Below are 72089 nucleotides of genomic sequence, written 5' to 3'. Positions count from 1 at the left end.
ACAATATTATTAAGATAGAGCATAGCCATTTTCTATATTTTTTGAATGTTTATATTTGGTCATTTTTACTATTGTTATGCTTTTAACAAATTTGTAAGTTTTGTGTTAAACTTTACCTACTGTATACTGCTTTGGGTGAATCTCTTCTTCATAAATCCCAATAAATAAATATATAAATCAGTTGTAGGTTTAGCCTTGTCACCTGTTTTTTCATTTGTGGGTCAAGAATTGATCTTTATTCATATCAACAAATACATTTATAAACTGAGTGAAAGAAAGTCATATATTTCTATCTATCTCACATTATCTGAAAGTCTAAGTGGGTTGCAAATGACACACATAAAATCAAAATGTGATACAGTAAATTCAACAAACAATAAAATAAAAAACCAAAAAATGATAAAATCTATTATCATCTTCATCGCCTTTGACTTACTCTAACATTAATATGCCCACTACTGTAAGATGTGGTAGGTGCCAATCCACAAAAAGCCAAACCTAAAGCTGTACCATTGCTTGGAGTGTTATATCCTGAGGTGTAGAGCCCTCCCAAATAGATTTTATAGAAATATTAGTTGGTGCAATTATAGGCATGGCCAGTGTAAGATATTTTAGGACCCGGGGCAAAAATTAAGAAGGGGGCCCGCCAATCCCCTCTCCTCTCTGCCCCTCCCCCGATATCTCTACTCACCATTAGTACTACATATGAAAACTTTTAATGACTTCTTTACATACAAAGTACAAACAGATCTTCACAAAATACAGAACAAGGGATCATAAATTAGAAATAAAAATATGATGACCAAAATTAAGCTGGAAATCCCAAGAAATTTACTCAGAAAGAACTGCAACACTGGAGAAATAAAAACTGAAATGCACTTCCTTTTTTTTAACTGAAGGAATACAAAGACATGTGTGAAGCACATATCTCAAAGCTTTATTATACCTTTGTTGTCCAGACATTTTATTTTTCCATCATGTTGGTCCCAGTTTCTCTTTTCTGCTTTCCTGTTTGTCCTGTACTAATTCTCTTTACAGTGGCTGTTGTCTTTTCTCTTGTTCCATATGTCTCTAACATATTTATCTTTCACTTTTAGCTCTTTCCTGCCTCTGTCCACTCAAACTTTCACCCTCTTTCCCTCCCTTCTCCTTCTTTTTACTTTTCAGTTACCAATGGTTTATGATTTATTGAAACTTACTATACTGCCTAAACTAATGTCTATCTCTGAAATCTTATGTAGGGTTGAATGCTTGATGGAAAGTCATGTTTTATGGCAGACGTATAGTTCTTAAAAGATAATCCTGCAAGGATGTTCAGGGGGAGGGAATTCCAAAAGAAAGGGACTGTGAAAAAAAAAAAAGACTGATGTCTGGTAGATTCCATTGGAGCAGATTTGGAGTTAAGAAGTACCAGGTGGTGATGATTGATAGAATAAAGAAGACGGGAAGGAGAATATGGAATGGTAAGGGTTGCTAGAGAGTTGGGAAGACCAATCCTATGGGCCTTAAGTGAGAGTTAATAGTTTGAACACTATACACTGTTCAATAGGGAACCAATGATACTTTTAAAGTAATGGAGAGACATGATCAAATTTCCATTTCCTTCTCTCACTTTCCATCTCATTTCTTCCCCAGCCTCCAATTCACTTTCATCTTTCCATCGACTCCACATTACCACATTTCTACCCTCTGTACTCACTATCCTCCTCTCACTTGTCTTGTTGCTGCCATCTCCCTTGGTCTCTCCCACATAGTTCCACCATTTCCAGTATCTCTCTTCCCTCTACTCTTGTAGCCCAACATTTACTCTCCTTCTCCCTCCCCATCCTTGCAGACTGACATTTCCCTGTCCTTTACCTCCCCCAGTATCTTTCTAATCCTTCTGTGGCCCACCTCTGCATTCTCCCGAATGGTCCAACATCTCTCCCTCTTTTTCCTGCTGTGCTTTCCTCCCCCATGATCCAGTAATCTCTCCCTCTTTCTTCCTTTCTTCCCTCCTTTCCACCCAGAGTCAAACATATCTCCCTCCCTCCCTTCCATATCAAGGTCCAACATCTCTCTCTCTCTCTTTTCCCTTCCTGCCTTCTGTTGCCCAACACCTCTCCTTCCCTGCCTTACACCCCGGGGTCCAACATCTCTTCCCTTCTTCCATTCCACTATCCTCTCTCTCTCTCTCTCTCCTCTGTCCTGGTGCCCATCATTCTTTCCTTCAGCCCACTCCCCCTCACTCCCATTCTGGCATTTCCCTCTTTCTCTCACCTCCCCATCTACCTTAAAACATCTCTAGGGGGCCCCATAGTCTGGGATTTCTTCCCTTTCTCCCCACCCCATTTGACATCTCCCTTCTCCTTCTCCTTCCCCTACCCAGTTTACCTTACAATGTATTTTTCTTTACAGAAGTCACTGGCACAGCAGAAATTTCATGATGGTGTCAGTACCAGCCTTGGAGCTTTCCCTCTATCTCTCTCTGCCTCCCTCTGATTCAACTTCCTGTTTCTATCTGGGTGGAGCATGAAAGAGGGAAAGCTCCAAGGCCGGTATAGATAGCAAATCAGAATTGCCTGCTGCACCAGCAATCTCTGTAAAGAAAAATACATTGTAAGGTAAACCAGGAAGGAGAAGAAAAGAGTGAGATGTCAGATGAGGTGGGGAGAAAGAGAAGAGATGCCAGACTACAGGGCTCCCCTGGAGCTGTGGGTCCTAGGGCAGCTATCCTATTTACCCTCCCCCCCCCCCCCCCCCCACCCCAGTGCCGGCCCTGGTTATAAGTATTATTTATTATAGATAACTCTGAAAAGATGACTCCCTTGGTATGCTTACTGTGCTAAAACTGATTACGCAACCAATTAGAAATTCTATTAGTTAATAGTTTTATTTACCCTTAAGCCTTTGTATAGAAAATTGCAGAACCTATGCTGAAACACAAGGATGTAACTCTTTCTATAATAGAACAATTTCTAATTAACAGTGTCTTCAGATCAATTATAATAAAATATCGGCAGATTAAAATAGTGGCGTAGTTTATTGCTTGGTTTATGCTTCATTTCAAAGCTGTCTGTGACTGTCCTAGACAGAGCCCTTGTCAATAAAAGATTAGAAGCGCAATTTCATCTTCAATAATAAGGGCAGTATACATTTCCTGGCATTTATTCTATTTCCACTAGAGCAGAACAAGCCGTTAATAATAAGGAAAAAAATACAACACAAATAATTCTACAAGGCATTCAAATGCTTCTGGCTGTGTTTTGTTTAACAACCATTCTGAACTGTAAAATGGATTGAAAGAATCTGCATTTTGTAGGTTTAGACAGCAATAAGGTGTCTGGTAATTTCTGATATCCATATTTGAATACAGGTACAAGAAGCTGTGTTGTCATGCCATGCTGGGAGAATTGGAAATTTATGGCGGTAGTTATTAAAATGTAGTAAAAGTCGGGCTTTTACTGCACCTTAATTTTCTGAAGGTTAGTCATTCCCACTGCAGTACATAAATAAGGCAGCTTGCGATCAACCTCGCAAGCAGGGCTGTTCATATTGTCTGGGAGCATTGGGTGCAAAGCCATGACCTCATGATCCCAGACTTCATCTTAAAGGGCCCGGGCATTAGTTTATCCATATACCCCAATGCCTCCCATATCAGACTCCCCTCCCAATGCTATTCCCAATATAAGGTACCCCCTGAAGTGTCCCTTGTCCTCCCAAGCTCCCCCCCCCACACACACATATACGTACTCTCCCGTAGGATGCCCTGGGCCTAACTTTGCTGATCCCTAGGTTCTAGTGGGTATGTGGCAGCATCTATCCTGTTCTTGCCCTTGCTGGCACCAGATTCAAAATAGCACCAGTGACCCCTAATAGAAGTACTGCGACACTACCACTAGGGGTCACCAATGCCATGTTGAACCTCAGCAGAGACAGGAGCAACTAGTTTTGCTCCTGCCCTCTACCCGCTAGATAGGCCTGTGGGGGACTATGGGAGGGGGTAGTAATCTTATTTTGGGAGGTGGGACATCAGGGATAGGTGAGAATGCTTAGGCCCTTTAAGATGCTGTGGTATTGGGCTGTGGTATTGTGGCCTGCTGCTCCCAACCAGGACAAATAACACCAGCTTTTAGCTGGCATTGTGATGTTCACTGCAAGCCATGTTATTCAATTTTCATAGTAATATGGTGTGTTCCATGCATTTTTGTGTGATTTACATCTCCTTATTATGTATACCAAGATAACAAATATTAGCATGCTTTATAGTAATATAATGTGTCTAATTGCCATTTAACGGCAATAGAAGAAGCAACCCTTGTAGTCCCACAAACAAGTCAAACACAGCGAGAGTGACAAATGATGGGAACAGCAGATGATGTAGACTGTGTTAGAGCTTTATTACAACATCTGAGACTTGATGCGAGCTGTGTTTCGGCTAAAAAAGGCCTTTCTCAGGAGCCTTCAATTGGATGTAACAATATTCTTAGATGTCGTCTATAAAATACATGCAATGTCTTATACCTTGCTGTTTTCAAAAGGATCGTGAGTTCAAAACGCTATGCATGGAGGTGGTGATAAGGGCTCCCATGCTAACCCAGCAGTAACTCAGCAGTGCGTGGCGATGCCCGATTACTGCCAGGTTATCATCATGCAAGCCATTTCCGTGGGTTTTCTTTTCCCCCGGAAATTGCACACGCGCGAGGCGGGACTACTGCCGGTGGTCACGTTTGGGCCGGTGGTAGTCCCTGAAGTGTGAGCAGTAAGCCTGCATTGGGCTAACTGCTGCTCTGTAAAAGGGCCGCTCAGCATGTGAAAGTCCAATTATATCTGGATCTTAAACTTGGCAACTTCTTACTGGTCTCTGGTTCAATGTTGCTCTGGCGACTTCTCTCATGTAGTCTTGCAGGAGCTGAAATGAGAGACAAACAAACAACACAAAGGAGGGAGAAAAGTCTTTGAGTCTCTGGAGTGGACATGGTCCATGGTGTCCTTGTGGTTTGGATCACTGGCTCAGTGATGGCTCTGCTGAAGAAGTTCCTTGTCTTCCAGGGAAATCTTGTGTCAAAGTTCCCAGGTGGTGCCAAGTTGTCACTGATAATCTGCAGTTATGTTTCTCTGATGGGACTTTGATGGTCGGTGTCCATTCTTTCATCATCTGGTTAATGAAGTGAAGATGCTGCGGCTAAGAAAGCGAATAGAATGTTGGGTATTATTAGGAAAGGTATGGAAAACAGGTGTGAGGATGTTATAATGCCGTTGTATCGCTCCATGGTGCGACCGCACCTTGAGTATTGTGTTCAATTCTGGTCGCCGCATCTCAAGAAGGGTATAGTAGAATTGGAAAAGGTGCAGCGAAGGGCGACTAAAATGATAGCGGGGATGGGACGACTTCCCTATGAAGAAAGACTAAGGAGGCTAGGGCTATACAGCTTGGAGAAGAGACGGCTGAGGGGAGACATGATAGAGGTATATAAAATAATGAGTGGAGTGGAACAGGTGGATGTGAAGCTTCTGTTCACGCTTTCCAAAAATACTAGGATTAGGGGGCATGCGATGAAACTACAGTGTAGTAAATTTAAAACAAATCGGAGAAAATTTTTCTTCACCCAACGTGTAATTAAACTCTGGAATTCGTTGCCGGAGAAAGTGGTGAAGGCGATTAGCTTAGCAGAGTTTAAAAAGGGGTTGGACGGTTTCCTAAAGGACAAGTCCATAAACCGCTACTAAACAGACTTGGAAAAATCCAAAATTCCAGGAATAACATGTATAGAATGTTTGTACGTTTGGGAAGCTTGCCAGGTGCCCTTGGCCTGGATTGGCCGCTGTCGTGGACAGGATGCTGGGCTCGATGGACCCTTGGTCTTTTCCCAGTATGGCATTACTTATGTACTTATGATGCAAACTCTTTGTGAGAGGCAGTACTGAGTGCTACAGGGATATAAGTTTGTGGGATGTGCAGCTGCTCAAGAGTCTTTAGAGAATCTTTCCATTTCTCCCATTCTTGTTGCATTTCTGGTGGTAATGGAACATCCCAATCATCAGTACTTTGAGAAAGTCCTCTCAATAGGGATCTTTCTTGAGTGGTGACTGGAGACACAAACCCCAGTGGATCATACAGACTAGTTACTGTAGACAAGACACATTTACGTGTATATGGCTTCTTTTGAGTGGAGACTTGAAAAGTGAAAATGTCTCTCTTTAGATCCCAATGTAATCCAAGGCTTCTCTAAAGCGGAGGGGTGTCTACCCTTAGATCTAGGTCTTTTAAATCTTTGGCATGATTCTCTGCAGGAAATGCTCTCATTACTTAGAGACAATTTTATGAAGTCTCAGATTGGGGCTTCTGCCAGCATTGCTTGTATTCTCTTTAGCAAGTCAATGGCTTCTCTTTTGGTAGGTAAGGATTTCAAACCATCATCAACATAAAAGTCTCTCTCAATATTTTCTTTCTCCCTCTTCGGCTGTCCTTCTAAATCCATAGGTTGCTACTGCAGATGGTGGACTATTACCAAAGACGAACTCTCATTCTGTATTCTACTATGTTTTGGTTGATATCATTGTCACGGTAAAAAAGGAATCTTAAGTAGTTTCTGCAGTCTGGGTGTACAACAAAGCAATAGAACATTTGCTGGATATCTGCTGTTATGAAGATAGGGTCCTTTCTGAAGTGGATCAAGACTCCTAATAGATTGTTGATCATGTTGGGCCAGAAAGCAGCACATTGTTGAGTGAGATTCCTTGAAATTGAGCACTGGAATCGAACACAATCCTGATCTGGCCTGGTTTTTGTGGGTGATACACCCCAAAGGTTGGTAAGTCCATATCAAATAAAAATGCTACCAACAATAAAGAATGACAGCATGGGTAGAGCAGCTCATAGGTTTGCATGCTTTGTTGTGAGTGAACAGGGATGACGGCTGTGCGGAGGAGAGGGAAAGGGAGGCAAACCTCATGGGCTTAAGCCGTCATGCTACTGCTACTACTACTATTTATCATTTCTATAGCATTACAAGGCATACGCAGCGCTGTACACTGCGTCCTGTTCTCAATATAACCTCCTTGGTCAGCTCTCTCCTACTTGCTCTCTGCTTTGCTGCCCTTCTTCAATTTTCTGGACTGCCGGCAGCGTCAGGTAAGCACACTGTCTTCGTCTGCCTCTGTTGCAATATCCCGCCTATGTGTGACAAGAAATTGTAGCAGAGGGAAAGCTTCCAGGCCATTGAAGGCAGTGTGTACCTCAGTGAGGCTGCCAGTGGCATGGAAAATTGAAGGACAGCAGTGCAGGAAGCAGAAGGGCAGCCAGTAGTACCCAAAATACAGGCATTTAACTGGGCACCAGGGTTTGGGAGCCAGAGGCTGGACTGGGGGGGGGACCTGGGCACCCAAGGTCCCCCTGTAGCTACTCCACTGCCTATTACACCAAAGCATCGGTGCAGCAGTTTGCAGTCCACAGCAGCCAGTGAGAAGAAGGAAGGAGGAAGCTAGAGAACTGAAGCTGAGGCAGCGTTGGGCGGGGAGGGGGTGTCCTCCCCTTGTGCTGCCTCAAGTTCAGTTCTCTGATTTCCTCCTTCCTCCCTCTCACTGCTGTGGGCCATGGAACTTCACCATGGAAGGCATATGTAAATTAATTTGTACTGTCACCTGTGTGCTGCTGCTGATCTAATGATACTGCTGGTGGACTAAAGGTAACTGGGCCCCTTGAAGCTGTGGGACCCAGAGTAGCTGCTCTGTTTGCCCCTCCCCCTAACGCCGGCCCTGACTACCAGGGACACTCCTGGGACCATCACAGGAGGGGTCAAGTGGGGTGGGGAGTATCAGGTTCTGTGATAATATGAGACTTGTTCCTGAGGCGAGAGTTGTGACTTAGAGAAGAGAATTTGATAAGTTCTTGTGAATTGGGAAGATTGGATGGGAGATTGTGATTTGGTGGTGAATCAGACCAGGGGGTTGCGAGTGTGAGTGTTATTGTGTGTATGTGTGTGTATCACGGGGTGGAGGGTAACGGGGGGAGGGGATTGGACAAAGGGGAAATGTGGAGGGGAATCTTGCTATAGTAGTGAAGTGGAAGGGGTAGACGTGAATCACTTGTTTACTCTTTCCAAAAATACTAGGACTAGGGGGCATGCAATGAAGCTACAAAGTAGTAAATTTAAAACAAATTGGAGAAAATATTTCTTCACTCAACTTGTAATTAAACTCTGGAATTCCTTGCCAGAGAATGTGGTAAAAGCAGTTAGATTAGCAGGGTTTAAAAAAAAGGTTTGGATAGCTTCCTAAAAAAGAAGTCCATAAGTCATTATTAAGTTGGATTTGTGGAAAATCCGTTGTTTATTTCTAAGATAAGCAGCAGAAAATGTATTGTGTTGTTTTGGGATCTTACCAGGTACTTGTAAATGTTAAAAGAATTTTATTAACAATACTCACGAATCTCAAGAGATCAAACAGGCTTAGACACAAACAGGTTTATTTATCTTGCAAGAGACACAAAAATCCAACATCAGTCCGGAGGTTGTCGGACTAAAAAAAAAACCCCTCTGCTCTTATAAACCTATCTCCTAAAATGCCTATGTGTGGTTCCACGGTGACTTTTTTTTGAGTCCGACAACCTCCAGGCTGATGTTGGATTTTTGTGTCTCTTGCAAGATAAATAAACCTGTTGGTGTCTAAGCCTGTTTGATCTCTTGAGATTCGTGAGTATTGTTAATAAAATTCATTTAACAGTAAACTAGATTGGCCACTGTTGGAAACAGGATGCTGGGCTTGATTGACCTTCGGTCTCTCCCAGTATGGCGACACTTATGTTCTTATGTTATGCTACTGGTGTGCTGCTGGCTGTTCCTTTGCTCCATCTATGACATGTCTGTGAACCACCTCTTCCCGTGATAAACAGTGCAGTTTTTTTTTTGTTAATCACACTGGCTGGTTTTAATGTATATTGGTCAATAGCACAGGTCTGCAATAACAGCTGGTGTGCAGTTTAACCACACTAGTCCCTTAAGAAAACTTAGTAAAATGTTCCTTCCAGGGAAAGGAAATATCTTATGTACCTGAATGTAACTTATCTTGAGCTAATACTAAAAAAGGGATGAGCTAAATTAAAAAAAAAAAATTAAAAAGGGTTTTCCATGTATAAGAGCTATTTTTTATGCAGGAAAGGCCTGTTATAGATTGACATGCATTTAATGTGATACTTTGGGGCTCATTTTCAAAAGAGAAAAATGTCCAAAAAGTGACAAAAATATGTATTCGGACATTTTTCTCACAAAAAAAGTCCAAATTGGTATTTTCAAAACCAATTTTTAGACATTTTTCTATGAAGTCTGTCAGTACGTTCAAATTACAAGGAGCATGTCAGGGGCGTGTTAAAAACCAGAATATGGGTGTTCCTAATACTTGGGCGTTTTTCAGCTATAATGAAACTAAACAAAACCATCCAGGACTTTTTAAAACTAAGACGTTTTGAGCTAGACCTGTTTTTATAACAAATAAGGCACAAAAAGGTATCCTAAATGACCAGATGACCACTAGAGGGAATCAGGAATTACCTCCCCTTACTCCCCCAGTGGTCACTGACTCCCTCCCACCCCCAAAGAAATGTGCAGGTCCCTGGAGTAGTCTAATGGTGGGTGCAATGCACTGCAGACAGGTGGACCCAGACCCATACCTTCCCCAACCTGTTTCACTTGTGGAAAACGTGAGCCCACCAAAACTCAGCAGAAACTCACTGTACCCTCTTCACCTATAACGGCTATTGTAGTGATGTACAGTTGGAGGTAGTGGGTTTTGGGTAGCATAGGTGGTCGGTGGCTAAAGGGGCCGGGGTTATGGGTGGTGCCAGGGGGTGGGGCTTACATCCATAATTGTCTGACAACACACAGAAAAAAAAATAAAAGTAAAATAGTCACAATTAATACCTTTAACAATTCAACATCAGATCCTCCAAAATATTATAAAACCATGTCTGATGTTATGACAAACTAAAATTAATTTAAAGTGCTGATGTCACCTTAGTACGGCCAACACACAATCTCTCCACTACAAAACACTATACACAAACTTGTGCAAAAACACACTCAGAACCTTACCAAACCATAACAGCACTAATTCCAAGGACAGGACGAGCTACAATCTTATGAGTGGAAAGGCAGCACTGTAATTACACCAGGCTCTAAAACACCAATACATTACCTAGTGAAAAAAACCAAACCAAAAGGGCTGCAAATAGTACACGTAAGCAGAATACTGCACCTTGATCACACATGAAAAACACATGACAACAGATATGACACAAGGAACTAGAAATCAAAAGATATGAAGGCAAAATACTGAACTGGAAAGTTACCTCAAGAAGTTAGAATCGGCATGCAGCAATACTAGAAAAATTGAAACTTGCATGCAAAATATCACAGATACACATTCCAATTAATAAATTCTGAATAAAATACTTTTTTCTACCTTTGTTGTCTGAGCATTTAGTTTTTCTATTCGCTTTGGTCCCAGTGTCTTCTTGCCATGATATTTTTTTCACTCACCATGTCCACCATCCTCCTGTGTCCTTATGCATTCTGTCTACCATCTGTAGCCCTGTCCCTATCCTTCCTCCAGTTGCAGCATCTGCCCTCAAAGCATTCTGATCCAGTCCTTAAATTCAGCAGTTTCCTCTCACCCCCTCCCCTCCATGTGCATTTACTTCCTCTGTCTTCCCTCCCCTCCATCCATGTCCAGCATTTCTCCTCTCTTCCCTGCCCTCCACTCCATCCATGTCCAGCATTTCTCCTCTCTTCCCTGCCCTCCACTCCATCCATGTCCAGCATTTCTCCTCTCTTCCCTCCACCCCTCCACTCCATCCATGTCCAGATTTCTCCTCTCATCCCTTCCCTCCATCCATGTTCCATGTGCATATCCTTCCTGTCTTCCCTCCCCTCCCCTCCATTCACCCATCCATGTCCAGCAACTCTTCTCTCTACCCTGCCCTCCCCTCCATTCATCCATCCTTGTCCAGCAATTCTCCTCCCTCCCCTGCCCTCCATCTATATCTAGCAAATCTCCTCTCTCCCCTGGTCCCTCCATCCTTCCATATCTAGCAATTCTCCTCTCTCCCCTGCCCCACCCCTACATATCCAGTTATTTCTCTTCTCTCCCCATCCTGTCCTCTCCTCCCATCCATGTCCAGCCATTCTCCTCTGCCCCTGCCCTGTGCTCCCCTCCCATCCATGTCCGGTGACTTGCCCCAGCCCCCCTTTTCAGCCCCCCAGTTCGAGATGTAACCCAGCCCTACCTGCCTGTCCTCAGCTCCCTGACAGCCCACATTCCGTTCCTGCCACAGCTGCCCAGCGTTTAAAACGTGTTATTTTAAAGTCGCAGCGGCCGCTCACCTTCAGCCTTTCCCTTCCCACTTAATGTCCCATCCTTGCAAAATAGGAAACACCTCATCAGAGGAAGGCGGGACACTGAACGGGAAGGGAAAGATTGGACTCGAGCTGCCGCTGCGATTTAAAACAACAGCTTTAAACGCAGGGCGGCTGTGTCGGGAACGGAATGGAAGGTATGTTGGGGAGTTGAGGGCGGCCTCAGCTGGGAGGCGGAGGCGGAAGATACAATTTGGAGGAGAAAGCAGGTGGGGAAGGTCACAGCTGGCCTGGAGAGCCTTAGCCTCCCCAAGCCTCTTATATGGGGCACCTATGTTGGGTAGGTTTTCAGGGGCATAGCAGACAAGATAAGGGAGCAGCAGTGAGATGTGTACATGGGAGCATTTATTTGAAGTCCACTTCAGTGCCCCCCAGGATGTCCCATTGTTCTCCTGGGATGTCAGTGTGGTCAGTCTACTAAGAATGCTGGCTCCTTCTATATCTCAATGGCTTGATTTTTTGCATTTTTCAATTGAATAGTGTTTTTTTTTTTTTCCAAAAATGGACAAAAAGATACAGAGCACAAAACATCTAGCAAATAACCATTTTCAAAAGAATTTTGAATGTTTTTAGCAAAACATCTAAAGTTGGACTTACACGTTGAATTGAAAATGCCTCTCCATGTCTCCTGAGTACTAGGGCAGAAGTGGAATATGCTGTCTGGTTAAGTTGCAAAATTTCTGAAAAGTTTCTGGCTGAATCACTTCTCTTTCTGTCTCTTACGTCCTGGTGCTTAAAGTTTATCTATCTCTTTGCACTAGTGCTCAAAAAAAGAATTATCTTATCTGTCTATGGTTAATTATGGTCTTCTGAAAACTGCTTTTAAGTAAACCAGGGGAGTACCTGAAGAAAGAGCTGACAGGATGAGAGAATACAAGATTAGTGGAAAGAGTGGTCAATTGGCAACAGATCTTTATTTTAGTAAAGTGAAGAAAAGGAAATTGATATGGTTCTCTAAAGAACTGGCTGAAAAAATAAAGCACAAGAGGGACACAGAAAAGAATAGCAGATAAAACCCAAGTGAAGAGAGAAATGTGGATGGCAACAGCACAGTTGGAAGAAAAAATGGCTTGAGATGTAAAGCTTTTCTCAGGTATGTTGTGGAAAGGAAGAAGGCCTCAAAGCCCAGATACCAGGCCACCAGTATTAGATTCTCAAATATATTAGTTGCTGAAAAACTCAACCGCCCCCCCCCCCCCCCCCCATGCCCCCCACAGGGATAGCAACTCTAATTACATTCTCAAGGGTCTCAGACCCAAAATGGATACACTGTAATTTTCATTTTGCTGCATGTCCATTTTCGGCAAAAATTTTAAAAAAGCATTTTTTTCAGGTGCGCTAAAAAATGATTCTGCACATGCCCAAAATATGCGTCTACATTACCGCAGGCAATTTTTCAATGCACCTTAGTAAAAGGACTCCTATGTGTGTTGTTTTCACCTACAATAATCTCTCCACCTCTCCCTCAGGGATGTCCCCCACTAAACAAAGACATTGTTCCACAACGTGCAGGTAACACATCAAAGCAATACAGTCAGGAACAAGAGGGAATGGAGACGGAGTTTAGCAAGGACCCAACAAGGCCCGTGTTTCAACAAGGTGAGTGCATCGGGGGGGGTCATTCAATGATGTCATTGTAAATATGTCTCCTGGATCCACTAACGATGATGTATGATAAATATCAACAATAATGTAAAAAACATTCTCAATGTTTGCTCGCCAACACTTTTTCAGACAAACTGATTTGTATAGCAGAATTTTCCATCATTGGAATTGAATGAGAAATTCACCTTGTGCAAAGAAACTGCTTCCCCCCCCCCCCCCCCCCCCCTTGTAGTAGTATATTCCAGTCTTTTCTTCATCTTTGTATGTAAAGTCTAATTCAGAGCTTCCTAAATGTGACCTAGGGACATATAGCAAGTCAGGTTTGCAGGATAACCACAATGTATATGTATTAAGGGGTCCTTTTACTTAAAGGGCAGCCTCACAGCAAATCGGAACTACCTCTGGCTTAACACGGCCACCAGCTGCAGTTCTGCCCCCAGCATCCGGCATTTCCGGTGCGACCGGAAATTTTTGTGAATTTTTCCCAGAGGGGATTGCCGGCAGGTTAGCACGGGAGCTCTTACCATCACCTCAATAGGTGGCGATAAGGGTTCTCCCCGCAATGGCTGCATGGCAAGTGCATACTTACCGCACAGCCATTTTGGGGTTTTTTTTCACGTTTACCCACTGCTATAAAAAGGGGCCTCGGCGTGTGGCAAATCCAAGAGCCGCCTCTACCTCAGGACCCCTTTTACTGCAGCTTAGTAAAAGGGGCCCAAAGTTAATCTGCATGCTTTGGAGACTCAGTATATGCAGAATGAGCTCATAAATATTCATTATGGCTATCCTGAAAACCCAAATATCTGTAGGACCCACAGGACTGGTTTGGGCAGCTCTGGTGTAATAAGTGTGCCTGGAGAAAGCAGGCTTTTGTGCACAGGGTGAATTTCTCATCCAGTACCAATGATGGTGAATGCTGCTTTTACAGGGTCAATATTAAACACAATTTAATTGGCCAGAAATGGCTCCTGGCTGGTTCAATCATCTCTTTTGGGATTAACTGGACATTTTCAGTGGCACTTAACTGGTTAGCTCCACTGAAAATAACTGGTTAGTGCTGAACTCAAAACCAGATATTTTGTGGGTGTTCCTAAGAGCTGATATTCAGAACTTAATTGGCCAGGTTAACCGCATAAATAGCACTGCATAAAAGTCAGTCCTGTCTGGAAGTGGTATCCCATAGCTGGTTAAGGGGTCCTTTTACTAAGGTATGCTGAAAAATGGCCTGTGGTAGTGTAGGCACGGGTTTGGGGGGGCTCGCAGATCCATTTTTCAGCATGCTTGCAAAAAAATGCCTTTTTAAATATTTTTGCCGAAAATGGACATGCGGCAAAAGAAAAATTGCCGCACGTCCATTTTGGGTCTGAGAGCTTACCACCAGCCATTGACTTAGTGGTAAGGTCTCTCGCGTTAACTGTGCAGTAATCGCCTGCACGCGTCAAGTCGGAGTTACCGCCGGATTTTCGCCGCACACCAGAAAATAAAATACATTTTCTGGCACGCGTAGCGGACGCACATAAAAAAAAGAAATTACTGCATGGGCCACATGGTAGCTCTGAATTGGCGTTCGTTGGGTGCATGTAGGCACCTACGCTGCTTAGTAAAAGGGTCCCTAAATTCTAAATATTGCGCTTAACTGGTTATGCGTTAGCCAGGTCCTCAAACTCAGAAATTCAATACTGGTGCCTGGACATTACCTGGCAATTAAGTTCTGGATTTAGCGCTGGTGGTGGTTGGTAAAATGCTGATCACCACCAGCTGATATTGGGCTCTCCATTATTTTTGATATTTCTCATACAACATGATTAGTGGATCCAGGGAACATACATACAATGAGATCACTAAATGACTCTTGATGCCAGCACCTTGCCAAATACAGGCCATGTTGAGTTCCTTAATAAACTTTGCATCCGTACCTTCTTCTTGTGGCCTACTGCATTGCTTTGATGTTTTGTGTTTGTGTTGTCCTGTCTTCCAGGTTTCAGGTAACTGATTCATGTGGGTAAAATTTTGAAAATTGCTATTTCGAATGATTCTCTCTTTCATGAGGTAAAAGGTTATGGCTATGATATATTGCCTTTCCTTGGTACAAGCAAAGCTGTTTACATTTATTATGTGTAGGTACTTTCTCTGTCTCTAGTGGGTTCACAATCTAAATTGTTATACCTGAGACAATGAAAGGTTAAGTGACGTACCCAGGGGTTGTAAAGAACCACAGTGGGACTTGAACCCAGTTCCCCAGGATTTTACTCCACTGCATTAACCATTAGGCTGCTACTCCACTCCGAGAGGTGATATGTAAAAGCATTTGCCATCTCTGCCCTGAAAACTGGTTCACGTGGGTAGTGTTTCCATGTAAGTCGTTTTACCTTTAAAATTTTCTGTGTTCTTAGGAACCTTAACACTGGAAAAAAAAGATATCTAGGGCGAGAAGCATCAATGGTTATTTTGGGTGTTATGGAACACTCATTTGTAGACCTCATGATGGTGTGTGTGTAAGCATTTTTTTTTAAAGCAAAATATCATCTTTTTTAGTTCCAATATTTTTATTGTGTTTTATAAATGATAACAAATGGCTAAAATAAAGCAATTAGCCAGCTTAACAAGTTAACAGTAACAAGCATCGGCATACATGTTCAAGTTAGGGCAAGTCCGGGATTATTTCGATAACAGATCATAATCATAAGTCACAGGAGTAATACATAATTTCAATTCTGACAAAGGTTATTACGTAGTGAGTTTAGTAAAGGAGACCATATTTTGTTGTACTTAACAAGTGAGTTATGTTTTTCAGCCGCAGCATATTCATATTTAGCTAAAATACACACAGAATTCCACCATGATAAATAAGTTACTTTGCCAAGATCTTTCCAACAAAAGAAAAGTGTTCTAAGGGCTTGATGTAACATTAAATCCAGTAATTGTGCTTGATATTTGTCTATTGATGATTGTAACGTTAGTGATCCACATATAACTATATTATATGATAAAACATCTTGAATATTCAAGGTGGAAGATATTGAGGGGCATAATCGACCAGAAACGCCTATCTCCATGGGCGTTAATCTCCGAGAACGGGTCCGTGAAGGGGCGGAGTGAACCGTATTTTTAAAAAAAAATAGACGCCCATGCTTTATTCGCCAAGGTGTGAGCTGGGCGTTTTTGCTTTTCACCGATAATGGAAAATGAAATCGCCCAGCTCAAAAACGAATAAATGCAAGGCATTTGTTCGTGGGAGGGGCCAGGATTCATAGTGCACTGGTCCCCCTCACATGCCAGGACACCAACCGGGCACCCTAGGGGGCACTTTTACAAAAACAAAAAAAAAGGTAAAAGAGCTCCCAGGTGCATAGCACCCTTCCCTTGGGTGTTGAGCCCCCCAAATCCCCCTCAAAACCCACTGCCCACAAGTCTACACCAGTACTATAGCCCTAAGCGGTGAAGGGGGGCACCTACATGTGGGTACAGGGGGTTTGGGGGGGGTTGGACGACTAGTAGCATTAAGCAGCACAATTGTAACAGGTAGGGGGGGGATGGGCCTGGGTCCACCTGCCTGACGTCCACTGCACCCCCTAACAACTGTTCCAGGGACCTGCATACTGCTGCTTGGGAGGAGGGTATGACATTTGAGGGTGAAAGTAAAAAGTTGTGAAACATCATTTGTTGTGGTGGGAGGGGGTTAGTGACCACTGGGGGAGTCAGGGGAGGTCATCCCCGACTCCCTCTGGGGGTCATCTGGTCATTTAGGGCACTTTTTGGGGCCTTATTCGTCAAAAAACAGGGTCCAGGAAAAGTGCCCTAAATTCTAGCTACAAACGCATCCATTATCGGCGAAGGGCGCCCATCTCTGTTCGGGTGATAACCACGCCCCAGTTCCGCCTTCACCACGCCTCCAACACTCCCCCGTCAACTTTGTCCGCATCCGCGACGGAGTGCAGTTGAAAGCGTCCAAAGTTCGGCTTTCGATTATGCCGCTTTATTTGTTTTTGTGAGAAGAACGCCCATCTCCCGATTTAGGTCGGAACTTGGGCGTTATTCTCGTTCGATTATAAGCAGGATTGTGTCCCATACAGAATTCCAATATTCTTGAATATATGGGCAAGAATAGATGATATGTTTAAGATTTCCAATATCTTTTTCACAGGTCCAGCATTTATTCGCATTGTTTTTTGGTTTTATTGGCGAGTTTAGCAGGAGTCCATAGGGTTCTGTGTGCTAAGTAGAACATAGATTGTGAAATGGACGCTGATTTGGTGGTATGAGTAATTTTAAACCAAAAATTTTCCCAAGTTTTTTCATCTAGTTGGGCATTTAGATCGCATTCCCATGAGTGCATGGTATTAGTAGGTTCTTTGAATTTAGCTAACTGTAGTATTTTGTACCATTTAGATGCGACTTTTTTGGAAGTCATAAAAGACTTGCAAAGTTGCCAACAAGAAGGGTAATCAGTAGTTAATTTTTTTATATCTACGGAGTTAGTTACACAGTGTTTGAGTTGAACCCATTTGTAGTATTGAGAACTTTTAAGACCATATTTTATACTTAGTTGGGCAAAAGGTAGCCAAGAATTATCTTTTATAACATCATTGAGAGTCCATATACCAGCTTTTTTCCAAGTATTCCAATTTATCTCTTCTGATTAAAAAATTAAACAGCATAAGAATTAAAATACACTAATTGTTGTATTAAATTCTAAGAACCTCTTGACACTTAAATGAAAAGACCTTGACATCAGTCTTTATTCGTTTACTAAGAGAAAACTCTCTACACCAAAACATGTAGTCACAAAGATGAAAGACGACTATTGTTTGAATCTCCTGTGAATATTTTTGTGAAAAGCTTTCAGCAGCCAAGGAAGGCACTCTGGCTTTTTATATATTTTTTTTCCTGCATAAGCAAAACACCTGACAATCTCACGGCTTATGTCTCAGGCTTGAAAGATTTAACAGATCCTACCAATGCATGTGATTGTATACATATGGCTAGAACTTACCCCTCCTTACTCCTAACATGGTTTGATTTCTTCTGAACTAGTTACAGGACATTCATTTTATTTATCACCTTGAAATAAAAATTTAGGGAGCAATATTCAGTCGGCAGCAGTCTGTATGTTTATGCGCAGGATGCTGCTGGTCAGATTAGACCCAGATATTATTCAGCCGGGACCTGGATAAGAGAGTCTGTCAGACTGACAACCTCCCCCCTCCCCGTTACAGTCCGCTGATCTCAATGATCCTCCCTCCCACACATTTACCAAACTCCCTCTTGCCCAATTCTTCATCCAACACCCATTTCCAATTCTCCTATCTGATCCTTCATCCACCCCCCCCCCCCAATTCTAACCCCTAGCCCATATGTCCCCAACTCAACCCTCCTCCCACCCCCAGATATATACCCAGAGGTGATCCCTGGTAGTCTAGTGGGATAGAGTAGGCATGGCCCCCTCCGTTTTCCTCCCCTGTTCAGCTTTGGGTTAAAAAATGGTGGTGTTGACCAGTAACAGTAATCTCGCTTTATTACCACTAGGATTCTGCCTTCCATATAAAAAGGTATAACATGTTTGAAAAGAGACAACATCAGATTGAGGGTTCCAGAGATATATGTCCTCTCCACCCCCACCCCCCCAAAAAGAATTAATGAATGACCTAATACACTTGTAAGAGAGGACTACCTGCTTTTGTAGGAGATTAACAGATTGGGATGAAACCTGGTATTTGTGGGAGGGGGGATAACCATCAGTCTAGTTTTAGAGCCGCCTTCAATACCAACACTATGCTGGTATGTCTTCCATGGGTGGGCCTGGGCCCACCCACTTAGGGCTCAGGCCCACTCAACAGTAGCACACGTTTAGCGGTAGCTGGTGGGGATCCCAAGCTCCGCCAGCTGAGGACTTCCCCCTGATGGTAACTAAAATGCTACTCTCCACCATACAGGCATCTGCACATGCTCAGTTTTCAGCGCATGCCTGCTGCAGACTGTCAAGGTGGAAAGAAGCGTTTTCTCGCCAACTGAGAGATTTTTTTTTTTTTTGGGGGGGGGGGTAGAACACTTGGTGCCCACCCACCTCTTGCCTAGGCCCACCCAAAATCTGTTGTCTGGCTACACCCCTGATGTCTTCTAAGTGTGGTCCACAGCAAGCTTTATTGCCCTTGCAGTGTCTTTAGACCTCTCGGAGGTATTCATTCTGTTTCTCACCATATTTTGCTACTTCAAGGAATCTCTTCACTGTTCTTAATTGGTTCACATCTTTTCTGCATCGCCGCTTTTTTCAACTATCAATGTCAGCATCCATGTCGGCCATATATTCTCTTTCCTGCGGAGTCCCACAGGGATCCATGCTTTCCCTTATCCTATTTAATCTCTTCCTTAGCTCTCTGGCTATACTCATACAGACAACTCTATAATCCTCTTCAAAATATACCGACTATGTTTTAACTTTTAGTTGCATACTTCATACTCAATTCTTAACAGCTATTAGGCAACGTGAAAAAATGGAGGAAAAAGCCTCAAACGGGATCCTTATAATTATGGCGGCCAGCGTTCTGTATCAAGGAGCACTCACTATCATCAGTGGCAAAATCCTCCATCCACCATTAAATTTTAAATTGGTATGAATTAAAATCTCTTTATAGCAGAACTTATCTGAACACGATACACAGCGTTGTCCATATGCCACGGTCGACTATGGCCAGAGTTTCGAACCTTCTTCAGGCTTTGTGGCGGATCACACTGTTGGGTACAAAGCAACATGTCAGTATTTGAAAACTGTAATGCAACTAAAGTCCATACACTTATAAACTTAGACCATCTTTCTCACTTCATTATTCTGGCATCCGGTGCTTTAAAACGTCAGCGCTTCTTGTGGAATCCCTTGAAATACGGCGCCTCTATTTATCAACTGACGTCAGACACCTGCTCTCTGATATGACCAATCCTAGAACAGTATCATCCAAAAGCATTTCAAAAGAAATGGCTCCACTCCAATTTGGAGTTCAAGCCTGACGGCGAAAAATCCTTTTTTGTTCCAGTTGAGCAAGGCGGCGTGTATTATCGCCTCCTCTCTCGTTTAAATGCAATTGCTGTAAAACAACACACCTTAAAGGCTCAAAACCATGTTGCTCTTTTTCACAATGCATTGCCAGTGGCCTTACATTTATGCTCTGTCAGATGGGTTGTAAGTTTTCTAGACGTCTGTCCTATGTACAGTTTCCTGCATGGACACTGAATGCAGTATACAACATATCTTGATGTACACAAAGTTCTATACCGTAAAATAATACTTTTGTCCATTTGTGGGTTCTCAAACTCTGTTGTACAGATCATCATATCACACATCTGGTGATTTCAAGGTTAAATCACAGGATCTGAAAAACAGATTATTGGAAAGAGGCTATCCAAAGCAAGTGATCAATAAAGCGTATAAATGGGGAAGGTTCCAACAACCGTGATTATTTATTAATCCTGAGATCGAAGGGAGCTAAATGTGTGTACATGTGTGATGAAATTCACAAATACAACCTCCAGACTGACAGCAGCAATTAGAAAACATTGGCCTGTATTACAGACAATACTGACACTAGAAGAGATAAGATTAAGATTTGCCTATAGTCGGGGCAGTAATCTCAAAGAAATATTATCACCAGCGGTATTAAGAGCATGCTGTGATGGGGAGTTTGGGGAACCTGGCCATTACAGATGTGGGGACTGCCAGATGAGTGATATGATGATCTGTACAACATAAGTACATAAGTAATGCCATACTGGGAAAAGACCAAGGGTCCATCGAGCCCAGCATCCTGTCCACGACAGCGGCCAATCCAGGCCAAGGGCACCTGGCAAGCTTCCCAAACGTACAAACATTCTATACAATCAAGCCATTGTGACATCACTAATGAGGTTGGCTCTTATTGGTGGAATGAGCCACTATGACATCACAATAGGTTAAATCACTGCTCTATGTAATAAAAGTGAGCCAAGTAGAGGACATAAGTACATAAGTAATGCCACACTGGGAAAAGACCAAGGGTCCATCGAGCCCAGCATCCTGTCCATGACAGCGGCCAATCCAGGCCAAGGGCACCTGGCAAGCTTCCCAAACGTACAAACATTCTATACATGTTATTCCTGGGATTTAGGATTTTTCCAAGTCCGTTTAGTAGCAGTTTATGGACTTGTCCTTTAGGAAACCGTCTAACCCCCTTTTAAACTCTGCCAAGCTAACCACCAGCATATAGAATACGTTTAGTTGATATTTCAGAGCCTAAAACTATGCGCTTCCATTTACACCAACAAACACATGGAGTAAATCCCGGCATGTAGATGTAGGTGCACTGGGCCATATTAAGTGCATGTAAATTTAAATTTTGGAATGTCCATGAAACACCCCTTTCCCCACCTATAACCAGGGGCATAGCCAGACTTCGGCGGGAGGGGGGTCCAGAGCCCGAGGTGAGGGGGCACATTTTAGCCCCCCCTGCCGCCGACCCTCTCAACCACCCCCCCTCCCACCGCCAATCTGCCATCGCCTGCCTTTCTGTACGTGCAGGACGTCAGAAACAGAAGGAAGCCTTTTGCGAGAAGAAGAGGGCCTCGGCTGGCGGGGGATGGGGTCCCCTGCCAGCAAAGACAGGCGTTGGCGGCGGGAGGGGGGTCAAGAGGGTCGTTGGCAGGGGGTCCAGGGCCAAATCTATGGGGGCCCAGGCCCCCTGGCCCCACCTAGCTATGCCACTGCCTTTAACCACATCCCTTTTTGTCTGCGTGCCTTACAAGTTAGAAGTTTTTGTCTGCTCATTATTGCTTGTTAAGTACTGTTATGAATGTTGATCAGCTTGTTAAGTCAATTAAGTTACCCATGCTGTTATAGAACCTACCTGGATTTCAGCGCAAATCTCTAGGTGCGCTATATAGAATCCAGGGGGTTAGTGCATTTTTTCTGCACCAATTTTTCATCGTTATTTATAGAATTTGGTCCTTAGTCTAAAGAGCTCCTGGCTCTCAAAATGATTCCAAGCTCTGGAAGTTAAAGCATCAAACCTGGTGGATAATCATGAGAATCACACGATAACTTGCCTGCCTAGAGAAAAATGCCAGTGGTATAGTCAGAAATAATTTTTTTGAGACGATTAGGGGGAGGAGGGTGCTAAAGATACATGACTGAACCTTGCTAGTTACAGTCTTATCCACAAGTAAGCAGGATAAAAGCATTAAAATTAAATTCACCAAATACAGGTTTGCTATTAATTTACCGGATCCAAGTTTGCTATAAAGACATTTGTTATTTATTTGTTGCATTTAGTATTAATCTATGATTGATACCTTTTGCAGTTATATTTACTTAAATTTATATAATGCACAAGAAGAATATTGGGGGTAATATTAAACCCGAAGTGTCAACTTTTTTTTTAAACGCTGGCCGCTATGGGGTTTTCTACACCTGGATATTCATCCTTTTACTAAGCCACGTAAGCATCTACACGCACCCAACGCACGCCAAAATGGAGTTACCATATGGCTACCGCGTGGATCTTGCAGTAATTTCTTTTTTTGGTGCGCCAAAACATTATTTTAATTTTCTGCTTCACGTATTGGGCATGCGCCAAGTGGCATTTGGCGCGTGTAGGTCATTACCACCTGGTTAAAGCATGAGACTTTGCTGCTAGGTCAATGGCTGGCGATAAGGTCTCAGACCCAAACTGGACGCGCAGCAATTTTCATTTTGCCGCATGTCCATGTTTGATAAACATTTTTTAAAAGGCCTTTTTTATAGGTACGCTGAAAAATGATTTTGCGCGTGCCCAAAACTCGCGCCTACACTACCGCAGGAAATGTTTTAGTGCACCTTAGTAAAAGGACCCCTCAGTGCTGGGCTGTACTCAGATACCGGTGCTGAGTATACAAGTATTCAGCAGTCACCAGATGCTATCCCCAGGATTCTATATAGTGGTACTGGAGTTGCACATGCAAATCAGGTCGTATTCTGATTAGCACGCACAAATTAATTATCTTAAGCCAGGTGGCGCCGATAATTGCCACTTCACAGGCAATTATTGACACTAATTGGCATTAATTAGAATGTACACATTGAGGGTCCCTCTTGCTAAGCCACGTAAGCATCTATATGCACACAATGGGCGCCAAAATGGACTTACCGCCCAACTACTGCGTGGCTTTTGCGGTAATTTCATTTTTGGCGCACGTCCAATATGCTCGTCTGAAAAATCTTTTTTTATTTTCAAGCACGTGTAACGGACACACGCCAAGTAGCAGTTGGCGCACGTAGGTCATTAACGCCCGGTTACCGCATGAGTCTTTACCACTAGGTCAATGGCTGTCGGTAAGGTCTCAAACCCAAAATGGACGTGCGGCAATTTTGATTTTGCTGCACGTTCATTTTTGGCAAAAAAAGGCCTTTTTTACAGGCGTGCTAAAAAAATGGATCGGCGCGCACCCAAAACCCACGCCTACACTACCGCAAGCCGTTGTTTAGCTTGCCTTTGTAAAAGAACCCCTGAACTTGGTAAGCATTTTCTGTAAAGTTCTGCATGTAAATTCAAAGATGCAGAACTGGGAAGAGGGCGTGGCCATGGGCATGGAATGGGCGGGTCATGGGTGTTTCTCAAATCTATGCAAACTGATGTAGCATACACTCGCTCTGCACCTAACTTTAGCCACTGGCATTTACACCAAGTTTTAATTGGCATAAATATCTGCAACTAAACCGTGCCTAACTTTAGGCGTAGTTTATAGAATACGCCTAGGAGGTTTTTTTCAGTGCTGATTTTTACTGCACCATATATAGAATCTAGTCCTATATGAGTACTACCGATATGCAGTAAAAGTTAGCAGAGCTATTGTGCTGGCCTAACTTGCTCAGATATTTATCTGGGTACCGGCGATGAATATTAGTGGTACCCAGATAACTTCCAGCTTTGTCTTAGCTCCATGCCGAGATTTCCCTGGTACTACCCAGATAATGAAATTCCTCACACAGACTCACACTAGCTGTGTAACTCTAATGTAGAACACCCGCTTAATCGTGTGTGTTTAAAGTGGAGAAAAAAAAGCTTCGCCACCCAGCCAGCCCAACTTCGCAGACTATAAGGCGTGAGCTTAGCGTGCCATCATGTAGCTTCAAAAAAACTCCACTGCTTAATGTTTATTTCTAAATTTCTATTCTCAAAATGCTCTATTTGTACTGCTGCCTACTTTGTGTGTGTCCACAATATTCTTAATGGGGTTCAGAGTGAGGAGGCTCTGCCTCCCTTCATGATGGAGGCCTGGATAGCAGTGATTCCAAAGCCAGGTAAGGATAGGATGGAGTGAGCCTCCTATCGCCCTGTCTCCATTCTCAATTCTGATGTTAAAGGTCCTAGCTAATCGACTAGCGAAAGTTCTTCCTGACTTAATTCATCCTGATCAAGTTGGGTTTGTTCCCCAAAGACAAGCTAAAGACAGTATTCGCCGTATGGTTAACTTGCTGCATGTAGCTTTGTGTCTTCTGAGATTAGATGCTGAGAAGGCATTTGACCGTGTTCATTGGCCTTTTATGATTAGTGTTATGGAGCGATTGGATTCGGGTCGGGATTTAGGGATTGGACTCAAGCCCTCTACAATTCTCCTAGAGCATAGTGCGAGTTAATGGTGGAAATTCTCCTACTTTCCCTTTGTCTAGGGGGACACGGCAAGGATGTCCTCTCTCGCAAATGCTATTTGCCTTGGTTATGGAACCCCTTGCTATTGCTATACGCTCAAATCCTAATGTCTCGGGTATTAAGGTAGGTGGTCAGGAATATAAATTAGCAATGTTTGCTGATGATATCTTTCTTTCTTTAACCAAACCATTATGCTCCTTGCGTAATTTAATTAAGCTTTTAGCGGATTATTCCTCTGTTTTGGGTTTTAAGCTCAATATGACTAAATCGGAAGCTATGGCTATTGGTATTTCTAGCCCGATCTTACAATATTCACAACAAGCCTTCTCTTTTCAGTGGGTGACCCAAAGTATCAAGTATTTGGGGGTTCATCTTACCAAGAATTTCTCTGATTTATTTTTGGCTAATTACCCTCCCTTCTTGCGGGAGATATATAAAGATCTGGAGACTTGGGTTTCCATTGATTTATCTTGGTTTGGGCAGAATGCTATTCTGAAAATGAATGTGTTGCCATGTTTGATGTATCTCTTTCATGTTCTCCCTCTTCGTTTGTCTCGCACTTTTCTCTCAGGTCTCCAAGATCACATCCTTCGCTTTACTTGGTCCAACAAATGGGGTAAGGATGTTTGTCTCTCAATTTTGACAACGTTTTACTATTGGGATAGTTTATTTTCCAAGCCTGGTTTAATTCTTTCCAAACTTACACCGATTACAAATAACCCACTTTTTCCCCCTGATCTTGAACCAGGGCCTTTCTCGAATTGGTTTTCTGCGGGTCTACAGACCTAGGGTCAATTTTTTGATGAAGAGGCCTTTATTCCGTTCAACACTTTGGTTGAAACATATGCAATTTCTTCCAAGGATATTTTTGCTTAGACTCAAGTGAAATATTTTCTTTCCACCGCTGAAATAAAGGCCAAGGTAATTTGAGAGGACTCTGTTTTTGGAAGATTTGTGTGAGGACTCTAAAGAGACGAGGGGGCTTATCACTTGTTTGTATACTTATCAGCGTAGACAAGTGCAACCTCCTGTTGAGCATTGATTGCGCTGGCACCGGGAACTGGGCTTGACATTGGGTGATGATGATTGGAATTTTATGGAAAACGCTTTATTGAGGATTTCTATCTCTGTTCCTTTTAAAGAAAATGCTGTAAAAGTTTTATATAGGTGGTACTTGACTCCAGCATGCCTTCACCACATGTTCCGAAGGTATCACCATTGTGTTGGAGGGAATGTGGGCAGAAGGGTACCATGGGTCATCTCTGGTGGTCATGTGTTAAGGCTTGGGCTTTCCGGAAAGCAATTCAACACAGACTCCAGGGCTGGCTCTCTAAGCCTATAAAGTGGTCACTTGAATTTTTTCTTTTTCCTAAAAAAACCTCCAGGCCTTATTGGTTCTCTATGCTATGTCGGCCGCTAGAGTCACTCTGGCCGCTCAATGGAAGTCTCCTAATGTTCCTTCTTTGCTAAAATGGTTAAATAAGCTGTGATACATTTGTGAAATGGAGAGGCTTTGGGCCATACCTTGCAAAACTTTGTCCATGTGGGAAGCTATTTGGGAACCTTTTGTGTCGCATTGTTCGTGTTGAGTGCTTGAAGTTGGAAGGTGGGGTGGGGGGGGGGGGGGGGCGGGAGGTGTAATACAAAATCTTGTTAGAAATCTTAGGAGTATATTGTAAGTGGATACTCTAGGTTTGAGAGTTTATTACACCTTTTTTCTTCCATTGATCATTTGACTTTGTACTGTTTTACACTTGTGTTGTATTTGCCTATGTTGATGGCCATGGCTTATTTGCTTCTGTAGTGCCTCTCAATAATTAATAAAGACTTCTATAAATTAAAAAAAAAAGAACATAAGAACACAAGAGTAGCCATACTGGGTCAGCTGTTCAAAAATACCATCCTAGAAGCCCAGGCCAAATATATTCCATGTATTAAAAAAGGAGGACGGAAGACCAAACGACAGCCGACGTGGTTAAAAAGTGAGGTAAAGGAAGCTATTAGAGCTAAAAGAAAATCCTTCAGGAAATAGAAGAAGGATCCGACTGAAAATAATAAGAAACAGAATAAGGAATGTCAAGTGAGGGGAAGAGCAGGATAGGCAACGTGGCGTCAACCAGCACTGGTCAAATAATTCAGCTGGTGGGGGTCCCCAACCCCTGCTAGCCAAACCGGGTGCCCCAGAGCCAGCTTCACCACTGGGTGCTGGCACCATCGGAAGTCCGTTTGGGGGAGAGGTCACTCCCCTGGTGCCCCACCTAGCTACACCTCTAATACCTGGATAGTTAAAAGGCAGAGATCCAAGAAAAAAGCTCTAAATTTGAGAAGCTTTTGATATGACCCATGAGTGTCATGGCAAGAACATACCACCAGAGAACTATTATTAAAGGAAGGCATGTATCCCCTGTGCTCCAGTAGCTGAGTAGGTTGTTGTTCATTTCCTCACTTCTTCCTAAACTGTTTGTTGCCCCTTCTTTTCGCTTGCTGAGGCCTACATAGCCATCTTCTATCAGCTTTTGACAAAGATTAAGTTGATCTGGATCCAACATAGCTGTTCCATTCCCTTGTAACAGATGCAGTTCATTAGGAATGACTAAGACAAATGGCAGTATTTGTGTTAATCTCCTAAGTACTGTACACACATACAATTACAATGGGATAAACTGCCTGCCTACAATAGATTACATTCTGTCATATCAAGGCTGCCAGGCCTGAATGAGTGCTGAATTAGATAATCAAAGATAAGGTAACCTTGCAGCTTTACATTCAGTACAGTTTAACCAAGGACTGAGCCTAGTCACGGCTGTAGAAAGGAATTTGGAGGCAGCCAACAGCTTACATTTTCAATTCTCGGTAAGATGTTCTTGTTTGAAAGGTGCCACTTCACCCAGTCCTCAGTAACAGGAGAAACGTGTGCTCTTTCCCCCAAATTCTTAAGTTGCACGCACAACTTAATTGATTAACAAGCCAATCAGCGCCAATAATTGGTGCTTAACAACCAATTAGCAGCACTAATGGGCTTTAATTAGAATTTACATGTACAACTTTCTAGTCGTATTCTACAATGCGGTACACATAAATTCTAATGCACACAGTTAAAAAGAGGGCGTGGTCATGGGCATGGAATGGGCTGGTTATGGGCATTTCAAAAAACTATGCACACTATTATTTAATACACCAGATCTGGCCCAAACTTAGGCGCAGGTATTTAGGCCTTGTTTTAGGTGGCCTAAATGGGTGTGCCTAAATTTTAGTTCACAAGAATGGCGCAACCTATTCTATTAACTACGCCTAACTTTAGGTGGTGTTTATAGAATCACTAGCCATTAAGCCCGTTAAAACGGGTGAGATTTCCAGCTACCCTCCTCACCGCCGCTCCCTCCCCCCTCCGTGCCGGGCCCCCTGCACTGACCTGACAGCACCTCTCACCTCCGTGTGAAAGCGCTGCAGGCAGCAGATCGCTCTGCTGCTGCCTGCAGTGCTTCCACACGGAGGTGAGAGGCGCTGTCAGGTCAGTGCAGGGGACCCGATACGGAGGGGTGCGGGAGCGGCAGCGGGGATGGGGGGAGGGTGGAGGTTGGTGCGCACGATGTTCATTTCGAGGCTCCAGCGGCAGCGTCCGACAGTCCGACTCCGTTTCCCTCTCTGTTCTACCCTCTGACGTCATCACGTCTTGATGCGAGGGCGGGACAGAGAGGGAAGTCTCTACTGCGCATTTGCAGGTGAGTCGGTCACTTGCCATTTATATGTTTGATTCTAGCCACATGGTTTTTCGATGCCAGTTTTTAAGGCACCATTTATAAAATTTGGCCCTTTCTGAAGAGTGTCATTATTGACATTGCTCCTGAAATGAATGAATAAATATGACATGGGAAACTAAATAAAAATACTTGAGCTGAATAGGATGGACCATATAAAAGCAAAACTCTAGAGACTTGAGTTCACATTCCCTTAGGAGCACCTTACTGGTCCTTTATTTAGAAGGCCTAGTTGATCCTATATTATTACATTTTTTCAACATTCATTTCTCATTTATATACTGCCGCACATAAGGAAATTATACAAATAAATCAAATTGAAGTGAAACAATATAAAACAAGGAAAATCAGTAAATATAAATTGTTTCTGATACAATAGCTAATGAGGTAAGAACAGCCTTTTGATTGTCCATATACTTTAACGACTATTGTGGAGAAAAAAAAAGTCAGCGTTTGCTTAATTCAAGCAGCTCTTATATAGCTACATCACCCTGAACAATTTTATAGTAAAGCAACACATCACAGGAAAAAAAATCGTAAAAACTTCCACTATTTTACAATAATTTGACTGGTAACTATAATCCAAGCAGTGCAGTTCAAACCAGCAGTGACCCTCTGCAAAGCTGCTATATCAAACCATTCAATCCAAACTATAAACAAGTAAAGGCACCAGCACTTTCCTTTCTCAAAGCTGCTCACACTTGTTTTAGCTCAGCTGCACGTTCAACTTAACTTTTGGCATTCCAGCTCAGAGTTCCCAATAGAGAAATCTGTTTTGCTTCATGCTGCGCCAGGGGATTCACAAGCACTTTGGAGTAAATTGACTTCTAACATGGCTGCGGAGGGCTGGAGCAACATAAGGTAAAACAGGAGCATAACGTCTGCAGAACCAAAATGAAGCAACTACGGCAAAGGTGGTCCAAAGAAGGAGGAACAACCAATAGCACACCAACTAGTTGATTGAAGAAGGCTCCCAACTTGGCCAGGTTTCAGCAACTGCCTGCATCAGGGGTCTACAGATATACACCGATATCTAAAAAATTAAAAACAAAGATATACAGTTTGTGTAATAAAGTTAAAAAAAAGTAAATAATATTAAAAATACAAATAACCATAAAAATACCATCAGATTCTTCAATAGGCAGCTAGACAATCTCTTTGGATGTGAATTGCAGTGGTGATTTGATAGGATTGTTTCATTTGAGATCATTCTCCTAGTGAGGCAATGCCGACACGGCCCATTCAAAGTGAATGGACTGTGTTGGCACTACCGCATGGCAGCCACTAGTATAGCTTTGTAAACGGAGGGGGGGGGGGGGTTGTTTCCTCACAGAGGGGTCGTTTTACAAAGGTGCACTGAAAAATGTCTTGCGGGTTTTGGGCACGTGACGATCCATTTTTTAGCGCGCCTGTAAAAAGGCTTTTTTTTGCCGAAAATGGACATGCAGTATAATGAAAATTGCTGTGCGTCCATTTTGGGTCTGAGACCTTACCACCAGCCATTGACCTAGCGGTAAAGACTCACGCGGTGACCGGGTGGTAATGACCTACGTGCACCAAATACCACTTGACGCGCGTCTGTTACATGCGCCCGAAATTAAAAAATATTTTTCAGATGCACATATCGGATGGTAACTCCATTTTGGCATGCGTTGGGCACATGTAGATGCTTAGTAAAAGGGCCCCAGAATGATTTATTCTGTTGATATAATTATCTAGCTTTCTGTTGAAGAATCTGATGGTAATGTTATAGTTATTTTTGTTTTTTGTTTTTTATATTATTTATTATTTCTATTTACTTTTTATTACATAAACTTTATAGCTTTGTTTTTAATTTTTATATATTGATGTGAATTTGTAGCCCCCTTGATGCAGACACTGCCAAGTCAGGTCCTTCTTCGATAGACTAGTTGGTTGTTCCTCTTACCTTTGACCACCTTTGCTGTTGTTGCTTCATCTTCATATAAGGTAACCCACAGCAGTTCACAACCAAGGAAGATCGGCTTCCATAACTTTACTGCAACAGCCATGTGGTAGTCGGCTGGTAACTTCATTTTGGCGTGCGTAGACGCTTACGCGGCTTAGTAAAAGGGCTTGTAAATAAAATAGTTCAGTTCCAGAATGAGCAATTGCTGCAACAAAGATAGTCAGCCTAATCCAGTGGCTCTCAAACCTGATCCTGGAGCAGCGGCATAGCAAGGGCGGGGCGGTGGGGCAATCCGCCCCGGGTGCACGCTGCTGAAGGGTTACTTCCTGTTCCACGGCAGAGGGAGCAGGGAGCTAGTGGAGCCGACAGGCACACAGCTGCTCTCTGCACCCTCCAGCAGCCAAGAATGCACCCGGGGGGGGGGGGGGGGCTTGATGCGCCGGGGAGGGGGTGTCATTGCGCCAGGGGGGGTGTCTTGCTGCACCCTGGGGAGGACGGATGCCTCTGCACCCAGAGGGGGGGGGGGAGGGGTGCAGCGGCAATCCACCCCGGGTGGCAGCTGACCTAGGATCGCCACTGTCCAGAAGGCACCCCAGCCAGTCAGGTTTTCAAGATATCCACAATGAATATTCATGAGAAAGATTTGCATGTAGTGGAGACAGTGCATGCAAATATCACTCATGAATATTCATTGTGGATATCCAGAAAACCTGACTGGCTGGAGTGCCTTCAGGACCAGGTCTGGGAACCACTGGCCTAATCATTGCTAACTCACAGTAAGTCTGATGATCCATATAACTTCTTTTTAAAAATAGGTTTCTCAAGTGTGTGTTAGTGTAATCCACTGCTTTACTTCAGTTATAAAGAATTTTGTATTATATTTTGCTTCGTACGCTGTGGCTTCCTTCTGGATGAGCTGCTAAATGAAGCAAACCCAACTTGCACAATGCAGAGCAGTGGTTGAAACAATTAACATTTGTTCAGAGAACTTTAGTCCTTATCCAAGTCCCCCTTTGTTGAAGTTTTTCTGTAGTTGCATTTGCCCTGAAAGAGCAGGGGACCAAATTGGAATGTGAAAAAAGCAGACACTGTAATGATTGTTAAAAATAGGTTTGATAGATCCTTGACAGTCAGTAATATCAGTGGTGATACAGAAGACAAGTTGATGAGTGTCTGCAGGGGCACGGAAAGAAGAGTTCATGTGCTTTTTTTTTTTCTTTGTCCTATTTAATGCAACTGGAAAATGAATGTGTTTCTTCAGACTTTATCCTGAATTGCAATAGTATGTCTGTGCCTTTTCAAAGTAATGGAGGCTTTCACAACTGCATGGGGGCATAATTGGAGGGGAATCCAGGAAGCTTATTCATATACAAGAAAGACACAGAGGTATTGTATGCAGCATCTGTATAACAAACCCTCCTTGCCAACTAAATCTCAGGCCATGAATGACCTTCCTTTCCGGCTTCCCCATCGGCGATTGAGATGACGCGGCAGGAGACCCCCTTGCCGTTGGTTGGGAAGCCGGAAGGGGCAGGGCTACAGGGGAAAGCATAAAAGCTGCCAACGAGGGCTAGGGAGCCTCTTGTTGGCAGCGAGCAGCGCGGGAGTGGGCCACGCTGGGGGCGGAGTAAGGCTGGCCGCAGCATGGGCTGGGATGATTGCTCTCTAGCTGGATAAGCTATGGCGGAGAACGCAAGCATCCGCAACGGCAAACCCAAGGCTCGGGTGCTTCCTAGGGATTGTTTAATGTCTTTTCAATAAAAACTGTGGCCATTTATTCCCAAAACCTGTCTCATGTTTGGTCTGTGAGTACGCTAGGGGAAAAGCGAGGGCGGGAGCGAGAGGGAATGCAGCCTGCCTATGTTATTAACTTAAAAACAGTTCACATTCATCGCTTTTCTTAGAACTCCTAACTCCTGTGTGAACACTTGAGAATTTAAGCCCGAAGAGCTGAGACTCTTGATGCTCATAGACATCCACCGAACAAATAGTGCATCATAGTACAGTAGCAGAAATGAACGTAATCAACGGACAGGATACTGATAATCTGCTTTGCATCCCCAAATATTTGTTGGCACTAAGGGAGAAATGTTATAAAGGATTTTTCATTCATATATGCCAGTATATACGCATATACATAACATAGTAATTGACGGCAGATAAAGACCTGAGCGGTCCACCCAGTATGCCCAACAGTTACATTCATTACCAATTCAAGATTAAATCAACAATGAACGTGATATTATATACTCAGTCATGGTCTTAAAGAACCATGTCTTTTATGGACCTTTCTCCCAGCACTGTTTTAAAGAACAAATAACAGTTCACCACACAATCTCTATCATGTTGTGAAAACAAATAGGAAATATTTTTTCACTCAACGAATAGTTAAGCTCTGGAACTCATTGCCAGAGGATATGGTATCAGTGGTTGGTGTATCTAGGTTTGGACAAGTTCCTGGAGGAAAAGTCCATAGTCTGCTTTTGAGACAGACGTGGGGGAAGCCATGCTTATCCTTGGGAACAGTAGCATGAATCTTATTACTCTTTGGGATTCTGCTAGGCAGGGGCAGACTGACCATACAGGCACATAGGCAGTGCCTGGGGGCCCAGTGCCTCTCTCCCTCCCCTGCACACTACAGCCCTCTGAGCCTCAGTGGACCCTCCCCGGCCCTACCTTGAGAGGCCCTGGTGGTCTCTTCAGGGCAGAAAAAGACTGTTCTGTTCGACGCTGCCGAGACTGTCGCAGGAAGTTGCATCAGAGAGGCGGGTCACAGTAGAGAGAAGGGGCTGGGACAGGCAGCAGGGCAGCTTAAGAGAATCGCTGCCACCACTGCCTTTTAAAAAAAAAAAAAACAGAAAAGGTAAATTCAGGGAAGGAGGTTGAGGAAGGAAGGGGGGGGGGGGGATGCTGCTTCAGAAGAATACTGCCTGAGGCCCCTGCCTCAGTTGGCCTAATGGTAGGTTCACCACTGGGACTGGCCACTGTTGGAAACAGGATACTGGGCTAGATGGACCATTGGTCTGACCCAGTATGGCTGCTATTATTATGTTCTTATGACATAGACTGTAGAAGTCCGCCCGGCTCTGTCCTTATGTTCCAACTACCTGAGTTGCCTTCAAAGCCCACTCCAGCCTATCCGAATCTGTTGTGTCATATGTGGGACACAGACCGTAAAAGTCTGCCCGGCCCTGTCTTCACGTTCCAAATTACTGGAGTGTCCATCGAAGCTCTCTGCAGCCCATCCTATAACCCCTTGCATTCTATATATGACATTCAAAAATGCATGTGCAAATTTGGGCTATTCTATAAACTGCGAGGCATAGCTTATAAAATACTGCTTAAGTAGGTTTTTTGGGCACTGATTGTTTAGGTGCCATTTACTGAATGTAGCCCTGAATGCATATAGCAGGGGCGTAGCTACTATGGGGCCACGGGGGCCTGGGCCCCCGTAGATTTGGCCATAGACTCCCCTGCCGACGACCCTCTCAACCCCCCTCCCGCCGCCAACCCACCGTCAACCACCAGGAATCCTTTGTGAATCCTCCTTCAAATGGGCCTCCCTTTTTGTTACAATAAGTTTGTACCATAACTTTTAGTTCTTTAAGATCAAAAGCGTCCATGGTTGAGGCTGCTGAAAAATACTTACATTGGTATCGGGGCCTGGCTAGTTTCTTTTATAGATATACATATATGGAACTAGCTCTGTGTAGCTCTTGGATTTGGAAAGGCCCTCTTTATGAAGTAGAGGGGCTGGAGGGATAGTTTAGAATGAATATAGATTAAGCAAGGCAGGTGTTAAATTAGATATGCCAACTGTCGGTTCCCTGTCAGGCAGAGCTGACTTTTCACCAAGACAGAGACTGGCTGGTAGAGAAATACTTCAAAGTGACAGGAAATTAAGTGATTACCAAAGACAGATATGTAGTGTTTAAAAATGTGGGACTGTTTCACTTGGTACCCCTTCCAATAAAGTTGGAAGATCTATCAGTCTTTTCTGAGCAGCCCCAAACACAGCATTAAATTACTTCAACTTTCAGTCCCCCTTAACAAGCTTAGAAGTACATATGCAAACATGCAGAAAGCAAAACAATGTCTTACTTACCCCGCTGGAGATCCTCTTTTTGAAACCGAGACGAGCGCCCAAGATGTCAGCTATCATTGTTTAGGGTTGGTCCAGTTCACAGAGGCAGTGGGTTCCCAAAGAATACGCAATCCACACGGATTTGAATATATAAAGTATATTATATTTGCAGATATGTATAGGTTCACAGCATTTAGTACAGGTAACTGGTATAGGCCTGTATCTGTGTGTGTTTAAGGAAGAGAGAGAAAGAAGTAGTGCATGCAGAGCCCGGTGTGCTCTGCTTGCAGGGAGAGAGGGCAGAGAAAGGGGGGGGAGCAGTAGACCCCAAGCTGAGCTCTGTGCTCTGCTGCACAGAGAAAGACAGAGAGAGCCCTAGTGCCCTCATGAGCTCTGCTTTATACCTAATAAGAACTAAGAGGGAACAGGAGCAGAGAGAGAGAGATCAAAAACTTCTCTCTTTCCCAGTTATTTCCTTTACAGAACTCCAGATACTTTCTGAAGTCAGGAAAGGTGACAACTTTCACAGGTTGTCCTGTTTGAAATCCCTAGTGATGGAGCCTCTATATCTGGCTTTGGTTGCTCTGAAGCCCTGCTCCCAGATGGAACAAAAGGTATGTTAATCAGGAGTAATTGAGAAACCAAAGGGCTATCGGGCCTCTCTGAGCACCATTTGGTCCATTTCATCCTCAATGGTTCCTGAAGGGGAGGGGAAGAGTTTATCAGAGGTCAGAAGCTGGTTTAATATTATGTCAAGCTGATTTCATATTAATATAAGTATGTCCAGCAATAATTTTGACCTCCCGCAATCCTGACAGTCGTCTGCTACTTTTGCTGGCAGGGGACCCCAACCCCCGCCAGCCGAAGTCTTCTTCCTTCGTTTGGTTTCGGAGTCTGATGTCCTGCACGTTGTATGTGCAGGACGTCAGACTCAGAAACCAAACGAAGGAAGAAGACTTCAGCTGGTGGGGGTTGGGGTCCCCCGCCAGCAAAGGTAGGCGATGGCGGGCGGGGGTCGAGAGGGTCGTTGGCAAGGGGGGGTCAAAGTTGTTGGAGGTGGTGCTGGCGGTGGTGGGGGGTGTCAGCAATGGCGTGGGGGGGGGGGCTAAAATGTGCCCCCTCACCTTGGCTCTGGTCCCCCCTCCCGCCAGTCTGGCTATGCCCATGGCATATAGGTTCATTTTCCTACCCTTTCTGCAGGATTTGTGCTGTTATTTTATAAAGACATACCTATCTATATGTCTTTATGAAATAGGCCCAAAATAGGAGCTTACTCGGCTTTCCTACCTGAGCAATGTGTTATAAAATTATCTTCCGCTTGGTTTGTGGCTATTACAAAAAGAAATTGAAGAAAATTATTGACATGGTCATTCTGGTATCAAAACCAAAGGGTAGGAAAATATAAGCTTATGTGAGGTCGTGCATAGTATCTATTCATTTCAGCATAAGCAATTCATTTGAAAATATATTCACCAACAAGATAAATCTCAGTCATCTCTCCAGGAAATGAGCATGAAAGATTCATGAACATCACAGTTCCAGCCTGCTGCTGCTGCTGCTTGTGTAGCACTGCAGCCAGAGATGATATGGACCCTTCTCCAAATGAATGTGAACAAATACAGCCTCAAGTTGTTTTACCCCCCCCCCCCCCCCCCGATATTTCACTGCTGCAGTCAACATTTTTTTTTTTCAAACACTGGCCACCGTTGTCCAATATAATCCAGATATTCAGTGCTGATACCCATCATATACCTATGGCTTGTGGCGCTACTCATTTAGTAGTGATATTCAAGCTGTTAACTGGATGGCTAACCAGATAAACTTAGGACTGCATACTTCTGCTAACTGAGTGACCTCCGGCTCTGTCCAAGCCCCACCCTGGACCATTCTAGCACTAGCGACGGCCAAAGCCAGAAGGATGCTTGGGTGCATAAAGAGAGGCAAGGAGGTGATAGTGCCGTTGTATAAGTCTCTGGTGAGGCCCCATTTGGAGTACTGCGTGCAGTTCTGGAGACCGCACCTAGGGAAAGATATAAACAGGATGGAGTCGGTCCAGAGGGCGGCTACGAAATTAGTAAGGGTCTTGAATGCAAAAATTATAGGGACAGGCTTATGAACACTCAAAAAAGATTTGCAGTATAACCAGTGTCCACAATAAGGTAAACTAATACAAACCAACAAATGACACTGTGTAAGTGGCTGTATAGCTGTTACGATTTTTGTATAAGAAGAGAATCCCTCAGAAACCTATCGGACCTTACGTCCTAGGTTTGCAACGGGTACAATGAGAGCCATTGACAAGTTTCTATCATGGGGATTTTTTAAACTCTTCTAGTTTTTTCGTTTTTCTAAGTGCTTAATGCCATGTTTTTAAGTTATGCAATTCTGACTAGAATCAATTTAAATTCAGGAAAGCGCCAATCAGATATAGTGCAACACTTAGCTTAACTACTACTACTTAACACTTCTAAAGCGCTACTAGGGTTATGCAGCGCTGTACAGTTTAACAAAGAAGGACAGTCTCTGCTCAAAGGACAAAGTCCTACGGTGCCACTGTTTCACCATTCTGTGGCTTCCTCAGGGACTGGCGTTGCAACTGCTTTTCATTCAGCTTTCCACGATCTAGAAAAATAAGATTCAGTCGTGAACATTTCTTTTTCAAACAAAATATTTTACAATCATTAGTGCCTTTTAACGCCGGTCTGCATACTTTCTAGTTTATATTCTCAAACAAAATGGCGCTGACACGTCACACGCCAAATGAACCCTAAATATAAACTGCTCCTGTCAGCTGATCCGTGATTCATTGATCTGCTGATCATTGAAAGGTCATGGCGGGAAACTCAATATAAACATAGGCAAATGGTTTAGTAAAACACATGCCAGTCGATTTTGTTATTTAGACCTGTTGGTTCGAGTGATTTTAATTTAAAGGTCCACTTCGCTTCTTTCCTCTGAAGCATTAACTTCCTGTTCCCTCCTCGCTGGTTCTTCTGTATCTTATCCAGTACACATCTTAGTTCTTCAAATTTATGCTTGAATGTGATGTGTTCTACTTTAATGTTATGTCTTGCGATGTTGGATCTGTGTTCAAGTACTCTAGTTTTTAAGGCTCTAGTTGTCATGCCTACATATAATTTGTAGCATGGACATCGGATCACATAAATTACATATTCAGTTCTGCAATTCGAAAAGTGAGATAGCAGATATTGTTTTCCTTTAATGTGATCTATGAATTCTTTTGTCTCCAAAGTGGTCCTACAAATTTGGCATGTGCCACACTTATAATGGTCTACAATTTTCTTTTTAATATTCATTCCAGATAGAAGTGCTGCTGGACTTGATTCCTACCTCTTGCGAAAGCTATACGTAAATTGGAATTTTAAACATGGGATTAGATTGTATGATTTCCCAACGTTTTTTAATGATTTTTGAAACTTCCGGACTTGAAGATGTGTATTTCATTACCATTGTACACAAGTTATCATGTTTCTCTTTTTTGAAAGCACCTTCTAATAAGAGATCTCTATTATTAAATTTTGCTCTCTTGTATGCCCTCTTGATCGTTGATTTCGAATAACCTCGTCCAAAGAGTTTCTTTGACAAGTTCTTTGCTTGATACTTGTAAATATGGTTATCTGAGCAGATTCTTCTTATTCTTAGCATTTGTGACAGGGGTAGGCTCTTGTTTAGATGTGTGGGATGGCAGCTTGTGCTGTGTAAGAATGTGTTTCTGTCCGTGGATTTTTCATGTACTTTTGTGAGGCAACACGTATTCTGAATTTCTATTTCAACATCAAGAAAATGTATAGAGGTCCTAGACAACTGATGTGTAAATTGAATGTGGTCATCACAACTATTGAGCCAATGAATAAACTTGGACAGTTCACTATATGAGCCCTTCCAAAGCATGAAAACAACGTCTGTGTATCTCCACCATTTAGGCATCATCTGAATAAATGGTGAATTTTCAAGCCATTCTTTTTCAAATGTGTTCATGAATAGGTTGGCAATGGACGGTGCAAATGTTGCACCCATTGCAACGCCACTGATTTGCAGATAATAGCTGTTATTGAAAAGAAAAAAGTTCTCTTTAATAGCTAACCTGGTCAATTTCATAAGAAATTCAGTTGGAATAAAATGTGTTTTTTCTCTCGCGTCAAGGACTTCATTAACCACTCTAAGTGCTTCGTCCTGTGGGATCGAAGTGTATAGTGAGTTGACATCCAACGTGACCATAATGAAATCTTCACTCTTCCAGTCAATGTGTCCTAATGTATTCAGGAATTGAGTGGTATCCTTAATGTATAATGATCCTTTTTAGACCTCTGGTTTAAGAAAAGTGTCAATAAACATGGAAAGGGGTTCCAACACTGATTGGATGATAGAATTGATCGTCCTGGTGGTTTCTTTGCATTTTTATGAATTTTCGGAAGGAAATACATAATCGGGGTTACTGGATCATATTTATCAAGAAAGTTTTTATCTTTGGTAATGTACCCCTCTTGAAGTCCTTTGTTGGTAATTTTTCGTATCAGTGATTGTAATCTTTTGGTTGGATCAAGACTTAATCTCTTATAAGAATTTTTATCTTCAAGCTGACGTAATCCTTCCAGTATATAGTCTTCCACGTTCTGTATGACTATTGCTCCACCCTTATCTGCCTTTTTGATAATGATATTCCGATCATTTTTCAAATCCCAAAGTGACTTATATACAGTGTGGTTGAGGTTGTGCATGTGTGTTTTATATTGAGGATTTCTCTTCATTTTTTCAATATCATTCAACAGAAGATCCTTGAATGTTGCAAGAGCTGTGTCTAGTTGTCCAGCCGGTGTCCATGCTGATCTTGGTCTAATTATAGTTCTCTCATCATATGTAGATCTAGTACCAAAAAACATCCGTAACTGTAATTTCCTTAAAAATTTTTCTAAATCAACATTGAACTGAAAGTCATCGAAAAATAGAGTGGGCACGAATGAAAGACCTTTTCCTAACAGACTTTCCTCTTCTGGGGTTAGGTTTTTCTTTGATAAATTGATCACCACTGATGGTCTGTCCTCTGGGATCTTGTCCAGGGTCTGTTTCGCTGGGCATTTCTTCTTCTTCTGTTTCCCCTTCCTCTCCAGCGGAACAGACCTGAAAACCAACCTGTTCAAAAAGGCGCATACCACAAGGATCCATCCTAAATACTAGACAACGAAACTCTACCAAAACTTTTCAAAACTGAACTCTCTACACGATTGCTTCAGCCACTCTGTCACTAATGAACGTTAACACACTACCACTCTATTTCTCATGCTGAAATGAACTTTCTATATTTGATTGTTTAACTTACTCTATAAGTTACTGTCTAACTTACTCTATAATTTACTCTACCATGTATGAACTTTGTATTTCTCACTCCAGAAATGGCGATCACCACTACAGCATAATGTAAGCCACATTGAGCCTGCAAATAGGTGGGAAAATGTGGGATATAAATGCAACAAATAAATAAATAGCAACCAACAATAGCTGGTGACATCACAATGAAGTGTAACTACACCGTGGAACAAACAGTTTAAAAAGGAAATTATCCCCTAGGTCACACTGATAGCATTTGGTAAACACACAAACCCACATGCACACATATGCACACACAGCTATTATTTTTTTGTGAACTGAAATATAGTGTCCCTTTAATTCTGTTGGCATGCTCACGAACATTTTGACAAAAAGAATACTATTTTCGGTACTGAAAATTACAGGGAATAAAAGTATCCAGATACATTGCACATTGCGATAGTGATGCCCTGATCTCAGTTGCTGCCATTCATCTTCCTCCCCCGAATACTGACTGCTGAGAGAACTGCAAAACCAATTTGCTTCCTATTTCTTCCTGCAGGAAGGGAGTTGATGAACCTGAAAGTGACTTAGTACAATAGAAAATAAGCCTTGCAAATACTCATAAAACTATCTGATTTCAAAAGCATGCATATAGTTTATTTTTTTTAAAGGTTAGTTACGTAGGGCCCCTTTTACTAAGCGGCAGTAAGCCCAACGCAGGCTTACCGCTCGCTAAACAGGAAGCACTGCCAGGCTACTGCAGCAGCCCCGCAGTACTTTCCACCCCTAGTGCTCCATCATATCCGGTGCTACAAAAATATATTTTAATTTTTGTAGCACCGGAATGTACCTGGTGGTAATTGGGCAGAGCCACAAGGGCTCCCCCTGAAATGGCAGTGCATGGCAAGTGATTTACTTGCCATACAGCCATTTCCTACAGGAAAGAGGGACTTCCCTTTTACCCGCTGCAGTAAAAGGGGGGGCCTTGGCGCACATGAAAAACAAAAAATATAAAAGAGAATCCACATACATGGAGATCTCAGTAGATCCCACGGGATAGATAATGAAAATTAAAGAAGTCAAACAACAATATTTATTAATTTTCTTTAAAACAGAACGACTCAACACAACGTTGTGTTTCAGCCTAGTGGGCTACATCAGGCGTCTTGTAACCGTAGTCAAAAAAAAAAAGAATTGATGATATGAACAATCTCAAGTTTCAAATGACAAATCAAAATCTTGAGACAAAAACATAAAATAGGTCTTGAAAAAGACCGTTGTAAATCAAACTTCTGTCACACAGGACTGCGTGAACACAGTGGGGATGCTAAAGCACATGAAAAACATGCACCAATGCCAGCACAGGCCCCCTTTTGCCACAGCTTGGTGAAAGGGGCCCATAGTCTATAGATACAGACTTTTTTCCCCACAGCTTTCTTCTCAGTCTTGAGTAAAGGTAGCATAAGCATTTGTTCAGTTTCTTATGGTTTTTCAACCCCCTTTTTGCCTCTTTTTCTCCCTCTCCTCCAGTCAAATGAATAGTAGCAGCAAAAGACCTGTAGCTGATAGGCATGAGGGACATTTTTGATATAACGTCTAAATCCAAAACTCTACTAGCAAATATGGCCATTTTCAAACCAGAAAGCTGTCTAATTTTTCTTTCAAAAATGGTCATTTGCTAGACATTTTTGTGCTCACTGCATCTATATTTTAGGAACATTAAAAAAAAAAACATCAAAAGGAACACACTAAAACAAGCCATTGGGATGTATAGGGGGTGGGGGTGGGGGCAGCATTGTTAGTAGACTGGCCACACAGACATCCCAGCAGAGCAGTGGGGCACCCTAAGGACACTACAGTGGACATAAAAGTTCTCAGGTACACATCTCACCATTACCCCCTTATATCATAAGGTGAGCCCTCCAAAACCCACCACAAACCTACTGTACCCAACTGTGCACCACTATATTGAAACACAGTGAAGTTACAAACTTTTTAGTGTGACCACCCAGCAGTATTGCCCATTCAAAAATGTTTGCACCGTAAAACTAAAAAAACAAACAAACCCAAAAAACAAACAACAACAACAAGAGGACTGAAATACAAAACAACTTACGCAGCCGGCTTCTCCTACATAAGCGCACAACTATGGAATGGGCTCCCAAAAGCTGTGAAAACAATCCACGACCACTTGAACTTCAGGAAATCACCAAAAACCAAGCTCTTCAAAAAGGCTTACCCCAACGACCCCACGTAACCCTCTTCACCTACCAACAGAGCATAACTATAATCGAACAGGACAACACGCAATCTTCATCCATTCCGACCCTCCACTTATACCTCATATGATCACTATACAACTTTGTATTTGTTATCCACCGACTGGGCAATTGCCTTTGACGGTACTATGTAAGCCACATTGAGCCTGCAAATAGGTGGGAAAATGTGGGGTACAAATGCAACAAATAAATGAGATATCAGCTTACTGTTATTGACATCACAGTGACATAGACTTTTGTCTGGGAAACAGTGTTGGAGGCCTCTCACAAGCTCCACCCAAAGCCGCAAACAATCGCTAAACTCAAGGAAGAGCTGAAGATGACCTGGGTCAGCCTGCCACAGGAACCGATCGACAAGGCCGTTAAGAACTTTCCAAAGTGACTGAAGGCCTGTGTTCAAGCTGGGGAGTGGACACTTTAGGGCTGATATTCAGACCACATGAGTTAGTCCATCTAACTCCTGTGGTCAGTAGTGATGCCAAATATTCAATGCCGGGCCATTTCCAGTGACCAGCATTGAATATCCAGTTTACTTTTGGCAGTTAAGAATATTGCTGGCCAAGTCGATGTTCAGAGCTGGCCGGTTTAGTTCATAGTGGCCAAAGATAGATCTTCTATTGATGCAGCCAGATTTGGCCACCAAACTTAGCTGACAATGCACTGAAAATTGGTGAATAAGCAGTTATATCACATAATATAACCAGCTATCTGCTAAGCAGTAACAAGGATAGCCAGTTAAATATCATCTAACTGGCCAAGTGCCTTTCAGAATTGCCAGATTGCAAAAACGTTTTCCAGCCCCAAAATAGCCCAATATTAATAAGGTCAATATGAATATTAATAGGGTATTGACCCAACATAGATGCCAACACTCTGCAACACAGCAAACCCAATGATCGTATTGGACACTATTTAAACTTCCCTCTCTTTGACCCCATTGTGTCTGAAACAAATGGAACTTATTCGACCACAATATCACCTTGTATTTGTTTCTCTACCGGTCTTGGAAAACGCCTTACGGTACTATGTAAGCCACATTGAGCCTGCAAATAGGTGGGAAAATGTGGGATACAAATGTAACAAATAAATAAAATAAATAATCACCTGGAGTATTGTGTTCAGTTTTGGAGGCCGTACCTTGTGAAGGATGTTAAAAAAATGGAAGCGGTGCAAAGAAAAGCTACGAGAATGGTATGGGATTTGCGTTCCAAGACGTATGACCAAAGACTTGCTGACCTGAACATGTATACCCTGGAGGAAAGGAGGAACAGGGGTGATATGATACAGACGTTCAAATACTTGAAAGGTATTAATCCGCAAACAAATCTTTTCCAGAGATGGGAAGGCGGTAGAATGAGAGGACATGAAATGAGATTGAAGGGGGGCAGACTCAAAAAAGATGTCAGGAAGTATTTTTTCACGGAGAGGGTGGTGGATGCTTGGAATGCCCTCCCGCGGGAGGTGGTGGAGATGAAAACGGTAACGGAATTCAAACATGCGTGGGATATGCATAAAGGAATCCTGTGCAGCAGGAATGAATCCTCAGAAGCTTAGCTGAAATTGGGTGGCGGAGCAGGTGGGGGGAAGAGGGGTTGGTGGTTGGGAGGCTAGGACAGGGGAGGGCAGACTTATACGGTCTGTACCAGAGCTGGTGATGGGAGACGGGACTGGTGGTTGGGAGGCGGGAAATACTGCTGGGCAGACTTATAAGGTCTGTGCCCTGAAAAAGACAGGTACAAATTCAAGATATGAGTTTATCTTGGGCAGACTAGATGGACCATGCAGGTCTTTTTCTGCCGTCATCATCTACTATGTTATAAATAGAATCAGCATCATAAATTAGCACAAATTCATAATCCATCCATCCACCCACAAAGCAAAATGAGCAAGTTCCCACCACAAGCCATCTATCTCTTTTGATCTAGGCACAGAAAAAAAGATTTTACGTTTTCCCAGGTTTCAACCTAAATCGTGTTTAATGTGGGATAAGTAAATAGATAGATAGAAACTCTGAATGTTGAGCACCTGATTCTCATAGCATGATGTCTGTTTTAGAAGCCCTTTACCAGGAGAAAAAAATCTCTCCACGATACAACACATGCTAGGGTGTCACTTTAACCAGCCCTGCCAAATGACACACTTATTACGATTTATAACAAACTAGGAAAAAATGCCCGTTTCTGAGCGGAATGAAACGGGCGCTAGCAAGGGGCCCCCTCCCTCCGTCCCTAGAAGCTACTTGCCTTGTTCGCTGTGGGCCGTTTTGGGCCTCGAGTGTCAATAGCTCCGCCCTCGACGTCATGACGTTTTGACGCGAGGGCGGTGCAGACACTCCAGGGCACACCGGATATCTCGGGCGCCTCAACTTCCGTGGAGTCTTCAGAACGTTGGGGTTGCCTTTTATATATATAGATTATACTTTGTGTACATCTGTATGCTGCACAAGCTGGCATGTTTGAAAATATAAATGAGATTAAATAAAAATGCTACCAGCAGTAGAGCACAACAACATGGTTGCAGCAGCTCATAGCTCCGCTCCAGCTCCCTCCCCCTCCTCTGTCCCAAACGCGCTTTCTGCCTCCGGCTCCATCCTCTCCTGATGATCTACTCTCTGACTCTGAGAGCAAATCAGGAGGGGACCCGCTACCAACACCCTCCAGCGTCCGTCTGTCTCCTGCCCCTCGCCTCCTCCAACCACTCCGGCTGAGCGAGAACTTAAACGTGGCTGGCCGTGGCCAGGGTGCAGGCCACATGGAGGAGAGGAAACTGAGAAAGAAAAAAAAGACATGTGGTCTACACAGCTGCAGCGGCATTTGAAAGGGCCAGATCTCACTTCCTATTGGTCCAATTAGGACCAATAGGAAAGCAGCAGTAAATGAGCAGCCAACACATGGGCCACAGAGATTTAAAAAAAAAAAAAAAGCCCAACCCAGTCAAAAATAGCCCCAAAACCATGACCCACGGGCATTTGTTAACAAAACCATGGGGAGGAGCAGGAAATAGCCTACTTCTGCGGTTTTACCACGGAATTGGCAACTCTGGTGCTATTTCTGGCCGATTAAATGTCTGATACATTGTTAAATGTATCCTTTGAATGACATTATTTTACTGTGTTTTAGATCAAACATTTTTAATGCGCAAAACTCTCTAGGTATGCTAAAATGCCAGTAAAATCAACATAGCTTAGGATAATTAAATGCTGTTTAATAGTAAAATGATGTCTAAATAACTATGTAAATGTTTTCTTTGAAATTTAAAGTGGTTGCTGGGAAAATGGCAAAAAAAAACTTTCTAGGAAGGTTTTTTTTTTTTTTTTAATCCACCCTATAGAGTAGCACTTAGGACTAGATTCAGTAAATGTCGCCCAAGTTTGGGTGCCAAAGAAAATGAACAGCGTTCCAAGTTCGGTGGCATTTATAGAATTGAGCTCAGCGTCAGGATCCACGCCCAACTTTGGGTGCGAGGATTTACAACAACTGAAACCTGGTACAAATCCTTGCACATAAGTTAGGTGCAGATCCCCCAAATTCTATAATAGTGTGTGTATGTTTAGTAAATGACCTACCCTGCCCATGCCCTTCTCATGACCACACCCCTTTTCAGTTACACGCTAAAAAATTGTGTGCACATCTTTATAGAATAACACATAGCAAGATGCATGTGCAAATCCAAATTGCTGCCAGTAAACACCAATAATTGTTAGTGCCCAATTGTCAGTGCTGATTGGCTCACTACTCAATTAAATGACATGTGCAACAAATTGGGCACACACCTAAATTTGTGCACACAATTTTGAGCGCCATGTATAGAATCTGGGGGTTAATGCCTATATGCCCATGCCCACCTCTGGGCATATTGTAGAAAAATAATGCAATAAGACAAATCAAAATACAAAAATAAGATACTATGCAAAAGACACTAAAGGGTTACACCAACAGATATATAGAGGAACCCGAATTATAGCTATGTCATGCAAGGTTCCACGTTAGGAGTGACAGACCAAGAAAGGGATCTAGGTGTCATCGTTGATGATACGTTGAAACCTTCTGTCCAGTGTGCTGCTGGAGCTAAGAAAGCAAATAGAATGCTAGGTATTAGGAAAGGAATGTAAAACAAAAACGAAGACGTTATAATGCCTTTGTATCATTCCATGGTGCGACCACACCTCAAATATTGTGTTCAATTCTGGTTGCCGCATCTCAAAAAAGATATAGTGGAATTAGAAAAGGTGTAGAGAAGGGTGACGAAAATGATAAAGGGTGACGAAAATGATAAAGGGGATGGGATGACTAAAGCGGCTAGGGCTCTTCAGCTTGGAGAAAAGGCGGCTGAGGGGAGATATAATAGAGGTCTATAAAATAATGAGTGGAGTTGAACGGGTAGACGTGAAGTGTCTGTTTACACTTTCTAAAAATACTAGAACTAGGGGGCATGCAATGAAGCTACATTGTAGCTTCACCCAACGCATAATTAAACTCTGGAATTCGTTGCCGGAGAACGTGGTGAAGGCGGTTAGCTTGGCAGAGTTTAAAAAGGGGTAGACGGTTTCCTAAAGGACAAGTCCATAAACCACTACTAAATGGACTTGGGAAAAATGCAGAATTTCAGGAATGACATATATAGAATGTTTGTACGTTTGGGAAGCTTGCCAGGTGCCCTTGGCCTGGTTGCCCGCTGTCGTGGACAGGATGCTGGGCTCGATGGACCCTTGGTCTTTTCCCAGTGTGGCATTACTTATGTACTTATGTACTAAAAGCATGGGGTTCCCTGATGGTTTGAAGTTATAGTTATACTTCATTGATTTGAGTTTTTCAAGTCCTGATCAAGAGATACAGTTCAGATTGGTGCACTTTAATCATTAAATTGGTACAAATTATTATCCCCTCTTCCATTTTTTCACAACAGACTTTTTCTTCCATGAGTGAAGGTCTCTGGAAGTTTTTACTCTGTTGGTTTTTTCGGAAGGTGGAGGAGCCTATGATGCCGGCCAATACAGCGGTGTCCTATTTTAAAGGTACCCTAGGCTTCTGAGGCTAATTTTATAAAAGATACATATATCCATTTATGAATGATTATAGTGCTTAATCTACTATAACATTGTAGAGTGTTTTTGTCTTATGGTTTCTATATTTATATACACTCTTTACAGTTTTTGATTTTTGATAGTATACTACTTACAATGTCAACACACTATACGTAATAAAACATTTTAATAGACAGCGTAGGGTAAAAATGAAGATGGTAAGTAGGTAAGACAGTAGGAGGAGTTAGAAAATAAGGGGACTAATTAAAAAAAAAGTTGCATATGAAGTCCAAGAGGAGATTAAATATTATCTCAGCTAGATATCATGCTTGCTCCTCCTTCATGACAGCCTTGGTTGCTTCTTTTCATAGGAAAATTTTGTTTCTCTTGCAAGTTTCTAACCACTTGTACCTAAAGATTGCCATTCAGACTTTGACCAAAGCTTCATCAAGCCGAGAATTCTTTTTCCAACAGTGGCTAGTCCAGGTCACAAGTACCTGGCAAGATCCCAAAAAGTAGATACATACCATACTGCTTACCATCGCGGACAAGCAGTGGATTTCTTGCTCCAAGTCTACCTTGTTAATAGGGACTTTTCCTCCAGAAACTTGTCTAAACCTTTTTTACTACTATCACTACTACTTATCAACACAGCTAAGTTAACTGCTTTTACCACATCCTGCAGCAAGGAATTCTAGAGCTTGATTGAACATTGAGTGAAAAATATTTTCTTTGATTTGCTTTAAATGTATTAGTTAGTAACTTCATGATATGCACGCTAGCTTTTTACTTTTTAAAGTATAAACAACTGATTTCCGTTTACCTGTTCTACTGCACTCATTATTTTTGAAGTTTGAGGTGCAAACATTTTGTAACATCTGGATTTTGCCTTCTGTCTGAAACTCCTTATATCTTTGTACCAGAGCCAGCCCAAGGGTAGCTGATGTCCTAGGCAAACATCTAGCTGTTAGCTCTTCCACCCGGGACAACCCAAGGCCCTCCCCCACCCATAGCTCAGCATCTCCCATTTCTGCCTCGCAGGTGACCAGCATACCCCCTTCTCTTCCCTATCCTCACAAGTGGCCAGCATCTTCCCTTCTTCTCCTACATTCCCAATTGGCCAACATCTCATCTCCCCCCCCCCCCCCCCCCACTATCCCTACCCTGTGTCCAGCATCTCCACTCTCGTCCTTTTTCCCTTGTGGGCATCATGCTACCGGTGTCACACTACCTCCTCTCAAACCGGACGCAAAGCCGTGAAATTTCTGAGAGCCGTGTAGACCCTTTAAAAGCAGGCCCATGGTCAAGCACTGCCATGTGCTACCCCCTCCAACTCACACTTCCTGTTGGAGGTGGGTTGCACAGAGCAGCATTTTTGCATGGGCCTGCACTAGGGTTACCATATGTCCAGATTTACCCAGACATGTCCTCTTTTTGAGGACGTGTCCAGGCAACCGGGCGGGTTTTGCCAATCTGCCCGTTTGTCAGGATTTCTGGACAAATGGGCAGGCTGGTGGGCGGGCCATCCTATAGGACGGCCCACCCGCCAGCCTGCCCGTTCGTCCAGAAATCCAGACAAACGGGCAGATTGCTAGCCTTCCCCACCCCTTACTTACTACTGCCCTGGTGGTCTAGTGACCTCTTCCGCCTTCGGGGCAGGAAAGAGCCCCCTCTTTTCTGCCCAGAGCGCTGCCCTCCATGCATCCTTCCTGTTCGTGATCTCAGCGCCGATTCAAAATGGCCACCGAGAGTTGAAAGGGAAGAGGGAGAGGCTCTCTCCCATGCTAGAGCTGTACTACTGCTCCCCAAATTGTGCCTTCCTAGGCAGATGACTATTCCAACCAGTGGCAGGGCCAGCCCTGCTTTGCACCTATATGTGCATCCAGGTAAGAGAGAGTTTTCACCTTGTACATGGATTTCTACAGACTTAAGACAAATGATGTCCCATTGAATACCTTCAGTCTTCAAAAAGTGTAATTAGCTGTGGGCAGTCTTCACACCATCTGCACTTTTCTCTTTCCTTTAAAATATATTGCAAGAGAATATGTGTGTGCTTGCAAAAGAGAGAAATCGATCAATTCTTTTCTTCTGGAGGCTCAGGCTTAGTTTTTATTGCTTTTATTTGGCTACTAAACTGGTTTTATTTTCCAAAAGGTTAAGCACAAGAAATCATAAAGAGGTAATGAATCTTTTTTTCCATAGGAGGAAAAAGATTAAAATGAATTATAAGTTCAAGGAAATGAAAACATAGAAGCGAGGGGGAACCTGCCAGTGGCATAGCTAAATGACAGTTTCACATGATACACTGCAGAACAGTTAATCTAGCTGGAAGGCTGGAAAGAAGGCAATAGCCCTTAACCACAAAAGAGAGGACAAAAATGAGATTAAATATGCAGTGCGAAGAGTTGATTCTTACTCGTACAATCTAAAATTAACTTGTTTAAATTGTTTCTAATTTTTTTTCTTAATAATAACTCCCCCTGCGTGCAAGTTCCAGGAATGCCACTGATCTGCCCATGCCCTTCCCATTTTTAGACACAGAATCCTAGTGCCTAAAATGCATGCATAAATTTAAATGAATGCCAATTAGAACAGATAATTGATTATTAGCACCCAATTATCGGTGCTAATTGGCTGTTTTTTGGCAATTAAATTGCACGTGTACATTAGGCGCATGCCCAAATTTGCGCACACAATTTTGAGCGCCATATTTAGAATCCAGGGGATAAAGCTTAACATACTCCAAAAATGTACATACCAATGAAGGTCACAAAGATCACATTTAAAAATAAAACCCTCTATAACAATGTTCGAATTGCAACTAGCTACCAAAAACAGGAGGGCAAAAAAAACAAAACCTCTTTGGCTGATATTCAGCCTGCGATGATCAGCGTTTTTAGTATTCCCTGGATAATCAATTCCAGGCCATGTCCTGTCAACTGGCGTTGAATTTCCAGTTAAGTACATAAGTACATAAGTAATGCCATACTGGGAAAAGACCAAGGGTCCATCGAGCCCAGCATCTTGTCCACGACAGCGGCCAATCCAGGCCAAGGGCACCTGGCAAGCTTCCCAAACGTACAAACATTCTATACAATGTTATTCCTGGGATTTTGGATTGTTGTATGTTGACCACTAAACCTTAGGTGGTTAAGTGCAATATTCAGCCCATATTAGTGCTTATCGCAGCTTAATAAAAGGGCCTCTAAACATTTATTCTTATTCTTATGGACTCATTAGAGCACTTATGTGCATAAGTGCCAATTAATCCTGCATTTATATGCTCAAAGCACACACAAGTATGGGTGCACAGTTATAGAATTGCCCTTCATAGGTGTATAATTTTTACTGGATTAGTGCACAAAAGAGATCCAACCCCTCCTTTGTCTTCCCTGAATTTGAACAGAAAAGATAAAAGAATGATGAGGCATCTACTGAAGTATGATGAATAAGGAACTGGGCGCAGGGGCCTCCTAGTAAGCCGTGGAGGTGCTTACATGAGCCCAACGTGTGCCAGTTCGGAGCTACCGCCCGGCTACCGTGTGGTCCAGGCGGTAATTTCATTTTTTACACATGTCCACTATGCGCGCCGGAAAATATAGTTTATTTTCTGGCGTGCGGTGCTAACCGGGCAGTAACCCACATTGTACCGTGCGCAGATGATTACCGCCTGGTTAACGCGCGAGACATTACCGCTAAGTCAATGGGTGGCGGTAAGGTCTCAGGCCCAAAATGGACGCGTGCCAATTTTTATTTTGCCGCACGTCCATTTTTGACCCCCTCAAAAAAAAGACCTTTTTTGCAGGTGCGCTGGAAAATGGACCTGCGCACATCCAATACATGCATATACAACAGCGCAGGTCATTTTTCGGCATACCTTAGTAAAAGGACCCCTGGACGACTTTCCAGTCAACAAACAGACTGAAGGTAGTTCTAATGTAGTGATGAGGTTACTAGGTATCTCATTCAGTGTTTAAGGGGATTAAAAGAGGATGCACTTTTGGAAGAAAACAAGAACAACACGCAATCAAGAGAGTTACTTCCCATCAGTTTGTTGATCTCTTGTTGTAGGCTTCGATCTATATCTTCTGAAACCACCATACACTCTGTTCTAAATTAAAACAGTAGATTTTATTTGAAGCTGTTATTACACTCAGGATAGTTGCTGGCATTTAACAGCAGAAACGAATGAGAGCAGGCTGTGGGAGAGCATTACTTTTAAAATGTAATTTTTCTCTCCTTTCTAAGATTCATGTGGGATTTACTCTATTAAATATTAAAATGCTAAGAATCTTTTTGCAATAAAAGGCTATTTTATTAAATAACAAGAAATCAGGGAAGAGAGAGCACAATCGTCGGCTTGCAAATATTAAATAGGCAATGGAGCAATCTCCAGGAAATCTGTAGTGTTATTCCACAAATGGTTTTGCATATGATTTCTAAATTATTTATAGAAAAAAGACAATTTTTTTCAACAGGAGTTTCAGTGCTCATGTTTTAGCCATGGCTGTAGCATTTTTATCCTCCCGTGACTTTATACCTTGAAACTGATCCTAGCCCAAAATTCTGATGATTTTGTCTTCCCCTATCACATTAAGGGCAGGTCTCTCCAGTGCTTCTGTGATGTGATTGCTGTATGGGCTCTTTGAATGCTTTTAAAGTTGTAAGGGCAACATAAATGTCGATAAAGGGGAAGGAATGACTCTCTAATGAAGAAAGGCTTATGAAGTTAGGGCTTGTAGAGAAGATGACTCAGAGGGGGATATAAGAGAGGTTTGTGAAACCACGTGTGGCACAAGTAAACGAGGAAGTCATTTACTAAGGACTCGCATTCGATGGCATGCATTTGGGGGCCGTGTAAGCGTCTATGCGCGCCCAACATGCACCAAAATGGAGTTACTCCTTGGCTACCGCGTGGCTCTTGCGGTAATTTCATTTTTGGCGCATGTCCGATACGCGCATCTGAAAATATTTTAGACGCGCATATTGGGCGCACGCCAAGTGGCATTTGAAGCCTGTAGGTCATTACCACCCGGTTATGGCATGAGACTTTACCACTAGGTCAATGGCTGGCGGTAATTTTGCCGCATGTCCATTTTCGGCAAAAATTTAAAAAAAGGCATTTTTTTGCAGGTGCACTGAAAAATGATTCTATGTGCGCCCATACCACGCATCTATACTACCGCAGGTCATTTTTCAGCACACCTTAGTAAAAGGGCCCCTTGATTTGCTAGCATATCTTCACAGATTTAGGGGTCCTTCTACTAAGACACGCTAAAAGGTGGCCAGCGGTAGTGTAGGCACGTGGATTTCCTGCACACTCCAGGCACCTTTAGTGCATCTATAAAAATGCTATTTGATAGAACGTCCTTGCAAGTTAGTGTATATTGGGAGCAGTAGCAGACCGGTGCGTCTCCAGTTAAATGAACATAAGAATAGAAACTCTACTGTTAACATGGAAGCACCGTTAGTTCTGCATTGGACAGAGAAACATCATACTGTGCAAGGTATTAAATGGTGAGTATTGGACCAGGCAAGCAAGAGTAGAGGCTGACCAAAAGACGAATCCAACGCTGGTGATAGTGTTAGGAAATTCTTTATTACTGCTGATACAGAAGGACCTGACACGGTCCATGTTGCGGTGTCACAAAACGCCAACATCAGGGGTCTCGTTAATATTCCAAGAAATGTTCTGTGTACCCAAAACCGCTCAAAGAAATATAGTGCAAACAAAACAGCTCAAAGGCATGCGATCGCGTAAGAAACCAGCTCTGCTTTCCCCAGTGGGGTCTGCTCATTATCACTTATGTTTACTAAGCGGCGCTATAGGCGCGTCAGAGTTCTTAATGTGTGTAGATGGTGTACGCACATTAAATGCTAACGCAACCATAGAAAGGTATATGTGCATTAGCGTTTAATGTGCCTTAAATTTACAGGTGCGTTAAAAATGCTAATGCACCTTAGTAAACAAACCCCTATGTGTATTAGACAGGTCATTGAAGGAGGGGAGGGTGGTCATTCAAAGAATACTTAAATTATGAAGGAAAATATTGAGTATTTTTATTACAGACAGTTTATCCGAAGGGACTTAGGGCCAGATGCACTGAACAATCGTTAGAGCCCTTCCCTTACCGATTCCCTTAGCGCAGGGGTAGGCAACTCCGGTCCTCGAGAGCCGCAGGCAGGTCAGGTTTTCAGGATATCCACAATGAATATGCAGGAGATAGATTTGCAAGCACTGCCTCCATGGTATGCGAATCTATCTCCTGCATATTCATTGTGGATATCCTGAAAACCTGACCTGCCTGCGGCTCTCGAGGACCGGAGTTGCCTACCCCTGCCTTAGCGAATCGTTAAAGAACGGGCATGCGTTAAGGAAAGGGAATGCAAATGAGCTGCTCATTGTAGCTCACTTGCATTCTCTATTCCATTGTTAAACAGTCGGCCAATTGGCCGGTCGAGCATGCGCAGAGCAGCCAAACGTTATGCTGGCTGCTCTGCGCATGCCAAATACGCCTCCCTGTGCCGCCCGAAGACGCCGCTCTGCTCACCCCCTCCGATGCGGCTCGAGTGCAGTTGAGGACGCCCATCCCAAAAAAACGGCCATTTTGGCCATCATCCCCCCCCCCCCCCCCCCCCGCAATAATAAAACGTCTTTTTTGGCAGTGCTTCACTCAGCTGAGAGACCTAGAAGTCCCTGAGCCAATCACACAATTTGCTCATCTGCATTCCGTTTTCGTTAGCTGCTACCGTCATCGGAAAAAAGTCTTTAGTGCATGCCGGGGTTTACTACTTGCTCGTTAATGGCTCGTTAAGTTTAGTGCATCTGGCCCTTAATGCAGAGATAGAGTGGGCATCTGTACTGTGACAGGGTTCTGCGATTGGTGGAAGGTATCAGCTGATTAGTTTAAATAGCAATGTCAGACTTCAGTGCCATCTTGACGGAGTAACATTGGTCAGCAAGATGCGCTTGGCTTAATTGAAGGTAAAGGTGCCTTAGAAGGTTTTGGAGGCTCCTGTGTGTTTTGTTAAATTTTAAAACAGTTTTTTTTTAAATATTGATTCCATTATTATGTTTTATAGGAGGTTTGTCATGCGAAACATGAGTCATGTCGGACCACATACCCTTGAGCCGACAAACGTAAGTGCTTTATGTTCATATTTATGAGATACTAGAGGCCTGCAGAGGACAATGCATAACACTTAATAAAACAAACAATACAAAAATAAGGACCAATGACGAAGTGATGATATGAGTAGATCCATCGAGTTGCATGGCCGAGGTCTTGATAAATCTGTTCGGGATATATATTTTAAATTTCAGTGTATTTGATAGAGGTGGTTATTTTTCAATGGATGGCATTTTATAAGGGAACATGTTCTGTTGGGGGTTTGTTTATTTCAGCATGTATATACTTCCTAGACCCAAGCAGTTTACAATTTCTTTACAGGTACTGACAATGTCCCTAATGGGCTCACAATCTAAGTTATATATTGTACCTGGGGCAATGGAGGGCTAAGTGTCTTGCCCAAGGTCACACGGAGCTACAGAGGGAATTGAACCCGGTTCCCCAGGATCTCAACCCACTGCTGATCATTAGGCAGCAGCATGAATTGAACCCAAACCTCACTGCACTAACCATTAGGCCATGTCTCTACTTCTACTACTACTACTTAACATTTCTAAAGCGCTACTAGGGTTACGCAGCGCTGTACAATTTAACATGGAAGGACAGTCCCTGCTCGAAGAGCTTACAATCTAAAAGACAAATGTACAGTTAATCTGATAGGTCAGACAGATTAGGGCAACCTATATGTTCGAAAGGTTAGGTTCCGAATACAGCATTGAAGAGGTGAGCTTTAAGCAAGGATTTGAAGATGGGTAGGGAGGGGGCTTGGCGTAGGGATTCAGGAAGATTGTTCCAGGCATAGGGTGAGGCAAGGCAAAATGAGCGGAGCCTGGAGTTGGCAATGGTGGAGAAGGGTACTGAGAGGAGGGATTTGTCATGTGAGCGGAGGTTACGGGCAGGAACGTAGGGGGAGATGAGGGTAGAGAGGTAGGGTGAAGCAGCAGAGTGAGTGCATTTTTAAGTAAGGAGGAGAAGCTTGAATTGGATGCGGTATCTGATCGGAAGCCAGTGAAGCGACTTGAGGAGAGGGATGATATGAGTATATCGGTTCTGGCAGAATATGAGACGTGCGGCAGAGTTCTGAATGGATTGAAGGGGGGATAGATGGCTGAGTGGGAGGCCAGTGAGGAGCAAGTTGCAGTAGTCGAGGCGAGAGGTAATGAGAGCGTGGACGAGAGTTCGGGTGGTGTGCTCAGTGAGGAAAGGGCGAATTTTGTTGATGTTGAAAAGGAAGAAGCGACAGGTTTTGGCAGTCTGCTGGATATGCGCAGAGAAGGAGAGGGAGGAATCGAAGATGACCCCGAGGTTGCGGGCAGATGAAACGGGGAGGATGAGGGTGCCATCAACTGAGATAGAGAGTGGGGGAAGAGGAGAAGTGGGCTTAGGTGGAAAGACGAGGAGCTCGGTCTTGGACATGTTCAGCTTCAGGTGGCGGTTGGACATCCAGGCAGCAATGTCGGATAGGCAGGCCGATACCTTGGCCTGGGTCTCTGCGGTGATGTCTGGTGTGGAGAGATAGAGCTGGGTGTCATCAGCGTAAAGATGATACTGGAAGCCATGAGATGAGATCAGTGAGCCTAGGGAAGAGGTGTAGATAGAGAAGAGAAGGGGTCCAAGAACAGATCCCTGGGGAACTCCAACAGATAGCGGGATGGGAGTGGAAGAAGATCCATGAGAGTGCACCCTGAATGTGCGGTGGGAGAGATAGGAGGAGAACCAGGAGAGGACAGAGCCCTGGAACCCAAATGAGGCCAGTGTGGCGAGAAGTAAATCGTGATTGACAGTGTCAAAAGCGGCAGAAAGATCGAGGAGGATGAGGATGGAGTGGTGGCCTCTGGATTTGGCCAGGAGCAGGTCATTGCAGACTTTAGAGAGTGCTGTTTCTGTCGAGTGGAGAGGGCGGAAACCAGACTGGAGTGGGTCGAGGATGGCATGAGAGGAGAGAAAATCAAGACAGCGGCTGTGAACGGCGTGCTCAAATATTTTGGAGAGGAAGGGTAGGAGAGAGATGGGGCGATAGTTGGAGGGGCAGGTAGGGTCAAGTGATGGTTTTTTTTGAGGAGAGGTGTGACTACGGCGTGCTTGAAGGTGTCAGGGACGGTTGCAGTGGAGAGAGAGAGGTTAAGGATGCGACAGATGGAGGGGTTGACAGTATGGGCGATGGTGTTAAGTAGGTTGGTGGGGATGGGGTCAGAGGAACAGGTGGTGCATTTCGAGGAGGAAAGAAGGTGGGAGGTTTCATCCTCGGTGATCACAGGAAAGGAGGAGAAGGAGGCCTGGGTTGGTTGGTTGAGGGAGAGGGTTAATGGGTGAAGAGGGGGGGTGGGGGTGATGGCTTGATAGTAAATTCAAGGTTGATCTTTTGCACTTTGTTGTGGAAGTAATCAGCCAGTGATTGAGGAGAGAGTGAGGGGGGAGTGGGAGCGGGGGGCACCTTGAGGAGAGAGTTAAGGGTGGCGAAGAGACGACGAGGGTTGGAGCTGAGAGAATTGGTCAATTGGGTGTAATAGTCCTGTTTTGCAAGGAATAGGGAGGAGTGGAAGGAAGATAGCATGAATTTATAGTGAAAGAAGTCTGAATGAGTACGAGATTTCCTCCAGAGGCGTTCGGCAGATCATGCGCAGGAGCGAAGGTAACAGATGCAAGGGGTCAGCCAGGGCTGGGGATTAGTACGCTTTGTGGGACGGGAGGTGGATGGTGCGAGGGTGTCCAGAGCAGAGGAGAGATGCCTGCGTATGCCTTGTAGCGCTATAGAAATGCTAAATAGTAGTAGTAGTAGTAGGAGAGAGCGGCATTGTAAGCAGAGACCGCTTTGTCGACAGTCTCAGAGGACATGATGGATGGGAGGAGATTAGAGATACTAGCGGATAAGGTGAGGGGGTCAATGGCCTGGAGATTCCTGGAGGTGGTGGTTAAGGTTGGGCGGGGCAGGGGGGGGGGGTGAAGAAGTGTGAATGTGATCAGGTGGTGATCGGAGAGAGGAAGAGCTGAAGCTTGGAAATTGGAGGGTGAGCCTTTACATCACCTAAAGTTAGGCACAGGTATAATGCGTGCTAGGGGTACCAAGAGACTGAGCTGGGTCTGGGGTAGGACCACCGCTGCTGCCCCCACCCCAGGACGCTACATAGCCAGACTTCAAAAATTGAGGGGGGGGGGAGCCCAAAATGGAAGGGGCACATTTTGCCCCTCCTCCCTGCCCCCCACTGCAACTCCACATATCTTGGCTGGTGGGGGTCCCCAAGCTCTGCCAGCAGAAGCCTTCCTCCAACAATGTTCTGATGCATTGCCTGCCCTTTGGCTGCTTCCCTTCATGTCGCGCATGCTCAATTTCATCAAAACCGAGCAAGCATGACGTCAGGGAAAGTAGGGCAGGCAATGCGGCGAACAGCGCTGGAGGAAGGCTTCTGCTGCTCGGGCTTGGGGGCCTCCACCAGCCAAACCAGAGGTCCCGAAGCTGAACCTAATTTGGAATCCTGTGTCTGCTCCTCCACAGCCTCTAAGGTGGGGCCCGGCACCGGAGTCTGTCTCTCTCCTGCTCCTGTCGGTACCCAGGTCCCATCAGGAGCAGGAGAGAGACAGACCCGACGCCAGGCCCCACTTGGAAGCTGGGTCTAGGGGAATCTTGCCCCCCCGCCCCCCCCCCCCCCCCTCAGCAGCCCTGATGCGTGCTAAGCGTGAATTCTATGTTGGCAATTGTGCTTAATGCTGACCTGTGAATTGTCCGTGGTGTGTTGCCATCTAGCACTGTGAAGGCTGCTGCTTCTATTGCCTTTGTCTTCTGCATCAGACGTTGCTCTTAGTTGTCTCCGAAGTGTATTTTCCTTCATCATTTTCATACATATTTTGTGAGAGTTGAAACATGTATTCATTTCGAACAACCTGCTATATGTTTGCGGTCTCCTGCGATTTTAGTACCTATTTTAGATTCTTCATGCTTGATATTTTTTAAATAATGGTGCTTGGGTGTGATTTGTTCTGGAATAGAGGTACAAATATTCTTTTTTTTTTTCCCCTGAAACTTGGATTTACTCCTATGTTTTTATTGTTTCTATTCTTTGTATGTCTGCAGCATTTTCCTGGTGAAACTTTGTCCTTGCATGTAACTGCCACTTACCCAGCACCTCATTCAACTATTTCTTATCACGTTCCACAGGTTTGCTAGTTATACATAGATAAATATGTACATGTATTCTGTTTTGATTTGCACTTTTATGGAAACCTTACTAATGATGTGTGTACCGTGTCACACAAAGTGTAAAGCTGTTCCCACGTTTGCATGTTTTATGCATCATTTTATATTTGTTATTCCCTTTAGTCCCCGTTAAGGATTATACCGAGTCCTTGTTTTCACATTTGGCTGTTAGTATGCTCACAATGTTTGCCTTGTATATCTCTTGTGGTCTAGGAGGGTCCTAGTGGCAGGAGCAATACCCTTTCACTTCTGTTGATTGCAGCTGTGCTCACAAAATGGCCACCACAACCCCCTAGTGGCAGTCTAGAGGTACTTGCTCGTACTATGAATTTGTGGTGGGCCATTTTATAACCATGACCAACAGGAGTGAGTGGGCATTGTTCCTGCCCTTAGGACCTCCTAGACAATCAGGGATTATAAGGTAGATTTGGGGGAGCCTAAGGGTTGAAGGGATGGGGGCTCGGTCAGGGTCTTTCTGTCATCAGAAGTGGGAGAGAGAGGGATCTGGATCATTAGGGAGGAAGAGGGGACTTGGAAGTGATAAGGGCAGAAGTGTCTTTTTTTCAGGTCCTGGCTGAATATTAGCTGGGACCCACACAATATCCAGCGGCTAACACATGCCAGTATGTCATCAGATCAGTGATGTAGCTACGTGGGGCCTGGGCCTCTGTAGATTTGGCCTTGGCCCCCCCTGCCAATGACCCGCTCAACCCCCCCTCCCGCCGCCAACCGGCCATCGCCTACCTTTGCTGGCGGGGAACACCCCCCCCCCCCCGCCAGCCGAGGTCCTCCTCGCAAAAGGTTTCTTTCTGTTTCTGACGTCCTGCACGTTGTATGGGGCGGGGGGGGGGGCAAAGTTGGTGGCGGGGTTGACAATGATTGGTGGGTGGGCGGTGTTGGCGGCAATGGCGGGGGGGGGGCTAAAATGTGCCCCCTCACCTCGGGCTGTGGCCCCCCTCCCACCGAAGTCTGGCTACGCCCCTGCATCAGATATTCAGTGCTGATGCCCAGATATGTCCTGGCATTGAGGGGCCCTTTTACTAAGCCAAGGTAAAAAGCTGCCTGCAGCAGTGCGAGCACATCTTTTGGATGCGCACTGGGCCATTTTTTACCGCATCTAGGAAAAAAGGGCCTTTTTTAAGGAGCTAGAAAATGGATGTGTGCTAAAATTGAAACCAGCGCATGTCCATTTTTGGTGTGACACCTTACCACCACCCACAGACCTATCGGTAAGGTATCATACGCTACCCATGTGGTAAGCATGCAGCGCACATCAACTGTAAGCAGCCCGCGGTAGAAAAGAGAAAATTATTTTCTACCAGGGGATTCAGCGTGTGCCAAATTCAGAATTACCGCCCGGCTCACACACTAGCTGGGTGGTAATTCCGATTTGGCACATGCTGTACGTGCGTAGGCCCTTACGCAGCTTAGTAAAAGGGTCCCTGAATATCCAGGCCTAATTCTGCAGGTGTGGTCAGCATAAAAAAAACAGTGACCACTGCCAGCTGAATATCTTCTGTTATATCTGATATGTATCGTTTATCGTTTATTTATTTACTAGACCGTCGCTTATTACAAAAGTAAATCAGAATGGTTTACAATATAAAATCACATTAAAATAAAACCAACACACTGAAATCCATTTGTGATAGGAAAGCACTCCAAAAATACACACGTGTGTATATGTATATATATATATATATATATATATATATATATATATATACAATATGATTTTATAGGTTTAAATCTTTAATTGGTTGCATTCCACATACATTTAATATTAAAAACAACCGTTTTCTTCTTAAATCTAATGCCAACTTTATTATCTCAAAAAGTATTTTTATATATATATCACATACATCCAATAAAACAGATCACATACACTTTCAATCATTCTATCATTCAACCACTTCAATCTAAATATGATTTCCTAATAAATTCTTAAAACCATATTAAATCTTCACATATCAACTGGACATTCATGTTTGACTATCTTGACATATCTTATCGTAAATCGTATCTGTTGCTCCATATAGTATTAAATCGTATAGATATTATCCATCGTTACTGATATTCCATCAGATGTCGTATGAATTGTCTTTCTCTATACTTGGACATCAAAACGCTGCTCGTTTCGTCAAAACGTGTTATGAGTCCAGTGGAAATGTCCATAAAAGTTTCTTTTGCCTGGAATTCTTCCAGACTGTAGAATGAAACATACAACCCGACACAATTGTGTTTCACCAACTAAGGCGTCTTCAAGGGTTATTCATTCGTCCGGCTTCTCACGGCGGCTAGGAACACACATCCGTTAGCTGCATGGAATATCAGTAACGATGGATAATATCTATACGATTTAATACTATATGGGATAACAGATACGATTTACGATAAGATATGTCAAGATAGTCAAACATGAATGTCCAGTTAATATGTGAAGATTTAATATGGTTTTAAGAATTTATTAGGAAATCATATTTAGATTGAAGTGGTTGAATGATAGAATGATTGAAAGTGTATGTGATCTGTTTTATTGGATGTATGCGATATATATATAAAAATACTTTTTGAGATAATAAAGTTGGCATTAGATTTAAGAAGAAAACGGTTGTTTTTAATATATATATATATATATATATATATATATATATATATATATAATTATTATTTCTATTTATATATAAAGGTAATAACTCTTTAAAGCATTCAGAACTAGCAGAAACCAAATACCACAGTTCCCTCATAAGCATTGCACTTTAAAGCATTAATTTGGCATCATAAATGCACCTCAGTGCTTGGTTGGTTTTCTTTTAACACAATACTTCTGTTCTACTCAGCATTTAAACTTTTTGACTTCACTGAAGTGCTAGCAGTAACTGAATTAAAACAGATGCTATTCAAGTCAGTTACTAGATTAATAAAAGATGACCTCTCATTTTAAATGTCCTACAGAGATTTCTTCTTCTGTAACAGCAATAATCTTCTCTGGCCTAGATGTTTACTGGCTTTTAATGCCTTTTATAAGTACACACAAAGGCACTGGCCTAAAAGGTTTTTGTACACTCTAAGTGAGGCATTGTTGGTTGCCGAATTTCTTATCTATTAGGGAGTCTTGCTTAAGTAAACAACTTAGTACTGGTATCCAGGGTAGACAACTCAAATAGTAAGGATATAGCAAAGCTTGAAGATTGGTCTAGAATTTGGGTGCTATGAGGGTCATGCATTTTAGCTGCAAAAGCTAAAAGGAGTGGTAGTGCAAGATAGGGGGTGAAGTTTTACAAAAATCTATGCATGTTTCTCATGTTACAAAGGGAATACGTTAAGGTTAGATTCTATATATGGCGTCTGAAAAATCCACACGTAAAAAAATTACGCCAAGGCGTATTCTCTAAAGTACGCCTAAATTTTATAGAATAGGCTTAAAGTGCCACACGGTATATAGAATACCCCGTGGCTCTCTACGTGAACAAATTTGGTCGTGTCCATTTAGGCCATGTTTTACTTGGTGTAAATCCTGATGCCTAAATGAGGTGCAGAGCAGGTGTATTCTATAAAAATGCACGTACATTTTAGAAACGCTCACACCCCACCTATGGCCACACACCCTTTTCCACTATGCGACTTAGAATCTAGGCGCACCACGTTATAGAAAACACTTAGCGAGTTGTGCTCGTGAATCTCATTGAATGCCAATTAGTACTGATAATTGTTTAACTATCAATTGACAGTGTTGATTACCTAGTTAACCAATTAAGTTATGTGCATTGTTATAGAATATGCTTCGATTTCCCCTTCAGGTTTTACACAGGCTCAGTGGTACGCATTGATTTTCATGTAATGTGTTTGCTATTTATTGCATTATTTGTGTAAATGGCTTTGGGTTGAATTGTTTTCCAGGAAGATGTTATGTAACACAACATAACAAAAGCAGACAGTTTAAAAATTGCTTCCTAGTACAATCAAGTCAATTATTCTATATAGAATGAATTCTGAGTAATACATTTTTACCTGTTATCAAATACTCTGAATCTCATTATGTTAAAACAATGATTTTATATTTCCTGCAGCAGTATCAAATGAAGTTGGTTTCCTAGTTAGGGTTATAAAACATATGTACATGTACATAGACTTTACGACTGAATCAATAAAATGAAGGCAGTGGAGTCAGGGCTGCTGAGAGGGGGGGCAGGGGGGACAAAATTCCATGGACCCGGGCCTCCAAGGGGGGCTCGGTGCTGCAGTCCCACCCGCCCGCCCTCGGCTCCGTCGACCGTCCGTCACCGGTCCGGGCCCCCTCCATTCAAATCACAACGGCTCACCACCTCGCTCCGTGTGAAAGCGCAGCAGCGGCAGTCTGTAGATCGCCTCCCTTCGGGCCTTCCCTCCCTGTGTCCCGCCCTCGTCTGACGTAACTTCCGCGAGGGCAGGACACAGGGAGGGAAGGCCCGAAGGGAGGCGATTTGCAGACTGCCGCTGCTGCGCTTTCACACGGAGCGAGGTGAGGCGCTGTGATTTGAATTCAGGGGCCCCGGCCCGGTGGTGGACAGAGGGGGGCAGCGGTGACGGCCTTGGGAGGGTGGCGGGGGCGGCCTTGCCCCGGGCCCGGCGCAGTTTCTCGGTGGCCCTGGGTGGAGTATCTAGTGGGTAAAGCATCAGTGTAATAACCTGGGAAACCCAGCTCAAATCCCACTGCCACCCCATGGGATTTCCAGTATGTTACTTAACCTTCCAATGCCTCAGGCAATGGCGTAGTAAGGGGGGGCATGGGGCGGTCCGCCCCGGGTGCACGCCGCTGGGGGGTGTCGACTCCGCTGGTTCACTGCTTTCTTTGCCCCGGAACAGGTTACTTCCTGTTCCGGGGCAGAGAGAGCAGGAAACCAGCGGAGCCGACGCAGCTCCCAGCGACGTGCACTCGGGGCGGAGCGACCCTCCTGCCCGCCCTCTTTGGTAAGAATGCACTCCGGGGGGGTGTGCTCACGCGCCGAGGGGGGGTGCGTGCGTGCGCCGAGGGGGGTGCGCAGCGGCGAACCGCCCCGGGTGTCAGCCGCCCTCGCTATGGCACTGGCCTCAGGTACAAACTTAGGAGCCCTTTTACCAAGCGGTACTAAGAAATGAGCTTAGCATGTTCTCACACAGGTCTTTCCCACATGCTAAGGCCATTTCTAGCGCAGCTGTCAAAAAGAGCTCTTTTCTATTTGTTTCATTTATGGCTACGCACTAATGTTATCATTAACACGTGACCCTTAAAAAACATGACCCTACTGCCTCCTATTTAGGAGGAGCTACTGGTTCCTGTTTTATGGACACGCTAGTCAACGTAGTGGTAAAGTCAGCCTGCTAGCTGATTAGTGCATCCACGCCAGGGACGGACTGACCACTGGAACAATAATGCAGTGCCCGAGGGCCCACAGCAGTAAGGGTCCCACTCTCCCCTAGCTTCCATCTCATTTAATCACTTTTGATAGGTGGTTAGGAGCCCAAGGCCCTTATTGCCCAAGGGCCCAGAACACTCTCAGTTCACCCCTGATCCATGTCCACTCTCCACCCCTCCAAAAAATAAAGAAAAATAAATAGTGTGCATTAAGGGTTCCTTTTACAAAGCGGCGGTAAGCCCAACCCGGGCTTACCGCTCATTAAAAAGGAAATAACGTTGGGCTACCGCAGCAGCCCGGCGATAGTTCCCACCCCCAATGCGCTGTCATATCTGGCGCTACAAAAATATTTAAATTTTTGTAGCACTGGTGTGTACCCGGAGGTAATTGGGCAGTGCTGGGTTAGCGCAGTAGCCCTAACCGCCACCTCAATGGGTGGCGGCAAGGACTCCCCCTAGAATTGGCCACGCGGCAAGTGCTTCACTTGCCGCATGGCCATTTCCTAAAGAAAAGAAAGACCCTACCTTTTACCTGCTGCAGTAAAAAAGGGGGCCTTGGTGCGCGTCCAAAGCACACGACCACACCAGCACAGGCCCACCTTTGCGGCAGCTTGGTAAAAGGGGGCCTTAATGCACACGATGACATCACTAGTGCAGAATGCTTTAGTGCAACTTGCATTATGCTGTTTTTGCTGTGTTAGGCGTGCATTAGCCTTGGATTATAAGCCTTCCAGGGATAGAGAAAATACCTACTGCACCTGAATGCAGTGGTGTACCACGTGCGGGACGGTCCACCCTGGGTGTACGCCGCTGGATGGGTGCAGAGAGTAGCCGCGCGCCTGTTGGCTCCACTGGTTCCCTGCCCCGGAACAGGTTACTTCCTGTTCCGGGCCAGAGGGAGCAGGGAGCCAGCGGAGCCGCTGGATGGGTGCAGAGAGCAGCCGCGCGCCTGTCGGCTCCGCTGGTTCCCTGCTCCCTCTGCCCCGGAACAGGTTACTTCCTGTTCCGGGGCAGAGGGAGCAGGGAGCCAGCGGAGCCGAGAGCCGCACGGCTGCTCCCAGCAGCTAAGAATGCACCCGGGGGGGGGGGGGGGGGGGGGCTGCGTATCGGCGATCTGCCCTGGGTGGCAGCCGAGTTAGGATCATCACCGCCTGAATGTAATTCACACACCTTGAGCAACTACTGAAAAAAAGTCTGAACTAAATCCAAATCCATAACTTAATTTAGATTTTGCTAACACCTTTTTCAGTAGTAGCTCAGGGTGAGTTACGTTCAGGTACTCTGGATATTTCTCTGTCCTAGGAGGGCTCACAATCTAAGTTTGCACCTGAGGCAATGGAGAGTTAAGTGACTGCCCAAGATCGCAAGGAGCATCAGTGGGTTTTGAACCGGCCACCTCTGGATTGCAAGACAGGTGTTCTAACCACTAGGCCACTCCTCCACTCCAAGAGTCTCCATCCAATCTTGATGTAGTTTGAGGTGAATAACTTGAAAAAGTGCCGTTTGTGCTATTTCTTCATTTTTATTATAATCCCTCTTAGGAGAATAGATTTGTTTTCCATTTCCACTCTTACTAACATCTCTGTAATAAGGATCTGTCTGAACGCTCACGCCTCAGACATTATGTTCTATGAAAGATAAAAGCATCCTCTACTACTCTGACCTTTTCCATTTGCTTTACTTTGCATGTCCATTTTGTTTCCCTGTAGCTAGCCGCAGAGGGCTGAATTCAGTCTAAATCTATACTGAAATGGCTTGGATATTCAATGATTATAATGGAATGCCTCTCGAGGTCGTGGTTATGGTCAGAGATGTGTGAATATCTTTGCAATATGTTTGTAAGAACATATGCTGTGAATGAATGTAAACATGCTTGGGACACTTATAGAGGTTTGTGGTAAGACCAAAATTGAGAGGTTTGATAAAATAGATGAGACTATAAAAAGGAGTGGTGTTCGCTGAACTGTGAGAACTGATTTGCTCATTTGCTTGGAAAGCAAAGAACTAAAGGAAGACAGTGAAGCTGACCTGGAGAAGTGACATTGTGCAGATAATCAAGCTTATGGGATATATGTTTTGCCAGTGTTTTCCAGCTAGTGGGTCTACTACTACTACTACTATTTAGCATTTCTATAGCGCTACAAGGCGTACGCAGCGCTGCACAAACATAGAAGAAAGACAGTCCCTGCTCAAAGAGCTTACAATCTAATAGACAAAATATAAAGTAAACAAATCAAATCAATGTGTACGGGAAGGAAGAGAGGAGGGTAGGTGGAGGCAAGTGGTTACGAGTCAAAAGCAATGTTAAATAGGTGGGCTTTCAGTCTAGATTTAAAGGTGGCCAAGGATGGGGCAAGATGTAGGGGCTCAGGAAGTTTATTCCAGGCATAGGGTGCAGCGAGACAGAAGGCGCGAAGTCTGGAGTTGGCAGTAGTGGAGAAGGGAACAGATAAGAAGGATTTATCCATGGAGCGGAGTGCACGGGAAGGGGTGTAGGGAAGGACGAGTGTGGAGAGATACTGGGGAGCGGCAGAGTGAATACATTTATAGGTTAGTAGAAGAAGTTTGAACAGGATGCGAAAACGGATAGGGAGCCAGTGAAGGGTCTTGAGGAGAGGGGTAGTATGAGTAAAGCGACCCTGGCGGAAGATGAGACGGGCAGCAGAGTTTTGAACCGACTGGAGAGGGGAGAGGTGACTAAGTGGGAGGCCAGCAAGAAGCAGATTGCAGTAGTCTAAACGAGAGGTGACAAGGGTGTGGATGAGGGTTTTGGTAGAGTGCTCGGAAAGAAAGGGGCGGATTTTACGGATGTTGTAAAGAAAGAAACGACAGGTCTTGGCGGTCTGCTGGACATGAGCCCACTCAGTTCCTTCAGACCCACTCAGGTGTGCAATCAAAAAAAGTCACCGCTGCTTAATGTTCAGTCTCAGAGCAACAACTGGACTTTGCTCTCTGCAGCTTGTAGTGACAAGAGATGCCATCAGTGGATCCTGACCATGCAGGAGCTCCTTTCTGAGCATATATGGAGTCGGATACAGCTGTCTCCTTCCTAGATACGCAACACAGACAAAACACTCTGTCTCATCCTCTCATCCCATTACAATACGAACAAACCCACAAACATAAACACTCCAGATTACACCCTCCCTATCTCAGACAGCCTGAAATTTCTCGGCATTATAATCGACCGTAACCTCACTCTAGAGAACCAAGTGAAATCCACAACAAAGAAAATGTTCCACTCAATGTGGAAACTCAAACGCGTGAAACCATTCTTCCCGAGAGAAACATTTCGCAACTTGATACAATCAATGGTACTAAGCCATGTAGACTACTGCAATGGAATCTATGCGGGCTGCAAAGACCAAATCAGAAAGAAACTCCAGACTGCTCAAAACACAGCAGCCAGGCTTATATTTGGAAAAGCACGATTCAAAAGCGCCAAACCCCTCCAAGAAAAACTGCACTGGTTCCCAATCAAAGAACGTATTGCTTTCAAAATCTGCACCCTGGTTCATAAAATTATCTACAGCGAAGCCCCGGGATACATGACAGACTTCATAGACCTACCAACCAGAAACACAACAGGATCAACATGAACATACCTAAATCTCCACTACCCAAGCTGCAAAGGACTCAAATACAAATCAACTTATGCTTCCAGCTTTTCCTACATAAGCACACAACTCTGGAACGCATTACCAAAAACCGTGAAAACAGCGTACGACACAAAACTTCCGGAAGTCACTAAAAACTTACCTGTTCAAAAAGGCATACCCTACCGACCCAACTTAAATGCCTGTACCCTGCAACAGAACGAAACCAAAGCCCGTAATGGACATATAATAACTCTTCTCTCTACGATTCCTTAATGTGTCAGTTACACATGAACCTTACTCTACCATAACATCACTTCGTATTTGTTCATACCGGATTTGGCGCTCGCTATACGGTAGTATGTAAGCCACATTGAGCCTGCAAATAGGTGGGAAAATGTGGGGTACAAATGTAATAAATAAATAAATAAATACTATATGAGCCCCAGACCAGTGGTGTTCCGTGCTTGGCTGACACCCGGGGCGGATCGCCGCTGCGCGCACCCCCCGGGTGCCATGCAACACAGCACACCCCCCCCCAGCATGGAACGGCACCCCCCCTGGCGTGGACCCTAACCCCCCCTGGCGCAGCGCCTCTCACTCCCCCCGACAGTCCCCACCTGCCTACCAGCTGAGCTCTGGCCAGCACCTCCAATCTGCAGCGCTGCTGACTTTAAATGAAGAAAACCGTCTCGTTGTTGGCCCTTCACTACTGAGTCCCGCCCTCTGATATAACTTCCTATTTCCTCGAGGGCGGGACTCAGTGAGTGAAGGGCCAATGACGAGATGGTTTTCTTCATTTAAAGTCAGCAGCACTGCAGATTGGAGGTGCCGGCCGGAGCTCAGCTGGTAGGCAGGTGGGGACTGTCGGGGGGAGTGAGAGGCGCTGCGCCGGGGGGGGGAGGTGGATGGAGCACCCCCCCACCCGTTGACACCCGGGGCGGACCGCCCCCACCGCCCCGCCCTTGCTACGCCACTGCCCCAGACTGTGGGAATTAGCAGGCGACATGTAGGGCACGGATAGGCCTGCCATGCTTTGTGCAGGACATTCAGTGCACACAGTGCCTCTCCTTAGAGTCTTTCCAGTCCCTCGTGGGGCGTCCCATGAAGCCTTTCCCATGCCCACACTGACTGCTTCACAAAGTTAGTGAACCTCATAATGTAGATGTGCCTTGGCCTTGTGGAGGTAATTTCATGAATCATTTTCATGTATAAAATGCTGATTTACATGCAGGAATGGACTCTTATACTAAGCCCAACCAGAGTAAAAGTACATGTTCGATGGAAGGTATTTTGCCGGTAGGCATGTACGGGGCAGAGTTTGCAAATATGCACATAGATTTCAAAATATGTTAATCTATGCATGTACTTGTACATCTATACAACAGCAGATGTAAATGTCTTCACCTGCAAGGTAGGTGTGATTGCTGCTGGTGGAGGAGTAGCCTAGTGGTTAGTGCAGCGGACTTTGATCCTGGGGAACTGAATTCAATTCCCACTGCAGCTCCTTGTGACTCTGGGCAAGTCACTTAACCCTCCATTGCCCCTGGTACAAAATAAGTACCTGAATATATGTAAACCGCTTTGAATGCAGTTGCAAAAACCTCAGAAAGGAGGTATATCAAGTCCCATTTCCCTTTCCCTTATGACATCACAATATCAGAAGTGAGCCAAGTATCGGGCAATCAAGCCATTGTGACATCACTGATGAGGTTGGCTCTTATTGGTGGAATGAGTTGAGTAGCCGCCTAGTGGTTAGTGCAGTGGGAACTGAGTTCAGTTCCCACTGCAGCTCCTTGTGACTCTGGGTAAGTCACTTAACCCTCCATTGCCCCTGGTACAAAATAAGTACCTGAATATATGTAAACCGCTTTGAATGCAGTTGCAAAAACCTCAGAAAGGCAGTATATCAAGTCCCATTTCCCTTTCCCTTATGACATCACAATATCAGAAGTGAGCCAAGTATCGGGCAATCAAGCCATTGTGACATCACTGATGAGGTTGGCTCTTATTGGTGGAATGAGTGGAGGAGTAGCCTAGTGGTTAGCGCAGTGGACTTTGATCCTGGGGAACTGATTTCAATTCCCACTCCAGCTCCTTGTGACTCTGGGCAAGTCACTTAACCCTCCATTGCCCCTGGTACAAAATAAGTACCTGAATATATGTAAACCGCTTTGAATGCAGTTGCAAAAACCTCAGAAAGGCAGTATATCAAGTCCCATTTCCCTTTCCCATTTGTGCATGTAGGCAGTGGATCTTCCCAGAGGATCTACAGCAAATACAACATTCTAACCAGCTGACAAGAAGTTGAAATTTGCCAGGGAGAAGTTCAACTTTGAATTATTCACATAGCTCCAGTTGTGGTAGAGATGGCCCATTTTTCTAGGGGTCCTTTTAGGAAGCTGCGGCAAAAGGTGGCCTGCGGTGGCACTGGCTTGTGTTTCTGACGTGTGCCGATGCCACCTTTAAATTCAGTGGGTAAAAGGCAGGGGTTTTAAAAAAGAAATGGAGATGTGGCAAGTGAAGCACTTGCCACGCACCCACATTGAGGTGGTGGTGAAGGTTCTTGCGCTACCCCAGCGGTAACCAGGCAGCACACGGCACTGCCCAATTATAGCCAGGTACACACCAGCGCTACAAAAATAAAATATGTTTGTAGTGCCAGAAATTGCATGCGCTAGAATAGAAACTACCACTGGGCTGCTGCAGTAGCCCGGGGGTACTTCCCTTTTAGCGAGCAGTAAGCCCATATTGGACTTACCGCTGCTTCGTAAAAGGCCATGTGGAGGGGCATTTTGGATCGGGGACGCCCATCTCCGAGAATGGTGCCATGAAGGGGCGGGGCCAACCGTATTTTCAAAACGAGATGGGCATCCATCTTTCGTTTTGAAAATACGGTTGGGGGCGCCCAAATCTCAACATTTGGGTCAAATGCTGAGATCGCCGGCTATAGAGATGGGCGCCCTCGGTTTTCAGCCATAATGGAAACCGAGGGCGCCCATCTCAAAAACGAATAACTCCAAGGCATTTGGTCGTGGGAGGGGCCAGGATTCGTAGTGCACTGGTCCCCTTCACATGCCAGGACACCAACTGGGCACCCTAGGGGGCACTACAGTGGATTTCACAAATTGCTCCCAGGTACATAGCTCCCTTACCTTGGATGCTGAGCTCCCCCCAAAACCCACAACTATACACCACTACCATAGCCCTAAGGAGTGAAGCGGAGCAGCTTCATGTGGGTACAGTGGGTTTTGGGTGGGTTTTGGAGGACTCCCATTTTTCACCACAAGTGGAACAGGTAGGGGGAGAATGAGCCTGGGTCCACCTGCCTGAAGTCCACTGTGCCCACTAAAACTGCTCCAGGGACCTGCATACTGCTGTCATGGACCTGAGTATGACATTTGAGGCTGGCAAAAAAAGTTTTTAAAGTTGTTTTATGGTGGGAGGGTGTTAGTGACCACTGGGGGAGTCAGGGGAGGTGATCTCCGATTCCCTCTGGTGGTCATCTGGTCAGTTCGGACACTTTTTTGGGACTTGGACCTGAAAAAAAGGGACCAAATAAAGTGGACCAAATTCTCGCCACGGACGCCCTTCTTTTTTCCATTATCGGCCGAGGGCGCCCATCTCTTAACCACGCCCGGGCACGCCCCAGTCCCGCCTTCGCTACCGTTCTGACACGTCCCTGGGAACTTTGGCCGTCCCGGAGATGGAAAGCAGTTGGGGACGCCCAAAATCGGCTTTAGATTATGCCGATTCTGGTGCCCCTGAGAGAAGGGCGCCCATCTCCCGAAAGATGGGTGCCCTTCTCTTTTGAAAATGAGCTGGATAGTAACTAAAACAGTTACCCCTGCATACTGTACGTCGTGCCTGAATTTGCACGCCTAACTTAGTGCCTGCATCAGAGATATGCATGCAAATAAATTGACTAATGAGCTCAGAAACATCAATAATTGAGGCTCATAAGCAATTATTGATGTTATTGATGGCAATCATTTATTTATTTATTTATTTATTCACGCACACTTGTAGCCAACAATTATCCAAAATGAGTTTCGGTTCAATGTGGTTTACACTTAACAGTTAAAGATTACATTGATTCAATTACATTTACATGGTTGTATGATGCTGTGTTTTACAGTGATTGGCAAGATAACTATTATATTCGTGCGTATGGAATAGTCATTGGGTTTCTTGAGAAGGTATGTCTTCATTTCTTTTTTTTTTTTTAATTTGTATGAAGTCTTTATTAAGCATTGAAAGATCCCGATACATAAGAAACTACTTGAGGATAATAGGCATACAAACACGTAAAAACGCGCAAACATATTAACCTCGTTGTAAATCCTTCTTATCTGTTCCCTTCTCCACTACTGCCAACTCCAGACTTCGCGCCTTCTGTCTCGCTGCACCCTACGCCTGGAATAAACTTCCTGAGCCCCTACGTCTTGCCCCATCCTTGGCCACCTTTAAATCTAGACTGAAAGCCCACCTATTTAACATTGCTTTTGACTCGTAACCACTTGTAACCACTCGCCTCCACCTACCCTCCTCTCTTCCTTCCCGTTCACATTAATTGATTTGATTTGCTTACTTTATTTATTTTTTGTCTATTAGATTGTAAGCTCTTTGAGCAGGGACTGTCTTTCTTCTATGTTTGTGCAGCGCTGCGTATGCCTTGTAGCGCTATAGAAATGCTAAATAGTAGTAGTAGTAGTAGTAGTAGCAACATTCCATCTAGAATCTCCAATAGTA

The sequence above is a fragment of the Microcaecilia unicolor genome, chromosome 13 (assembly GCF_901765095.1).
Source record: "Microcaecilia unicolor chromosome 13, aMicUni1.1, whole genome shotgun sequence".
NCBI classification, from domain to species: domain Eukaryota; kingdom Metazoa; phylum Chordata; class Amphibia; order Gymnophiona; family Siphonopidae; genus Microcaecilia; species Microcaecilia unicolor.
Note: the sequence above shows the minus strand (reverse complement) of the source record.